Below are 72089 nucleotides of genomic sequence, written 5' to 3'. Positions count from 1 at the left end.
ATGCATGAATGCATATGTAAAATGAGCTTGTTTTTTTTTTTTTCAAAAAAACGATCGATGGCCAACATTCCTCTTGTGTAATGGGCATGGACTCTTTTTGTCACGTTCCTTATCAAGAGTAGTTTTGCTCAAGCTGCTGCTTTGGTAGGCCTATATTCTTACAAAAGATGGGTCAAAGCCCCTTTTCATTAATATTGGCTAATACATCTCTCGAAAAGAGGGCACAAACTAATAAAAAGAAAAGTACATCAATATTCCTCTTCATCCCAATCTCTAGCCACTGGTAGGAAAGCGAGGCCTCGATTCTCAATTTTCTCTAAGAAGGCATCTGTCTCAGCCAAGCTTTGTCGATAACGAAAGATGTCCCTTCCCACCCTTCGAGCATTGGCTCTAATAATCCGTGCGTGAATGGCAGCTTCATCCATTTGCTCATCTACTTTGGCCATCTTCTCTATAAGCAACATGTTGTTTCGATTCAAGGTATTGTTGTTGGTGTCGATCTGATCTTTATGTTTTTCTGAAACTTCCAACTTTTTGGTCAACTGTTTCACCTTTTCTCGTTCTTTGTCAAACTTCACCTTCAGCGTTCTAACTTCAATTTTCTTAGCTGCCAAATCTGCCTTCAAAACCTCCTCTTCATTCCCCTTTCTTTCGAACTCTTGTAATTCAGCTAGGCGAATTTCTCTCGTCATATATTTCTTGTTTAACTTATCATACTTCTCAATTCGGTCCAACAACTCTGCTTGAACATGCAAGAATTTGTCCTCGACATTCTCTTGATAGCCGTTGAAGTCGGCTTTCAATGCTTCCAATTCAGAGCTGCTTTGCATCCAATCCAAAATTAGTCTTCCTCTTTCTTTCTCAGACTCTTCTATTACGGCCTTTCCTTTGCTCAATTGCATCTCCAACATCCCTATTTTCGCATCTCTGGATTCGAGATGTTCATTTAGAAACACTCTGCTTTTATCTCCTTCCATCATCATCCTTTCTAATGCTGCTTTATCTTCCTTACTCTTTCCCAATTCTATTTGGAGCCTTTCTAATTGCTCCATAAGGTCTTCCTCATTACTGACCTTTTTTCTTTTCAATGACCCTTCTTTAATTCGTGAAGGCCCATCTTCAGGACATGGCTTTTTCGGAGCGGCAATCGGGGTCAAATTCCTCCACTTTTCATAACCTTCACTTGAGCCAGAGTCTCTCAAACTGTCCGACTCCCTTTGAATTACAGTCAAATGGCACCAATCTTGTTTGATGGTTTCAAGAACTTCTCTCGCGGATTGATCCTTGAAAAACCCGAAAAATTCAGCAAGTCCCACAGTTCTTGGGATGTGTTGTATGCCACCTAATTGTCTTATCACCAGAGCCGGAGCATAGCTGACATAACCTGTGATCCCAATTAAAGGTACCCAGCATTTTTGTCCACAACTTACTATGACATCAACTGATTTAACCCAAGGGGCCTTCCAACTAAAGCTGCTACTAGGTAACTCTTGCAGTTTTTTCATCCAACCTTGATCACCTAGGATTCCCCATTCTTCTTCCTCCATTATCTTCAAGGGTTTTTGGTTAAACCACCAAAAATTATTAAAGATCGGCTTCTTGGTTTCAACATGGCTTACCATCCAGAGGTATAATAATTGAGTACAACATCTCACTGCGCCTTTCCCCGTCTTTCTAAAATGGTTGAGGGTCAGAAAGGTCTCAGCTAATATGGCAGTTGTAGGGTTGACATGCGTATTTTCATATTCCACGAATGCAGCAGCAGCTTCCAGGCTTATAACCCCTATTAAGCTTGGAAATAACACGAGCCCATAGATCCCCAGAGCGATTAACCTGTCTCTTTCTAGCATTGACCCGTATTGCTCTTTTTTTCTTTTCTAGTTCAACCTCCAGAAATTTCCACTTTAAACTGCTGCCATTCTTCTCTAAAAATCTGCTCAGATGTGGAATCTTCAGCAATTTTGACAACTCAGGAATCACCTTGTCATTTCTCAAAGGAAAATAAACCCGGTGCAGGTGTTTGGGAAACTCCGTCAACATTCCATACTCCTCTATAGTGGGACACAAATCCACATTTCCAAAGGAAAAGCATCTGTAATCGGGATCCCAAAAGTTAATCAAGGCTTTGATTGCTGGGTTCAATACTTCTATCTTTGCTATTTCCAACAATCGCCCATACTTTCCGAAGAATGCCGCCTCATCAATGTTTTGACTATGACCCAATATTCTCTTCATCTCATATACTACGCAATTCAGGTCTTTGACTACTGGAAGCTTCCTTGCATCATATCTAGAGCAATCTCCCTCTGATAGTTGTGACAATTCAGAATTATGCCCATATTCCACAGTAGTGAATTTGGTAATGATGGCCATCTTATCATTTCAAGAGACCTGAAAACCAAATGCTTTATGGTTTAGGTTGTTTTATGCAAAATGTACTTTGTGAAGCATACACCCTACAGCTGGTTCTAAATCTTTTGTGCTTGACGAGGGTAGGTTGGCTATTCAGTCTCTAAGAAGGGTCTCTTGTTGTCCCAGTGATTGCCCTCGTGGAGGCAATATGGGGGCTTGTAGGCAATGAGATGGCACATGTACCAACTATTACCAGTCTAAGCACTCAGCGAAGAGTTGGGGTTTACACAAACTTAAACCTTGACTAACAGTCGTAAGGTAAGCTGCTAGTCCCCCACTTAACTTAAAGTTTGTGTGTGCTCTCAATAATCAAAGTAAGTGATGCATGAGACAGTTCTATATAATGCATGCACAATATGTGTAAAATATGTGTCAAATATTTAAAGCATATACGCATGAGACAGTTCTATATAAACACACAAAAACAAAAAAACAAATCAGACAAAAACAAAGCTTAGTCCACAAAGTCCCCAGCGGAGTCGCCATTCTGTAGCACGTGCGCGACGTCGCGGCGATCGTCCACCCTCAAATGTGTGATGGATGTATATATCTGGTAAATATGAGGAGACAAGGAATTCTTTGTCTCTTAGCAGTGAGAGATGGTGTGGGAGTCGCCACCTAGTATTTTGGTCACTAGGAACCCTAACTGGTCTCAGAGATCGGGCACGGGGACTGGTTGCGTAAAGGGAAGGTATTAGCACCCCAAATACGCCTTACCTAAGGTAAGCTGCATTGTTTGATTGTCTGATAAAAAAACTAACGTATTATTGTATTTCTAGTTGTTGGTCCGTCTATGGTTCAAGAAAAGTCCTCCTCAATAAGGAGGTCCTTATCTTATCGGGTAAAACCTAACCATTCTAACGTCTATGTAAAAAATCGTATTTTTAACATCAGGAATATATTTTACGTATAAATTCGTAATCTCATATACTAAAAGAGGACAAAAACATTTTTTAGAATTTTTGAAATATTGGCCTAGTTCTCATGGCTTGAATAAACTGGTTATTAAAGCCAAAATGCATGCTAATACATATATTGTTTTTGAAAAATTTTTGTTGTGTGAAAATATGATGTTATAATATTTATATATATATATATATTGGAGAGACTAGGCCGTATGCATAAAAACAAAACATTTTTTTTGTAATTATGTATTTTTGATGTTTTGACAAAAACCGGGTATTTTAATACCGGATTTGTATCTTTACAGTATAAAAATGCAAACCGATATTGACCAAAATACAGTAATAAAATTACAACAAAATCCCATATTTTTGAAATGATTTTTGAAGAACTTTTTCTTTTGATTTTTGGTTTTTTTTTAACATGTATACATATATAAATAATACAAAACAATATAATATATAATATATAATATTAAATGGGCGGGGCTGGTCCGGCCCAACCAACTGGGCTGGACTCAGCCCAAAAGTGTTGGGCCGATCTCGGCCCAACAGAAAAAACTCATATCCCCTTCTGGGCCAGGCCCAGCCCAGAAGGCACGGCTGGGCCAGGATCCGCCTGGCCCAGCAACCAAAACGGGCGGGGGGAATTATTTTCCCCCCACCCCTGCATGCAGAACGCTATTCGTTCTGCATGCAGAGAAGGAAAAAATAAACGCAAGAATGAGGGGGAAAACGAGTTACCTGGCGCGGGGGAGGCGGTGTCTTGCTGCGTCGCTGGCGGTGCTGCGGCAGAGGCTGGTGGTGGTGTCGTAGCTCACGGACGGCGGCTCCAGGTGGCGCTGCAGCTGTTCCGAACGTCCGGCGGTGTTACTGTTTTTTCTCCAGTTTTCTACCCGTTTCCAGCTTTTCCCTTCCTCTTCCTATGTTTCGGTCTTCTTTTTTTTTTCTTCCCTTCCCTCTCTTCTCTCGGTCTGTTTTTCTTTCCTCTGTTTTTTTTTATGTTTTTCTCTCCTCTCAGTTTCTCTCTTCTTTCGGTTCTTCCTCCCTTTTTCTCTGTTTTTTCGTTTTTTTCCTTCCTTTCCTCTCCTCCTTCCTCAGCGTTCTTGGGTTCTATTTATAGAGCCAAGGGCGTGGCTTTTTACTGCTCTCATGGGGAGCAGCCGGCTGGTCGGCCATTGGGCGCGACTGCCAAGGTTCGCCCCCCCGGTTTTCTGGCAGGTGCGCGGTGGGTAGTCGGCCAGTGTGTTCGGTCGGTGGGCTCCAGGCGAGAGAGGGGCCGGCAAAAAAATTCAAATTAAAGCATCCTTTTTCCTTCTTCCCCGCTGCATGTTCGGGGGAAGAAGAAAGAGGAACAGTGTCGTTCAAAACGACACCGTTCTGCTCTTTCTTTTTTTTCTTTTTTTTTTTAATGTATGAAACGACGTCGTTTTGGAGAAAACGCGCCGTTTCATTTAAATGTGGCGCCAGAAGTCGCCAATGTTCACATCAGCCCTCAATCATCTTTTTGTCTTCAATTGCACCCCTGCCAATTTCGGTCTCCGCCCCTCTTGTTGGCCGCGTTTTTCACTTTAGTCCTTGGCCTCTGATTTATGCAATTGAGCCCTTAATTGATCAAAAAACTTCCAATTTCTTCAATTAGGCCCCTGAATCAATTAATTCCAGCCCCTCCATTTACGCGCCTCTTCCCATTTGGTCCCTGGTTTCGGATTTTCTCAATTAAGTCCCCCAATTGGCCCTTAAACTTCAATATTTATGCAATTAGGCCCCTGATTTGACCTAATAAATTCCTAAAAAATATATTTTGGCCCCAGAACTTAAATTTCTTCTAATTAAAGCCCAAATTGACTTAAAAATCAATTTTTCTTACAATCAAATCTCCTATAAATTCATTTAAAAATCCAATTAAGTCCATAAACATCCAAATTTGGGCTTTTCACCTCAAATTTCAAATTTTCCTTCTCAACAGGGCTCTCCTCCTTCAAGAATATACTGTCAAAAATCCAATCTTTGTATTTTTAACCTCATTGACCAATTTTCCAACCATTTTCTGAGCACTTCTGCCTCCTGTTATTTTTCTAACCTCCTTTGGCTATATATTTTTATATATATTTTGTGGGGACCCAAAAATGCGTTACAACATTACTCATGCAAAACATCTAAAGTTTTATGAGCCCCAAAGTATTTCATTAAACCATCCACATGAGCTTCACAAATAAGCAATTCATGTATAAAGTAATTAGGCACACATAATATTTTTTTCCTTAAACAAATAACCATCAAACTTATAAAATTTATCAAATGTTGAATTCTCACATGCTTTATAAACCTAGTAAAAACCATCATCATTATTATATATATCTTTCACATACTCAAACCCTAATAATTTAGCATTTAAAGTTAAAAAAACGTGCATACCTTCACGATAATGCATTAGCCACTATATGTTTCTTACCTTGATTATATTTTATAATATATAGCAAAGTTTTTATGAACTCAACCCAGTTGGCATGCCGACTAGGAACCTTATTAGAAAAAATATCCATATAATCCTGCAATAAAGAAACACAAACACTGGGAATACAATGATCAAATTTATTGGTGTTAAAATATTTCTCTTTATACACAAGTAAATTCATAGGTATATCAAAAAAATAAACATTCTTAATCTCATTCCCTTAGGTATAATAACAAGTGTTCTTAATTTCATTCCTTTCTGTATAAAAATTAACTTGTTTCTTTATTTTTTCTACACTCTTTTATTTTCTCACCCTTTCCTTTATTCTATCCTATTTTCTTTTCTCCTCTCTCAACCGAATCCTTATTCTTCTCTACTTTGGTCAAATGTATTCTCTCAATACTCTCATTATTTTCACTCTTCCTCGTATTTTCACATGATTGTTTAGTACTTTTGGCTTCACCTTCATTTTTCAGCTTCAATTGGTCTTCATAAACCTATCTAAGTGATAATGGTACAACTATGAAAGTTTTTTCAATTTTTTCAAAAGAATATGTGTTCTTAAATCCATCATGTTTAGTTTTCCTATCAAATTACTAAGGACGTCCTAACAATAGATGAGTAGCATGTATAGGAACCATATCACACAAAACTTCATTCTCATACTTTCCAACCATAAAAGAAATCAAAACATGTTTAGTAACTCTTATTTCACCATATTCATTCGATCATTGAAATCTAGGCCTTTCATATTTAATAGTGTTAAGAATCAATTTTTTAACAAGTGTAGCACTAGTAACATTAGCACAACTCCTACTATCAATAATTATACTACATGTCTTGTTACTTATATAGCATCTAGTATGGAAGATGTTCTCCTTTTATTTCTCTACATCATCCTTTTTTATCTGAATATTAAGTGATATTTTATCACCAAAGTCTCTCCATCAACTAGATACTTAACATCATTACAACCCTCAAGTGGTGGCATCTCATCCTTTTTAGATTTGTCACTTTTGGATTTAATATTCTCATGTTCTCTCATAATTATAATCATTGTGTTTGGACTTTGTAAAGTTATGTCTATTACTAAAATACCTGACATACTTAATATCACAGTTATGATTAGTTTCAATTTTGGTTTTAACTTGTACAATAGTGGTCAAATCTTTTTTTATAATTTTAAGTAGGTTGGCTATGCTTCTTATTGTATTTGGTTTTGATAAAACGATCCCCTCTCTCTGATAATTAAGACTTGAATATGAAAATAACTCGAATTACCACCTTTGTGTATACTGCTTTTTCTCTTCAACTCCCTATCAACCTTATTATCCATATTAGTCATATCTTTAAACTTAATATAAAATTGTAATTCGGCCACATTAGTTATTTTTCTATTCAAACCATTCAAAAACCTTATTATTATAGCCTCTATATCCTCCACAACATTAGCTCAAATCATGGCAATCTCCAACTCCTTATGGTAATCCTCTATACTCCTAAACCCTTGAGTCAAACTCTACAATCTCTTAGATAATTCTCTATAATAATGTCCAGGAACAAAACTCTTTCTCATGATTGTTTTCATCTTATCCCAAGTATCTATGGGTCTCTCTTTATTCCTTATCCTACTTACAATAATTTAATCCTACTAAATGATAACATAGTCAGTAAATTCAATAACAATAAGTTTTACCTTTTTTTCTTAAAGTAACAGTGACAATCAAAAATCAACTATACTTTCTTCTCTTATTCCAAATATGCTTCAGGAATTTATTTATTTTATAAGCCAGAATCTTCATCTTAATACTCCCTAAATTTATGTCCAAACCATCATGAAAACCATTGTCTTTATCTACTTTTTATGGCCAAAATAATCATGTAGCCAAACTCCTCCATGTATGTAGGTTCTAGGTTTCCAAATCCTCATACCATGATCAAGATCAAAATTATTAGCCTCCTCATCTGTATTTTCAATTATAGACTCCTCTAGAGGTGAAATAGCTTGTCTCACGGACCTTCTACCCTCGGGACCTCTATGGAGTGGCCCATCTCGAGGGTTAGCTGTTTCGGTTCTCAATCTATCTATCCAATTCATAACTTTTCCAAACCTCAAGTTCATCATCTCCAATTGTTATTACATAGTCAAATAACCCCATTCCGGATTATTTTTATCCTTTAACGGTGATAATCCACTTTTGGTTGACATTGTCAAGATTTGAGAGTCATGTTAGTAGTAAGAGAAATATATCTTTACACACTCCCTCACGTTCTTACACTCAATAGATGTCGCTCCTCTCGTGTTTCAAATAGTTTTTTGGCTTTTCACTATAATAAGCTCACCTTTCATCTTTTACCACTCAATCTCAAAAATTTCAGTTCTTTAAGTAACTAATTCATGAAAAATTAGAAAAATTAACCACTTAGTAACACAATCCAAAAATAATATATAAACTCAAGAAAAAATAAAAATTAAAAACTATCAATACAAAACTATGAATACAAAATCACGAACAATAAAATGAATTCAAGTGAAATATGAATGATACAAAGACAAAAAAACATATTATGAGAACAAGAAAACTAATGATATAAGACTCAAATAACCCATATTAAGCAAATACTCTATATATATTTATTTTTTTACTTTATCCGAAACTAACAAAAAAGAAAGTATTGACACAAAAAACTACTTGTTATGAATTGTTTTTGTAATTTTCAGAAATAACCCAACAAAGTATGTCTAAATAATCCCAAAATGAAGATAAGTCACTAAGATATCCCAAGAATTAAGAATTTTCAGATTTGAGTTGTTGAATCCAAGATTTAATGAAAAAACCTAATTTTTACTGCTAAACCTTTTTTTTTTCTTTTTTGTGATTTATTTGATCTACCTTCAATTTTTTAATTTTTGTTTTGAATTATATATAACCAAATCGCAAATAATCTTCTTTTTTTCTAATTTTTTTTTGTCGTAACTAGGTTCTAGATGACGACAATGATGAAATAACATGAAAACTAAAAGATAATGGGATGTAACCTGATTTTCGAGCCTTGTTTCGATACCAAATGATACAAACCATGTAGATATAAAGATTCAAAAATCCATAGTTAAATCGATCATTTCTAAGAAAGCTAAATTCAGCTTTGAAATTAAGCTTGACACAATGATAACATATATTGAGGTACCAAGACTATGAAAACTGAACCCCTACCCAATGCCTATAAAGAGATGTGAATGAGAAGTATAGAAGACACCATGAAGCTTGGTTAATTCTTCTATAAGTCAGAGTAGTTCAATGAAAGACCAAAATATGATAATCCACTCACAAACACACAATAAAGTTAGTATGAAATCAAAGTCTTTAAAAAGACCTAAATACAAGCTAAATAACACTATTTATAATAAATAAAAACATTATAGACAAGGCTATAAAAATAACAAAATAATTCTAAACAAAATAGAAAAAAGAATCATAAATCAACTGGAAAACTAATACAAATCATGCATAGTAGCTTTTGTACCTTATTGAAAACTCTTTCTAATGTTTGATCACTATGGAATTTTAGTTGTATATAAAAAATCTTTTGGTAATTTTTAGCCTAATCCACTTGTGAGATTGAAAATTATGTTTGTTAGCATAAAATTATGCATTAGAAAAAATAAGTGTCTAACTGCTAAAATTAATTAGCTCATAAGTGGATGAATCAAACCCCTCCTGTACATATATTAAATTAATTAAGGTTTGATTACCACTTGTTAAAGATGTAACCTCCTTCAAATTCACCTTTGCCCAAATACTATAAATAAGCCTTTTGAATGCATCATTGAGTTTTTTTTTTTTTTTTTTGCCCTTGAACTTGTAATGGGCCCAACTAGAACTTTTAGTCCTCAATTTCTAAAACTTATTTACAATCAAGTCATACTTGATTAGTCATCCTATTTTAATTTCTTAACAATGATTCTTAATGTGTGTGACCATTACGTTTCTAATATGTTTGTCCATATATAAATTATAATCCAAATCAAAATATAATTAAATTAATTAATTGATTAACTTATTGTCAATTCAATAAATTGATTGATTTATATTTAAAGACTAAGTGTAACATCTAGCAATTTGGCATGATCCCTCAAATATTAAGAAAGTCATATGTGATTTGACCTAACCTTTTAGTGACAAGTTTTTTAATGTAGCTTTTTGATGAGGGAATTTATTGCACACATATTTTTAGTTATTCTTGGTTGATTTTAGAATGTTTCGTGTGATTCTCAACGAGTTTATCTAGAATTTTTGGTATCTTTGATGTTTACTTAATTCTTGGGAAATCACTATGCTTTCATGTGATTAAGATGAATTTGGCATCATATAAGGAGGCAAATAATGGGTTGAGCTTAGAGTTTAAATTCGAGTTGTTCTATTCCAGTTAAGCCTGAGCACCAATTGGTTTTCAGGTTGTAACTGGAGTTATACAACTATGTTTCGTTTGTTATTTACTTTTTTAAAAAGATGAGACATAGGCCTATAATTCATATCAAGATAAAAGAACCTATTTTTGTTGTTTTGAAGCTCAAAAAGTGAGTCGAAATACAAAGTTGGAATCAGTCCAGGACTCCTAGCAGCTCAGACACTGTCTTGGTTTTTTTGCCTATATTTAGAGTTCCAGATGTCAAAAAATTGCAAGATCTGCTGGGCTGGAAAGGAAATTTAATTCTCTAAAATTGTTCCAGAAATAGCAAATTCATAATTGGCTCATTGCCTGCCCCAAAACTGGCCCGCAATGTAAGGTAAAAATCTGGTAGATTCTCTAGGAGATAAAGAAAGTGATTCCCTTTCCTCTAGAAAATAAAGCCAAAGACAATAAACCAACAGAAAGGATGGCGGCTACGAGAGAATTATATTTGAGACCTAGAGAGCACAATACAGAAAGGGGAGGATATCTTGAAGGAATCGATCAGAACAGAGCAAGTTTTGTTGAGGCAGCATCCAAGGAAGAGAGGGTTGGAAGAAATTCTGGCTCTATCATAAGAGTCTTCTCTTTATTCCTTTCTCCGTATCATGTTAAACTGCAGAATTTGCTATGTTTTTCTTAGATTAAACATGAACTAATCTCGTTTAGGCTACGATGTAGCCTAACCATGACGTTATAATTTCAGTATTCAATGTTATCTCAAGTTTAATTATTTCAAGTTGAGTATTCATCATTAGTGTTAATGCTTTTGAATATTGACAAATATTTGAATGATTTGATGGTCATATTAAAACCAAAAGGTAATGTATGATGTTTACTTCCAATGATGAATTCCATAAATTGAGCAAAAACTAGAAATAGAGAAACACAATTTGTGTAGTTATTGTTGAGAGAATCCATGGAACTTAAGGTGTCTTCATGTAATTAAATTCATATAGAGATATGATGGGTTAATATATGAAAGTAATTTCAATAATAATCGAAAGAGGTTGTTGGATAGGGTTGGGATTCTCAACTATCAACGTAAATATTTATTCTCAAGTAACATCATTTAATGTTTTATTCTTGCATGGTTATGGTGAAATCGGATGTCCTAGTATTTTAAGTTATCAAGTTCAATTCGTTCTATTTCAGTGTGCATACTTTGCTCTTGCTTTTATTATTATTATTATTACTATTATTATGATATCTTCAATTGATTTCTAAATAGAATTAAACTAGTAATTTTTGGTAATTAATTGATAAATCAATCTTTGTGGGTTCGATACTTTACTTTACACTTTACTACTTGTTTGATTTCGTACACTTGTGAATTCTATGCATCACTTTTATCCCTTCATTAAGAATGTTCTGATTTATACATTTGAACATAGAGTATGTTTGCTTTGTCAAATTATTTGTGTTCTCAACATCATAGTCATTGATTTTTTATATAAGATTTGAAATCCTTTTCAAATCTCTTTCTACTTTGTGCAAGGATTTCATAATAAATATTATTTGAGAACATATAAGATATTTTCTTTAATTCACTTATGGTGATTAATCTTTCTTCTTTTTTTTGTAACTTAAATACCTTTATATAGTTTATGTTATACCTAGTATATGTCTATTTGTTACCTTTGAGTAAGGCAACAAGTATTTAAGATCAAAACATAACATTTCCTATATAACATTACTTGATCTAAAATCTAAAGATCACTTACACAATAAACATGTAAATCTTTCCATAGACATGAGTAATCTCTTCATATGGAAACCTCATGCGAATTAATTCAATATACTCTTCATTTAATAAGCACCTACATATTAGTTTCAGGTATCCCTCATATCTCAATTTATTAATGTCTTGTCTTAATAGATTATTGATTAAGAACATTTAAGAACAGTATTTTGATGCAATACAAATCCTTGTAATTATAATGATTTTATGATTTCATTTATAAAACATTGTTGTCCTAAAAATTTTATCTTTAATTTAGATACATTAATCAGATTTAAATAAATATTAATGATAAAGAATACCTTTATAAATAATAATAAAATATATATTTTGTATAAATAGTATTAGAAAGGGTATGTTGTGCGTGCGAAGACGAGGGATGGAAAGATTTACTGACACTCAATATAAGAAAGTGTAATTAAATAGGGATTTCCTTATTACACCTCCAAGGCACCCTATTTTAGTTTAATATACACTATAGTCAATCGATTGGTTACACGTGGTATTATTATATTTATATATGTCGCACGTGAGCGACGTCGCGGCGATCGTCCACCCACAAAAAATAAACGTGTGAAATGGGGGGTTATATATCTGGTCAATGTGGGGAGACAAGGAATTCGTTGTCTCTTAGCAGTGAAAAATGGTGTGGGAGTCGCCACCTAGTATTTTGGTCACTAGGAACCCTAACTGGTCTCAGAGATCAGGCACGGGGACTGGTTGCGTAAAGGGAAGGTATTAGCACCCCAAATACGCCCTACCTAAGGTAAGCTGCATTGTTTATTTGTCTGATAAAATTCAAGGTCTCGTTGTGTTTTCTAGTTGTTGGTCCGTCTACGGTTCAAGAAAAGTCCTCCTCAATAAGGAGGTCCTTATCTTATCGGGTAAAACCTAACCGTTCTAATGTCTATGTATGTTGGTCCGTCTATGGTTCAAGAAAAGTCCTCCTCAATAAGGAGGTCCTTATCTTATCGGGTAAAACCTAACCGTTCTAATATCTATGTAAAAAACCATATTTTTAATATCAGGAATACGTTTTATGTATAAATTCGTAATCCCAAATACTAAAAGAAGACAAAAAGATTTTTTTAGAATTTTTGAAATATTGGCCTAGTTCTCATGGCTTGAATAAACTGGTTATTAAAGCCAAAATGCATGCTAATACATATATCGTTTTGAAATTTCTTTTGTTGTGTGAAAATATGATGTTATAATATTTATATATATATATTGGAGAGACTAGGCGGTATGCATGAAAACAAAACATTTTTAATTTATTTTATTTTTTGATGTCTTGACGAAAACCAGGTATTTTAATACCGGATTTGTATCTTTACAGTATAAAAATACAAACCGATATTGATCAAAATACAGTAATAAAATTACAGAAAAATCACATATTCTTTGAAATAATTTTTGAAGAATTTTTATTTTTTTTATTTTTTTGGGCCGGACCCAGCTCGGCCCATGTGGCTGGGCTGAACCCAGCAGGCCTTACCAGGTCGCGAATTATATTCCACGTGAACAGTGAAATAGCATTTCACTGTTCACGTGAATTATATTTGACAGGAACAGTGAAATAGCATTTCACTGTTCAAGTGAATTATATTTCACTTGAACAGTAAAATGCGAGAAAATGGTCTATGCACAGAGACGAGAAAGGGGACAAACCTGGTGGCGGAAACAATGTTGAAGACGATGGCGAACACTCCTAGTGATGCTGATGGCGGTGGTGAGGCAGTCGACGAGGTCTTCCGGTGGTTCTGACGGTGGTTCCAGGCGGCGGCTCCTCCTCCTTTCTCCTCTGTTTCTGCTTTTCCTCTGTCTGTCTCTGTTTTTTTTTCTGCTTCTTCTCACGGTACAAGGCTGTTATCAATGACGGGGAGGGAGGCAGCAGCTGGTAGTGGCTCTAGGGTGGCGCTGGTGGTGGCGGCCTGGGAGCTGATTCTGGAGAAGGAAAAGTCTATGATGATGCTGGTCCCCTCGGCTGGTTCCTGGTTCGGTGATGGCTCAACTACTCTGTTGGTGTCGTTCTTCAATCTCCTCCCTCTTCTCTCCCTCTGCTTCTCCTTCTTTCTCAAACTCTCTCTTTCGGGTTTTTTCGTTCTTCTCCCCCTTTCAGGTTTTCTTCTCTCTTCTCTTCAGCGTTCTTGGGGTTCTATTTATAGAGCCAAGGGCGTGGCTTTGTAATGCTCTCATGGGGAGCAGCCGGCTGGTCGGCCATTGGGCGCGACTGCCAAGGTTCGGCCCCCCTCTCCCCGGTTTTCTGGCAGGTGTGCGGTGGGTGGTCGGCCATTGTGTTCGGTCGGTGGGCTCCAGGCGAGAGAGAGGGGCCGGCAAAAAATTCAAATTAAAGCTTCCCTTTTTCCTTCTTCCCCGCTGCATGTTCGGGGGGGAAGAAGAAAGATGAACAGTGTCGTTCAAAACGACACCGTTCTGCTCTTTCTCCTTTTTTTTTTTTTAATATATATGAAACGGCGTCGTTTTGGAGAAAACGCGTCGTTTCATTTAAATATGGCGCCAGAAGTCGCCAATGTTCACATCAGCCCTCAATCATCTTTTTGTCTTCAATTGCACCCCTGCCAATTTCGGTCTCCGCCCCTCTTGTTGGCCGCGTTTTTCACTTTAGTCCTTGGCCTCTGATTTATGCAATTGAGCCCTTAATTGATCAAAAAACTTCCAATTTCTTCAATTAGGCCCCTGAATCAATTAATTCCAGCCCCTCCATTTACGCGCCTCTTCCCATTTGGTCCCTGGTTTCGGATTTTCTCAATTAAGTCCCCCAATTGGCCCTTAAACTTCAATATTTATGCAATTAGGCCCCTGATTTGACCTAATAAATTCCTAAAAAATATATTTTGGCCCCAGAACTTAAATTTCTTCTAATTAAAGCCCAAATTGACTTAAAAATCAATTTTTCTTACAATCAAATCTCCTATAAATTCATTTAAAAATCCAATTAAGTCCATAAACATCCAAATTTGGGCTTTTCTCCTCAAATTTCAAATTTTCCTTCTCAACAGGGCTCTCCTCCTTCAAGAATATACTGTCAAAAATCCAATCTTTGTATTTTTAACCTCATTGACCAATTTTCCAACCATTTTCTGAGCGCTTCTGCCTCCTATAATTTTTCTAACCTCCTTTGGCTATATATTTTTATATATATTTTGTGGGGACCCAAAAATGGGTTACAACAATATAAATACATATTTATTATTAACAAAGGTATAATTTATCTTTAATATTCATATAATATTATATTAATGAATCTAGAGTGAAGATAAAGTCTATGGAACAAAATTGTTTTGTAAAGAAAATTATAAAATTGTTATAATTATGGGATTCCTATTGCATCAAAGCATTGTTCCTAAAATATTCATGGTCGATGCTCTCTTAAATATTGAACATTCATTAGAGCCGTAAAAACTTATACATATTATGTTCTTTTCTTTATGAAAGGAAACAGTTGCTCTCATAAGCTGAGGTATAAGAGATACCTAGAACTAATATGTAGATGCTTGTCATAAGACATGTACACTAAACTTACCTGCATGAGAATTCTATATGAAGAGATCACCTATGTCTATGGAAAGGCTCACGTGATGGTTGTGTAAATGATCTTTAGACTTGAGATCACTAAGTCATCTTATATAGAAAATATTATGCTTTAATCTTGTTACACATTATCTTAATCGAGGTAACGCAATGGTAGATATTGGGTATAGCATGAATTATATGAAGGTACTTGAGTGATCAGAAAAGGATTCATCATCCTAGGTGAATTAGAAAAAATATTTTATCTATTCTAAAATAGTATTGATTGAGAAATCCTTGGCCAAAATGGGATGAGATTTGAAAAAACTTTCAAATCTTATTCAAACGATCAATGACTATAATGTAGAGAACAAACATGATTTAACATGGTAGATATACTCCATGTTTTCACATTAAATCGAAACATTATTGATGAAAGGGTATTAATTACACAGAGAAATCGGTCACTAAAAAGTTAGGCCAAACTACTAATGATTTTTTTAATAATTTAGGGATCATTACATGTTGCTAGACGATGCATCTGATCTTCAAATATAAATTAATAAATTATTTAATTGATTATAAAATTAAATTGTTTAATTTATTTAACTCTATATAATTAGAATTGTAATTTATATTTGGGTCAATATATTTAAGCCAACATATTAGGAACCTAATGGGTCACACACATTAACAACTATTAGTCAGAAATTAAATTGGGATGATTTAATTAAGTATGACTTGATTAAAATATATTTTAAAAATTAAGGACTAGAATATGATTAATACATGGATTATATTTCTAGACCTAGAAAATCAATTAAAGACTTGATTGAGTTATTTTCTAAAATTTTCGTGAATTAATATGAATATTATATAAGGGGCAAATTGATATTTTTCTAATTTATAGGGTTTTTTATATTTTCTATAAATTATAAGTTATGCCTTTTATTTTTAAGAGATGTTGTCTATTAGACAAAAACAAAAACTATATAAACACAAAATTACAGCTAGCACTCTAAGCATAGAAATCCCTCTCTTCTAACTATGGATTTAGGAGATTTTTCAAGGGTGGTACGTGTGGATTACCGTTCGATGCTGAAAAATTGGACAGCTTGTGATTTGCGACAACTCAGGCTTTAAAAAATCATTCAAAGCCAAAAAAGATCAGATCTTTAGTTAATAAATCCCTAAACAACTTTAGATTTGTCTAACAAGATTCTTGGAACTCCCGAATAATATTGTTTCATAGTTTTCGCTTCGTGTGTGATATTCGGGAACCCAATACCCCAGCCCCTCTTTTAAGATCCTTAGATACCTTTTGGGTCTAGTAGATTCAACTTGGGTTCCCTATTTAGGGTGGCCCAAGACCCAGATGTAACGATACTCAAATCTACCATACTTTCATTTCTAAAGATGATCTTTAAGGGGTTACTTGATTTAAAGTTTTTCTAATCATCAAAAAAAGCCAACAATGGTGAGAATGTCTCTAATTCCCTTATAGCAACCTAAATAGTAGCAAGAACATGTCAAAAAGGGTCAAGGATGAAAAAAATCAATAATTTACAATTGCAAAACCCCTAGAAAATGTATAATTTAGGAGTTTAGAAATCTCTTTCTCTTATTGAAAATCGCTCTAAAAGAGAGAAAGAAAGATAGATTAATAAAAATTTTGAAATGAGGAATAAAGGTTTAAGGTAAGTCTTATACAGGCTAAAGAGTTTAGCTAACCACATAGGCCAACCTAAGTGATTCGGTTGTCCATATAATTGACCTAATCTAACATGCTCAACCCCATCCTAACATATGTGCGACTTTAAGGATAACCCGGTAAAAATAAAGGCAAGTTCATTAAAAAAAAATAACAAGTAGACACAAATTAGCATATTCAAAATCATAGATAATGTGAAATCAGAGGAAAAACATTTTGTGTGTGTCTGTATGTGTGTATATAATATATATACACACACACACACACACACCGAAATTTCAACAAAGTTTCCTTTAAATTTTAATGTTCCTAAATGTCGACATTATTATTCATCTATAATCCTAATGTTTTACAAGATTCAACATCCGAGATCATCTCAATATCCAACAAGATCAAAATAGACTACGTCCATTCTTTAGGCTTTCCCTTATTACATTCCATAGAATAATTTCTACACAATTATCTTTTAAACTTAACATAAACACATTTTAAAATATTAATAAAATAAATTCCATACATTTCTAATTAAGACATAAAAGAGTAAGATTATACAAAATACTAGAACGATCTAGAGAATCTAAGTCAATTCATTGATGTTTAATTACATCTCAAAAGACAGTGCCGAAAATACGTTACATAATAAGTGTATAGTATTCAGAAATTCAACATTAAGATCTATCATCATGAGTAATGAGAAAAGAAGTCTGTTTTTCAGCTCAAACTTGTGAGGATCTTGTAGTCAAAAATAATTACAATATAAGAAATATTATTTAACAATTTATATGTCTATTTGAAACAATAATTATCAAATTACAAATATCGCTAACCAATATTTAAGAAATTTTATATCATCAATTATCTAATGATATCCTAACTGATAAAACCATTAATCCTTTTATATCATTCAAATATATTATCCCAATTACATCATTTGAATCATTTATCACTTTGTTGACTCTAAATCCCTTAAGGTAAATTTATCATTTAAATTCTATGTAGTTAGATAAATTGATGTCTCAAGTACCACTTAGACATTAATCAATATTTAAATTTCTGGTCGTTAGATAAATTAACACCTCTAGTACCACTTAGGCACTAATCAATATTTAAATTCCTGATCATCAGATAAACCGACGTCTCTAGTACCACTCATGTACTAGTTAATATTAAAATTTCTCTTTTAAATTGTTCGATAATTACATCACAATTGGTATGCACTCTTAACAAATCTTCTAGAGTCTAAATCGTTCTTTTGGATTGCCTATTAGTTTAAGAGTGAAAAGTCATAATCAAGTTCAAACTAGTTTCCAGAGCACGTTGAATGTTTGACCATAAATGAAAAGTAAACTTGGAGTCTCTACTGAAAACAATTGACATTGGAACCCCATGTAGCCTCACCATTTTATTCATATACGTCTTTGTCAATTTATCAACTGAGTTCATCATCTTTATAGGCAAGAAATGTTCAAACTTAGTTAGTCCATAATGACCCAAATAGCATCATTTCCTGTTTTTTACTCTAGGTAAGTCAATCAACAATGACCCAAATAGCATCATTTCATGTTTTTTACTCTAGGTAGACATAATATAAAATCCATAGTGATATCTTCTCACTTACATTCAAATATCAAAAGTGGTTGTAAAAAGCCCTGCTAGCTTTTGATGTTCTACTTTTACCTCTTGACACACAACACACTTGGTCACATACTCAACCACTTTTTTTCTTCATATTCGGCCACCAATAGAAAAACAAAAATTAAATCCATGTACATATTAGCACTTCATGGATGTACAGTAAAATTAGATTCATAAGCTTCTTTTAACACTTTAATTTTAAGAGCATTGTCATCCGGTAAATACATTTATCTACAATTACCACCATTTCATCCTCTAAGATCCGGAAACGAGTCTTAATCCTTGATTCCACTTTGCTCATAATTTTATTCACATCAACATCTTTTATCTTAAAGTATAGGCAGTACTCTTAAGTGGGCCAATAAGGATCCCTCTAGTCCCACCTCTAATTGGAAATTTATACTCTTCAATTCTATCATTTCTCTCTTATCACATTTCATTAATTCATCTACCCCTGCCTTACTTTTATGACTAAGGGCATCAGCAATGACACTTGATTTTTTCAGATGATAGTCAATTACATAATCATAATCATAATCATAATCATAATCCTTAATTGGTTTCAACCATCTCCTATGTCATATATTCAATTCCTTCTATGACATCAAGCATCTCAAACTCTTATGATCTATAAAAATCTGAATCCAGGTCCAACACAAATAATGTCTCCATACTCTTAAGGCAAACACTACAACAACTAACTCCAAATCCCAAACTAGGTAATTAACTTTGTGAGGTTTCAATTGTATGGATGCATAGGCAATCACCTTCTCATATTTCATCAAAACACACCCAACTCCCTTCTTTGACGCATCACTATAGACTACAAAACCTTTAGATCCTAAAGGAATGGTAGACATTGTGGCAATGGTAAGCCTCTTTTTCAATTCCTGAAAGCTCTTTTCACAATCCTTAGACAAATCTCATTTAACTTCCTTTCGAGTTAATCATGTCATGAGGGTCATTATCGTGGAAAACCCTTCTATAAACATTCTATAATATCCAGTTAAACCAAAAAAACAATGAATTTCCATTACATTAGTAGGCCTTTCCCAGTTCAAAATAGCTTTGACCTTTCTTGGATCCAGAAATATTGTTTCTCCTTATATGATATACTCCAAAAAGATTACTTCCTTCAACCAAAATTCACACTTACTTGACTTGGCATATAGCTGATGGTCCTTTAATTTCTACAATACACATCTCGAATATTGTTTATTCTTCAAGTATTAGTTTGAATAAATCAGGATATCATCTATAAACACTACATCATATTTATCCATGTAAGTTCGAAGAACCCTATTTATGAAATCCATAAACAATGTTGAAGCATTTGTTAATCCAAATGGCATTATCAGGAACTTAGAATGTTCATAACGAGTTCTAAAAGCATTCTTCAGCATATTTTGCTCTTTAATTCTCAACTGGAAATACCTTGACCTTGAGTCTATTTTCAAAAACACTTTAGCTCCATTTAACTAAGCAAATAAGTCATACATCCGCAAAAGTGGATATTTATTCTTCTTTGTCACTCTATTCAACTGTCAATAATCAATGCAGAGTCTAAGTGTGCCATCATTCTTATTTACAAGTAGTATTAGGGCTCCCTATAATGAATTGCTCAAGGCATATAAACCCTTTATCTAATAGTTCTTGAAGTTGGATCTTCAACCTAGCTAGTTCTGCAAGTGTTATTTTATAGGGTGGCTGGGATATAAAAAAGGTTCTCGATAGTATATCAGCATAAACCTTTACTTTCCTTTCTAAAGGTAATCCTGGTAACTACTTCGAAAATATGTTAGGGAACTCCTTTACTATAGCGAGCTGAGACAATTTTGTTTTATCCTTTTTGAATCTATCACATAGGCAAGGTATGCCATACACCTTTTCCTCATCAATTTCCTAGTGGTCATGGTTGGAATCATGAAATTTGGTATGACATTCCTCTCTTCTCTAAACATCATTTTTTTACCATTTGGTTCTTACCCAACTAGTCTATTCCTAGAATCACATCAAAGTCATGTAATTCTAAGGGTACAGTAAGAGAGAAGCTCCCGGTTGTAGTGAGAGAGAAAATCGTTGGTGTCCTATTTGTGCGCGTCCCTTCCCCTCTCACTGTGCAACGATTTCTTTTCTTGCTCTCTGCACTCTCACAGTCTCTTCTTCTGATTTCTTTGTGTCATTTCTACATGGAAAAATCCAAGAAAAAGTCCTCGGTTCTCCGATTTGACCAGCAAGACTATGGGTTTCGCACGTCGCATCCCTCGTCTTCGCACGCACAACGGACCCTAAGCCAAAGCAGTTCCTCTAGTGTGCAGTACTCCTCCAGTACTTCTCAAGCCTCTACTCCTCCACGAACAATAGTAGCTTTTGCTGATGTTGTTAATTTCAATCGTGGTGCTAGGGTTCTATTGAAGAATCGAAATAGGGGCATGTAGAGCACACCCCTTACTATTCCTCCATCATCTTCTCCTGGCTCTTGTGGGCAAAATATAGAATCTTCTGTCACCACCAGGCCTCGCCATGTTTTCTCTCCTGAAACTAGTTCTCTTGGTTCTTTTCCTGGCGTTGGAAACCCTAGCCCCGGGCCGAAGGTCGAAGTTGCAACTCCACCGCCACCTCTAGTGATAGGCAAAGCTTCCTCGGGAAGCCACAGACCTTCCTCCCCATACCACCCCACAGGTACTACTATCCCTCTGTCCCCCTCATTGGTGCACTTTTCTTATTATACTGCTTCGACACCTTGGGTATTTAACAACCGGAACCTTAAATGTAAAGCGTCTACTTGGTGCTTGAACTCTAGATACAGTCTTCGATTGTTGTCTCAAACCAGCAGCCTCTCTTGTTATCACAAGAATCCAAAAATCATTACAACATAAACATTATTAGAAACTTATACTAATTTTTTTTTCTTTTTTTGAAATAGTTATAGTTCACTGTCGGTTAGAATAGTCGACTGGTTCATATTGGAACAACCAATAAGTCGACCGGATGCTACTTAATTTTATTGGTGTCCCTAACAGTCGATCAGTTTGATCGATCGAGTTATACAGTAGCCAATTTCATTGTTCCTCCTGTCAATCGGTCAACTCGATCATTTGGTAATAGTAAACAGTCGATCAGTTTATGCAGCACATCAAATATCAGTTTAGTTTTAGTTTTTTTAATTAATTCTTCACCCAATCATTTATTTCATCATATAACATAATTGAATATCAATTTCAAGTCAATTTGGATAAATTTTAGAATTATTCACACTAATTTGGTTGAAACATCCATTCAAAGGAAAGCATAATTTTTCTTCAATTTTTTCCAAAATTCACTCATTACTCATTCCTAATTCATGCCCAATAACATGATGCTTTATAAAGAATACAAACTTAAACATTTCAACTATAAAATTCAACTTTCTATAATATACACTTTTCTTACTAAGCTTGAAAACATACCAAAATTAAATTAATCTTGGTAAAAGTGAACCTTACCTCCACCACAAAGAAATTGATGAGAAATCTAAGTTTTCTTCACTTCTTCTTCTCTTTGAAGATACCAAATAGGACACACTCGACTTCACGTGATCCCTACGAGGACTCGTAAATGAAGTAAATTTAAAGAGTTATATACTTGAGTAGGATAAAATGCACCCAAAGAAGAGAGAAAACCCATTTATTCTCTGGCCACCTAAGTAGTCTAGGTATGATATGGTAGAGTTTAACATCTTAACTCAACTCGACATACCACCTAACAACTATAAGGACAAATCATACATACATTAAATACATGTATGTTCTTGGGGCATAAAGCATCCACTAAAAATAGTGATGACTGCCCTTATCATATGGACATTATCCATAACCTCAACTTTAGCTCTTAATAGTGATCGACCAACTTCAAAGATTTTATCTTCTAATCATGATCTAGGATCATATGAGGTAAGAAGACTAATCTTTTTGCCTCTGACTCTATGTAAGTTTCTAAGACTTGTGGCTATATAAACAGCAACGTGTCCTAGGGTAAAGTATTTTGAACTTCATCTTCTCCAACCTTCTTCTTTATACTTAAACACATTCAAGCTCTACAACAAATACTACACTATGTTTTCAAGCTTGTTTCCCATCATTCGCTTGCTAACTTAAGCATAAAAGCTTCCTCAACTTTCTAACGAGACTTGTTTTGTAAGAACTTCAACCCATCATTCTCTATTTCCAATAAAGGATGATCCACATCAATTGTGAGAAAAGGATTCACATCTCTGCAGGGGTTTCTTAACGTGGAACGTATTGCAAATATGTTTATGGACCAGATAGATAAGATCGAGCCTAATAAGATTTTGCAAAGAAACTTGAACGTATCAGATATGAAGTCTAAAGAAAATAGCAATAATGTAAGATCTGATAGTTCAATTTGACTCAAATTTGATCAAGTTATTCTATAAGTCGAGTTCCTTAAAATACCCACTTCATCGATCATGGGACCATTGGATCTCCCAAAATTAGATCCAGAAGTTATTTTTTTCTATTTTAATTATTTTTCTATTTAATTATAGATTTTAATTATTTGTTTTCTACTTAGCTTAGGTTTTTTTTTAGATTGATTTTAAGCTCTATCTAAATAGTTGTGGTGTTGTTTTAATATTATATTATTATTCAGGCTTTTCTTATAAAATACGATAGAAACTCTATTCCTCTACCATGTTTAGGCTGTAATTTTAGACTTGAAAATCCTAGCTTTTATACTCATTGTACTTTCCATCATTTCTCAAACTCCTTGATAAAAATAAAAATGTAGTTCCGTGAATCATTTTGAAACCTCTATGGATGTACTTTGGTAGAGTTTTTATATGATCAAACACTACCAGAAAATCAGCGAAAACCAACGGAATTACCGATGAAATTTTTTCGTCAGTAATTTTTACCGACGGTAATAATTCCGTCTCAACATCTCTCGGAATATACCGACAGAGAACACCCATCGGCGATACGGTCGGTATATACCGACAGAATATGTTCGTCGGTATATACCGACCGTAGCGCCGACGGACTATATAGTTTTTTCGGAAAGTTGCAACGGTGTGATGACGTGGATTTTTTTCAAATGATTTTACCAACGGAATGACCGAGGGATTCAAACCGGGATATTTGTTCAGTGATGTGGCACTGTCACCAGCGGAATCACCGACGGGTATACCAACAGAATGTGTCCGTCGTGATTCCATCGGTAAAAGTCAATATATACCCACTCTGCCGACACTCTCTTCCTCTATTTCTCCTTCTTCTTCCCCTTCTTCCCCATCCCACCTCTCCCTTCCCAAATTGCAGACAACCACCCATCCCAACTCTCCCATCTTCTCAACACAAGCACTCAAGTTTCTTATACTTTTATACGTGGTCACAACATCCGTTCTTATGGATTTTATCATTTTTTGTAAGTAAATATATCCTTTTTAGTTTTAACATTTAAATGTGAATTTTATTATTTTTTTAGTATATGTATTTTGTTAACGTATGTACTTGTTTGATTGTTATTTGTCAAAGAAACTTGTAATATGAATGTATAATTTTGTAGTTATTACAGTTTGTTTTAGATTTTGTCAAATTATATTTGTTTGTAAATTGTTGAAACTTTGTTTGAATTACACCGAATTAAATGTGTTGTGATGAAATAAATAATAGCTTATTTAACGGGTCCATTTTAATTGTTATCAATTCTATTGCGAAGTTATAATTTCTGTAAATTTATATATGTATAAATTTATATGGACGTTGATAGTTGATAATTGATAATGAATATTTAACATAAGTGTTTTTTTAGTTTGTTGGATAATGTCGAGGCAAACCAATATTTTTGTTATGTTTATTTACGTAACGTAGTTAATTAATACATGTTGTCGTCATAATTTTATAGAGGTTTGATAGAAGTCATGGATGATCGTTCATGAATGTATCGGGACTTACCCCAAGGATTGCGAAAGATGGATTATTGTAACGGAGTTCAGGGTTTTATTAATTTTGCAACATCTATCCCGAGGAATTTTACTGATGGCAGTATTAGGTGTCCATGCAGGAAGTGTAAAAATAAAAAGTTTCTGCATCAAAATGTTGTAACGATGCATCTTCTAACCAAAGGGTTCATGGAGGATTCTCTATATTGGTATGCACACGAAGAACTATTTGTTCCTAATAAGAGCATGGTAGAAAAGGTGGTTGGGTCAACTTCTAGTGCTAGCAACATGCATGAAGTTAGAAATGACAACAGTAATCCTTACAGGAATATGGTTATGGATGCAATGAGAATGAGTGAAGGTAATGTTAGTGAATGTCCAATCATAGAAGAAGAACCTAATGCAGATGCAGCAATGTTTTTTGATCTATTGAAAGATTATGACGAACCATTATGGGATGGCTACACGAACCATAGTAAATTATCGGCCATAGCACAGGTGTTCACCATCAAGTCAGATCACGGGTTGAGTGAGGCCGGTTATGACAAGATTATCGAATGGGCGAGAAGCATTTTACCTGAAAGGAATAGGCTGAAAGAGAACTTCTATGCTGCCAAATCCATGATGAAACCCCTCGGTTTAGGATACCAGAAAATTGACATGTGCCCTAACTTCTGCATGTTATACTACCTTGAAAATGCTGAACTGACCGAGTGCATGACATGTAGGCATTCCCATTACAAACCCAGAACTGGCAGAGGAAAGACTCTCGTGGCATATAAAAAAATTTAGATACTTCCCAATCACACCTAGACTGCAAAGGTTATTCATATCACTAAGGACCGCTGAGCACATGACACGGCACCAATCACATCATGCGATTGATGGAGTGATGGTGCATCCTTCTGACGGCGAAGCATGGAAACACTTTAACAGTGTGCATCCTCACTTTTCAGCTGAATCAAGGAACGTGCGTCTTGGGTTGTGTACAGACGGATTCAACCCATTCGGGTCATTTGTTGCTCCTTATTCTTGTTGGCCGGTCATACTAACGGTTTATAACTTGCCACCGGGGATGTGTATGAGGCTGGAGTTCATATTTTTATCTATGGTCATACCAGGTCCAAGCAGTCCAAGGCGGAATATACATGTTTATCTTCGACCGTTGATTGATGAGTTGACGCAACTGTGGTCCTCTGGAGCTTTGACTTATGATATCTCGAGGAAACAGAATTTTGTTGTGAGAGCGGCTTTGATGTGGACTATCAATGATTTCCCAGCTTATGGAATGGTTTCTGGTTGGAGCACGCATGGAAACCTAGCATGTCTATACTATATAGAGAACAACAAGGCATTCACACTAACAAACGGGGGTAAAGCTTTTTTTTTTTTTACTGTCATCATCATTTCTTGCCACCGAATCACAGATACAGAAAGAACAAAAAGGATTTCTTTATTGGCAGAGTTGAAAAGAATGTTGCACCCCCGCGTCTTTCTAGTGAAAAATTGCATGATGTTGTGTTAGAGTACGGTGACATTGTGTTTGGTCTCCAATCAGGTAAGCATAAGTTTCCTGGTTTTGGTTTGACCCATAATTAGGTGAAGCGAAGTATCTTTTGGGAGCTTCCTTATTGAAAGACCAATCTTCTCCGCCATAACCTTGACGTCATGTACATTAAAAAGAACGTGTTTGAGAACATTTTCAACACCGTCATGGATGTGAAGGGGAAGACAAAGGACAACATCAAAGCTAGATTGGATGTAGCGTTGTTCTGTAACCGTAAAAATATGAAGTTGGTTTGTGATGGGTCACAGGTCGCAAAACTAAGAGCAAGCTTCGTGTTAGAGAAAAATGCACAACTACTAGTCTACAAATTGCTTAAGAGTCTACGTTTCCCCGATGGACATGCCTCGAACATATCAAGGCTGGTTAATACAGAGGAATGCAAATTATTTGGAAAGAAGAGTCATGACTGCCATGTATTTATGCAAACATTCATCCCATTAGCTTTTCATGATTTGTTGCCAAAGGGGATATGGAATGCACTCACGGAGATCAGTCATTTCTTCAGAGATATTTGCTCCAACAAGTTGAATGTTGATCACATTAAAAGGCTTGAAACGAATATCATGGAGAAAATATGCAAACTTGAGATGATATTCCCTCCATCATTGTTTGACTCAATGGAGCATCTACCCGTACATTTACCATTTGAGGTAAAAGTTGGAGGACCGGTCCAGTACAGATGGATGTATCCATTCGAGAGGTTAGATATACAGTTGCTATGTAATTCATAATTAAACTTTCTTAATTTTTTTTAATTGATAATTTTTTATTAATTCTATATATGCAGGTACTTGTTCAATCTTAAAAAAAAAAAGGTTAAGAACAAGGCGCATGTTGAGGCGTCAATATGTGAGGCCTATATTGTTGAGGAGATCTCAACATTTATCTCATATTATTTCGAACCTCATTTGAGAACGAGGATCAACCGTGTTCCACGGCATAATAATAGCGGTGAAGTGTCTTCAAGTGGGAACTTGTCAATATTCTCCAATCTTGGATGACCCACACCTAAAAATACCGGAGGGGAAGATATTTTTCTAAAATAGAGTTCAGACAGGCACACAATTATGTCCTATTTAACTACGATGAGCTGAGACCTTTTATTAAGTAAGTAGATGTTCGACTTAAACTTTGTCAAGAGTGTACTATTTATATATTGTGATACCATAAACTCATATAATTTGGAACAACCTTGCAGCCAACATCGACGATACTTACTGTCCAATAACTCACAGCTGACCGAATCCCAGATCTTTCAATTACAAGATGAACAATTTACCACGTGGTTTAGAACACATGTAAGTCCTATCACAAACTCATTATCTCTTGCAATGTAATTAACTGTATGTCAATATTACAGAATATTCGTTTATTGATTATTGTTGTATTTGATATACAAGGTTTATCAAATGGGAGGTATTGCTGCTATTTCACTGTCTTTACTAAGCCTGGGCCCTGAAAGAAAAGTCAAGTGCTATAACGAGTATTTTGTCAATGGATATGTCTTTGATGTAACCATATTATTCGATAGTTTCACCCACATCTACCTAATGTTTTGTCCATGTTTTATATATAAAATGCCTTGATATTCTTTGTTTTATGTTTTGAAGGCACTTTTGGATGAAAGATGCAAAAGGGAGTAAATTGGAGGTAATTGGCAGATTTGACGTTCAATAAATGTTTTGTGCAAAGCGTGAGTTCTAGAGATCGAAATGAAGTGATTCCAGTGGCACTAAAAAGCTAACATCCATACCTTTCTGGAAATGTAATGCAAGAAAAATAAAAAGAGAAAGATCATGGAAATCACATCCTGCAAAGTCAAATCTCGCATTCTGCCAGTGTTGACCTTTGGCCATTCAAAATTTAATATCTGGAGCTACAGAAGTCCACTTAATTCAAACTCAATTTTCGTGGATTCCTGACTTAAAGACCTATCAAGGCTCCAAATTTCAGCCAAAAATGATGTCATATGAGGGAGATATTATTTTCCAACGATGACAACTGAATTCTGCCAGCAAACAGGTTTCGTGAAGAAACGAGTCCAAATTACATTCCGAAGCATCTTAACCGACATCCAAGTTTTTATATCAGCAATTTAGCTCCTCTAAGTCAGAGCTTGAAGATTTCATGCAAGGCTATTTCTTCTTTTTAGGGAAAATAGTTATTGAAGTACTTGAATGTAAACTGCCAACTTAAGGAAGGACTATTTTGTAAAATAGAGACTAGGGTTTCTTAGCATATAAAAAGAAAGAGAGAAGGAGGCAGCAGCCGGCAGAAAAGAGGGAGAGCAGAAGGAGGCAGCAGCCAGCAGAGAATAAACACAAATTCTCTCCTCTACAAACCCTAAAATCATGCTCTTTTCATTCTTTAGAAGTAGTTGTTCAATAGTTATGCAAGGCTAAGCTCTTTTCTTGGTTGCAAGGACACAACAAACCTTCAGATTTCAAGAACCGTGAGATTTATTCTTCCTTTTATTTTCAGTTTATGTTATGAATGAGTATGATTTTTTTCCTATTCATATTTCCTATGATTGTTGTTGATGATTGCTAGAGCGGACTCTAAGTTATTGTTGTGAACAATCTATTGCTAAGTTTAATATCAAAACCGGAGTTGTGATATATGAACTTGTGAAGCAACTAAGCTTAATAATTGTGGCGGAACTACGTTATTGAACTTAGGGAGAACATTTGAACAAAGTGACACAAGCTGCGGACAACTTGTATGTTAATCTTGATAAAATTATCTAGTTCTTAAAGCTACCATTAAATTGAATCATTAGTGCGGACACTTTGATTGTTTGTTGGTTAGGATTAGTTATACGGCGGATCCGTTAATTAATCAACGTTAAGAAAAGATAAAATTTTAGAACATAAACTGCAATTTTCGTTTCAAGGATCGGTTCTAATTTCCGTTGGTGAATGTGTGCTTGCGAGCAAGGTTTGTTTTCTTGATAAGTTTCGGTTTTAATTGATTTTGTTTGCTAGTTTAATTGCTGCCATAGTTTAGATAATCACAAACCAAATCCCCCCAATTACATAACGTACAACATAAAAATCTGACTTGAAACTTCCTCGTGGGATCGACCCCTTGCTTGCTCTATACTATCTTGTGTGTTGTGTTTGAAGCTAGGGTAATTCATTTGTGCGACCGCGATATCGCAACAGTCTTTCATACTGAAGAATATGGGCATGGAAGAAAGACATACAACAGCGCTGTTTGTATTAAGGGATCGACTTCTAGTGAGTTTGAAGTTGACTACTACGGTAGATTGGAAGAGGTCATCAAACTGCAATATCATAGCGAGCAGAATATAGTGTTTTTATTCAAATACTATTGGTATGACACAACTGACAGAGGAATCAGAGTAGATCCTCACTATGGTCTCGTTGAAATCAACTCAAAAGCTAGACACCGCAACGTAAACGATGTCTTTGTTTTCACAAAGCAATGCCAACAAGTTTATTACACATACACTCCTTCCTTTAGAAAGCATCGATCAAGAGTTGATTGGTTATCCGTTTTAAAAACCAAACCCAGGGGTCGTGTCGAGGTTGTTCAGGATGAGAACGAAGACACAAGTGTGATAGATGAAGTCTTTCAAGCTATTGAGGTTGTTAAACCATACCGAGTTGCTCCTTCGATTGACTTAGAAGAAAATTTAAATTTTCATGTTTTCGACGATAGTCTTGTTGATGTTGACACAGAGGAGTTAAATGTTGTTTTGAGCTCTAGTAGACTAGAGAATGTTGATGAAGAAGATGATAACCATATTGAAGAGTGCGATGAAGCTGATAACAATTCAATTGAGGACGAAGATGAAAGTTCTGACTAAATATGTTGTAAAGCCTTATTTTTATAATGTAATATTAAGGATGATATTTTGAAACATGAAATATTTATTTTATAATTGTCAGCTCTTGTTATTGTGTTGTGTGTGTTGTAAGTTTACAATTCAAGCTTTTGTGCAGAAGCATAGACACGCAATACAAACAGCACTTGCAAATAGATTGTCAGTTTTACCGACGGAATTTTACCCGTCGATATTTCACAGAGAGTTGCAAAAAAATTACGGCATTTTGCCACAATTACCGACATACTGATACCCGTCGGTATTTCACAGAGAGTTGCAAAACAAATACGGCATTTTGCCACAATTACAGACGGGTATACCGACGGCCTGGTACCCGTCGGTATTTCACAGAGAGTTGCAAAAAAATTACGATATTTTTCCACAATTACCGATGGGTATACCGACGCCCCTGCCATAATTACCGACGTATATACCGATGCATTCACCAACGGATGGCGCACATTCCAAAGCGCACACCTATCAGAAGTTACCGACGAATTTGCCGACGGATGCGGCAAATCCAATGCGCATGTGCTCTGACGCACAATTACCGATGGATTTGCCGACGGATGTCGAAAACTATGGAGGGATTTTTGAAATTTTTGGTGCGGAAATCAATTAAATACCGATGGAAATTACTGACGGAATTTAATGCCACCGCCCAAAAAAATATTATTCTATTTTCCGTCGGTAATTCCATCGGAAAAATTGTTGTATAAACCCCCCCTCCATGATTCATTTTTGCTCCGCTCCTCATTTCATCTTCTCTTCTCCTCTCCGTTTGTATTAAGTTTTTGCAAGAGTTTTTATTGTTGTGTTGGTAGTTTTCAACATATTAAAAGGTATGTATTTTTCTTTCTTTATCTTTGTATTTTTTTTACTTTTTTTTATTTTAATTCTGATTATTTGTGTGGTTTTCTTTGTTTTGTGTATTGCTTGTAGATAAAATCTTGAAATCAACATACTATTAAGGTAACATTTTTCATTCCTAAATTTATTTTGAATTTATGTATTGTTCTTTAGTTTTGTGTATTGTTTGTTTTGTGTAGTGTTCTTTAGTTTTTTCTTTTAATTTGTTAAATTTATTTTATTGTTTGTATTGCCATAATATCCTGAAAATTTTGTTGAATTTGAATTGTTATTGTTGAATTTACCTTTAAAATGTTAATTGAAATATAGAATTAAATTTAATTAGTTTATCTTAATTTTATAATATTATTGTTTGTTATGTTTTTTATTATTTTGATTAATTTTAATTGTTATTTATGAATTTGTATTGATGTTAGTTGAAAATATATAGATGTTGAATTTCTATAGATGTTAGGTTGTATACAGTTGATTTTGCAATATTTTTGTAATTATCAATATTTGTAGGTATGAAAATTGTGGGTAGTCTCTAATATAGGGGAGGTGCTGGCGAATTTTTTTAAATAATTGAATTTAATTATTTCATTATTCATATAAATTTGTGTTGATGTGTTGAATGAAAATTTAATTATTTTATTGTTTGTATTGTAATAATTATTTGATAATTTAGTCTTTTTTAATTGTTATTGTTGAATTTTCCATTGAAATGGTAATTGGAAATGAAGAATTAAATTTCATTGTTTTATCTCAATTTTATTCTATTATTGATTGTTATGTTTTTTATTATTTCCATCAATTTTAATTGTCATTTATGCATTTCTATAGATGTTAGTTGAAAATATATAGATGTTGAATTTCTATAGATGTTAGGTTGTATATAAGATATTCTAATGGAGTCAATTGGTTTGTGGTTATTGTAAAGATTTGCAGGTTTGAAAACTGTGGATAGTCTCTAGTATAGGGGAGGTGCTGCCGAATTGTTTTTAAATAATCGAAGTTAATTATGTAATTATTCGTATAAATTTGTGTAGATGCGTAGAATGAAATCTACAGCACGTCGTCAGTAGACGGTTGCAGCTAGTTCTTCTAGCAGTGAGGAGGACGTATCCTTAGGTGTTGATCACGGCGAGGCATCTGCGCCAACTTGTGATGATGCCTCTTCTAGCGCGGTTTCATAGCGCAGAGGCGGTGTGCCTTCACAGCAGGGTCAATTCACCCGCAAGTACTAGGCACAATGGAAGGATGACCTCTCAATGTAAGTTTGTTTAGGTTTTAGTTTTTTTTTATACTTATAACATAATCTATGAACAACTAATTAATATTTTATTAATTTTATTTAATTTCTGATTCACAAACGTTGAGGCTGTCAGGACAATAACATCGGCGTTTAAATCGTCGATAGAGATTTCATTGTCTCAATGGAGTCAAGTTTCCAGACATCCTGAGTGGAGACCTAATATCGATGCATGGTTTCAGCGATTTCAGGTCGGTGTTAACTTTTAATTTCCAACTTCTTTTTAATAAATTATTTTTATAATTTTATATCTTGTACTATTTTTATTTTAAATGAATTATTTATATACACAGCATAAATTTGAGTGGGATAGTGCGGACAACAATGTTGTGAGGAGGGTATGGGAGAATCACGCAGCAACTAGGTAACATTGAAAATAATATTTATTTTTGTTTTATAATTTTATGTTCTAAATTCTAATTTGTTACTATGGAAGTAAGTTGCGTGATTTTTGGTATGACACCCAAAAAAAATCAAAAAGACATGTGAGGGATAACAGTCTTAAAGGATGGAATGAGGTGGTGGTTTGGAGGGAATTCAAACTGCCATTCATCTCGGGAGATATATGGACGACATATATTGAGCACGTGACGTCAGAGCGATTTTCACGGCACTCACAGTCCGGCGCCGACAACCAGAACCGGCAAATTCATGGTTCGGTGACCACGCACACCGGCGGCTCCGTCCCGTTCAGCGCACATGTAAAGCTGATGGTAAGATTAATTTAAATGAAATATATCGTTAATTAATTTGTTGTTGCTTATAAATATATTTAACTTGCAACCTTTTTTTTTTCCTTACAGGCTGCGTCTCTTGGACGTGAGCCAAGTCCAATGGAGTTATTTGTAGAGACACATGTGCGGAGTCAAGACCGCCAAAAGGGGGTGCAACAGTTTGTGGACAACCGTGCTCAGCACTTCGTGGTATGTTCGTTCAATCATTTTATTTTGTAAGTTATTATTTTCTTGGATTGAATATGATGATTTTAAAAAAAAATTCAGGAGACCTATAATAGCCGGTTGAGGGAGAGATATGGGGACGATTCTTCGACCCATCTGGATTTCGATCCGGATTTGTAGATGGAGGTGGGATCGTCTGGTGGACCCGAAAAAAATCGGGTCTACGGGCTCTCCAACACTACGGCCGAAAACTTGCGGTCAGCCCGTAGTGTCTTAACCGTTGGGAGCTCTCCATCAATATCGAGCACCCAGTCTAAGGAGTTCGTGGCCTTGAAACAACAATATGAACGACTCTCGACGAATTATAATCAGCTCCGTCAAATGGTCATGGAGATTAGATCAGGGATGGGTGATGATACATGCATGTGCAGCCCCTTTTTGGTCGTACGGTCCTGGGAACAACCAGCCTCCTCCTGCTCCTCCTCCTCCAGCTCCGCCGCTATTCTAGTTTAATTTTGTTTTTTAAACACATTAAATTTATAATGAATATTTGGATGAATATTATTTAACATTATTTTTATATTTTTAATGTTTAATACAATTTTATTTGTTTATTAAGCTTTTTTACTATTAATAAATAATTTTTTTTAATATTTTAAATACATACCGACGGCTTTCCAGATGGAAACCGGCCGTCGGTATTTTACCGAGAGTTGCCAAACAATTATCACCCATGCCACAATTACCAACGGATATATTCTGTCAGTGATTACCATTACTATTATCGATGGAATATATCTGTCGGTATTTGACAGAGTTCTGAAATATTTACCGCCATGCCACAATCACAGACGAATATTATGTCTGTGATTACCGTTGAAAATACAAACGGAATGATTCTGTCGGTACAATTCTCGCGGGAAATTATTTTTTTTGCCGCGCTTCGCTGTCTGTAAGACCGTCGGTGGTTGGTTTTTTTATTTCCGATAGAATCAGCGACGGAATGAGAAATTACTGAAGATCAGTATTTCGACGGACAGATTCCGTCGGTGAGGCCGTCGGGAAAAATGTTAATGACGGATTTCGTGCCTTACACCAACGGAATTAATCCGTCGGTAAAACTGTTTAATGGTGTAGTGTATGATCAAATATGAAAAAGTCATATCCTTTACTTTTTTTTACGTTTTGGCCGGCTACTAATATATATATATGGACAAACACTACAACTGATGAGGGGTCATTGAAAAATTTACAATTTATAAAGGTCTCGAGTTTGAATTATTTTTCTAAAGTACTTTTAAAAAAAAAAACACTATATGTCCTTTTCTCATTGCATATTGTGTTACATAGAATAACTTGTAGAAACCAATCGTTGTGAATGCGTGAGCTTACATATACAGGTGTTGTTGCTAATAGTTGGTATCTCTAATTTCTTGCTTTCTATCTGCTGTAAATGCATTTGCCTTCGTTCGCCCACATACGCACATTCTATAAGAGAAGCGAGGTCTTCGAATTTTGAGAAGGTATGAGATACTGCAACTTGAACTCTTGACATTAACTTGGGCATCTCATCCTTCATATATTTGAATTCCCGTCTTTTTGTTTTGTCGTTCCATAAATTCTGAAGGGTTCAGCCAATCAAGAAAATGGCGACAGTAGATCAAGAAATGAACATCTCGGTAGAGAGCTCAAGGTTTCACTTTGTTAAACTGTTTCGAGAACATTATCCTTCTGGTTTTCTCAGAAAGGTACATGATGTTCTGAGTTGGTTTTTTTATATTTCACAATCACTTTGTATCTTGTTTCTTTTTCATTTTTTTCTGGGAGAATATATACAGTGCTAGCCCCCCAGGGAACTTAAAAACACATATCCAATATTTTATGTGTTTTACCTTGATCATTCTTCAACTAAATAACCTAACATGAAATCTTGGAAGTACTGCCTTTCTCTGTATTAGAATGATTGCAAATGTGTGTGTGTGTGTGTGTGTGTGTGTACAGGTGGTGGCAGAGGTTATAGCAACCTATCTGTTGGTCTTTGTGACATGTGGTGCTGCTGCTATTAGTGCTAGTGACGAGCACAAAGTCTCAAAACTAGGAGCGTCAGTAGCAGGAGGGCTCATAGTGACTGTGATGATCTATGCAGTAGGGCACATCTCTGGTGCACACATGAACCCTGCTGTCACCACAGCTTTTGCAGCAGTCCTAAATTTTCCTTGGAAACAGGTACCGTATTGTAAATTTGTAATGTATCATCAATTCCAATATTCAGAGTCTTTGTTTACTTTAATTTGCTTTACTTAATATGTTTCGAGGTACATATTCTATGGTGAGGTCTGTTTTAGGTCTTTTTCGGCGGTTAATATTCTATGGTTAGGTCTTTTTCGGAGGTTAATATTCTCTGGTGATGTCGGTAAATATTCTATAGTGAGGTCTGTTTTAGAGGTTAATATTATTCTATGGTGAGGTTTTTGGAGGTAAATATTCTATGGCTACGTCTGTTTGGGAGGTTAGTATTCTATGGTCAGGTCTTATCGACAATGTAAGGATACGCACAGGATCGGTCTGTGATGGACCCGTGATGAAGTATGGATTAATTTTATTTTTAAAAATTACTTCTTTTAAAAAAAAAAAAAATAATTATTATTATTTTTTTAGTTATGAATTTAAATTTAAAGAGATTTTTTAATTCATCTATAAATTTTTTTTATCTTTTATATGGACGAGTTTTATTTTTGAAAATTAAAAAAAAATTCAAATAATATTTATAATTAATATGTGCAGCCTTGCATGATGTTTTTTTCTTCCTTTATTTTATTCGATCAATTTAATTTGTGTTTCTATTTCTATTATCGTTTGCTAAAATAAAAATATATATATTTTAATAAATAAATTTACCAAACACAACCGGGTAAATATCTAGTCTTTCGAGATTAAATATCTTGATCTACATTTGTCTTTTGATTTTTCAAGTTTTATTTTTAAGTATCGTTAATAACTTTTATCTATTTATTCACACTTATGGTTCTCGATTTATTTGATTATATGTATGCATACAAAAATTTATTTGAATTTAGATTTTTTAAACTACAGAAAGACATTAAAAAAACCTGCATATATAATTATTTTTTATAAAAAATAAAAATATTTTATCCATGACGAAGGACGGTCATATAACAACTATAATATATATAATTTTTTTATAAAAAGTAAAAATATTTTATCCATGACGAAGTACGGTGATATAACAATTATAATATATATAATATATACATTAAGGGGGGGCACGGATGTCAATTGAATCTTTCGCATATTTTATTATTATATGGTAGATAATATTAATTAGATATATACAACATGTATTATATAAATATATGGAAGATGTTTTCCTGTTATTTAATTATGTCATTTCATTATCGTTTATGGTATCTTTCTCTTCTAACCATGTGATATAATTAATTAAGCCAATAATGTTCTGTTTTTTTCTTAGGGTAATAAAAAAATCAACAATTAATCAAAGCAGAGAAGTCAATTAGTAATCCACATGCATTTGTATCATATATACATGAATAACCAGCTGTATTTTATTTTTTTGCTTCTAATCCAAAGACAAAAGGAAAAAGAAAAGGAAAAGGATGTGTTGTCCTATTATTCGTTTTTAAGAAAATAAAGAAATAAATTTTTGCAGGTCCCATTTTATGCTGCAGCGCAATTAACAGGAGCAATTTCTGCTTCATTCACTCTGAAAGTGCTCCTACATCCCATAAGAAATGTCGGCACTACTTCACCATCTGGAACAGCTGTTCAAGCTCTCATCATGGAAATCGTCGTAACATTTTCCATGATGTTCATCACTTCTGCTGTGGCAACCGATACTAAAGCTGTGAGAATCATCCTCCTAATTAATTAGTGTCCAAGATTTTCAGCTTTGCAAACAAAGCGTGTGTGTTGCTCACATGTGTGTGTGTGTGTGTGTGTGTGTGTGTGTGTGTGTGTGTTGTATTTTTTTTTTATTTATTTATTTTTTTGTTTCAGGTAGGAGAACTGGCAGGTATAGCTGTTGGTTCGGCAGTCTGTATAACATCCATCTTGGCCGGGTAAGCTGGAACATATATTTATAAAAATCCTCAATCGTGTCCCTCGCCTATTAAGCATTACCAAATTAACCCGTCACTAAAAAGTCAAAACTAGGTAAAAAGCATGTACTTTTTAAGACAATAAGTTTTCGATTTTTTATTTTTGATTTTTATTATGATATTAAGACAACAAGTCATAACTCAAGTGGCCTAACATCGCACCCTTCTACGTATTTTTGCAAATAAAAAGAAATAGTGATCGCTCATTCTTTGGTGCAAAGGAACCTGCCTAAGCCTAGATTAGTAAATCTAAGTGGCCCCAACAAATGGACCTACCTTTTGAAGGTGCGGTAGGCCTTGGAGGGTCCGATATTGAAATCAAAAGAAATTAAACGTGGAAGTTCAAATGCAATATTGGAGTTTAATTAATGTAATTGATATCATAGTCTTAAATAACCAATAACAGCTATAAGATTATTCATCTTCGTATTACAGATACCTAAATTTTCAATTCTAGAATTAATCATCAAATAAGGCCGAAGTTTTTATTAAGCGAAGACACGAAACCAAGAGTGGTAACTAACTAGCTGCCTAGTAATCTTCAGCCCAGTATCAGGTGGATCTATGAACCCAGCAAGGACACTGGGACCAGCAATTGCTAGTCGATACTTTAAAGGCGTATGGGTGTACCTGCTCGGACCAGTGACAGGAACGCTCCTTGGAGCATGGTCCTACAATCTGATTCGCGTGACTGACAAACCAGTTCAAGCAATTCCTCGTCGTTTTTCATTCGGATCTCGTAGAACGAGGGCCATTGATGAGCAGTCTCCGAGCATGGGCCCTCTCGATGCTTTCTGAAGAGATACGGTCGTCGGGAACAATAGCCGAGCTCACACGTGACAGTCTTTCAAAGATTCCACGCCTCACAATGTACTATACCAAGCTTATCCTCTGAGTTGCTTTTCAAGCCTGTTTGTACCATACAAGTTGTTGTCAATGGATTGGAGTTCAGAAATAAAATCACAGAATGCAGTAGAGATGATTCTGCAACTGTATCAGTTTCATACGCAGCAAAGCTTGAATGATTTGATACATAAAGGAACTACTGTCAAAGTGAATTAAATTCCAATTTCTAAAGATGGTTAATCTGTGATGGCCCTCTACCCGAGAAGACTTCAAAGCACTGCAGTTGAATAGAATTCCAAAAAATATCAACAGATTCCAACCCTTCAACATCGTAGCACTTAACCAAGGCACCAGCCTTAAAAATTCGAAGCAAGGATCACAAGCCCGGCTCGTAATTACGATCTTCATTTTGAGAATAGTCTTTGATTGATATTTCATGTTTACGTAGTTGCATCTAACTGAAGTGCACAGATATTATTGCGCACCAGACATTACATATAACAAGAGATGCAATGTGGATACAATACAAATAAAAATGTCCGAAAACAAATATCGAGTTGATATTTTCATGCTCTACATATTGGCTAAGCGTATGCAAAAGAAAAACATAATTGCATGGAATCACTCTAATTTATATCATGAGAAAATACGGGGGGGGAAACATTAAGCAGCATTTTGGCACACAACAAAGCTCCCTGGATTGATGGTAATGCTCTTAGTGCAGTTATCGGTTTTATAAATCCCAACAAGTCGATCCGCCAACTCAAACATGTTGTTCCTTAGGCTGCATACAAAACAAACATTAAATAAAAATGGCTCGAAGGATTGAAGGACCGGTGTCTCTAGTAACAATCTGCTGTGAACATCCTACTACCTTATAATGATGAACTGTGCATCCTTTGTTCGGTCCTTCACATAATGTCCCACAATAGAAACGTTCTTGAAATCTGGCACTCCATGTGAACCATGAAAGTTAATGGAGATAACAGGGAAAACTAAACTACTAAATGATTCTAAATATATATGAACTAAGGTAGTGAGTTTGAACGAAGATTACCCAGAGCGGCATCAATTTCATCCATTACATACAGTGGAGTAGGCTTGTAATGATGAAGCGCGAAAACAAGAGCTAGTGAGCTCAGAGTCTGAAAATAGTGAAAAGTATCATTGTTACCATAACCAAAAAGTATACAGACACCTCTGGGATCCTTTGGGGTAGTACTTGGAATTCATTACCCGAGAGTATAACACAGATATAGAACAAAGGTTTAGGCATAACCTTTTCACCACCAGATAAGTTTGCAATATTCTTCCAGCTCTTCTTTGGTGGTCTGACACTGAAAACAACACCTTCAGAAAATGGATCCAAAGAATCCACTAGCTCAAGTTCTGCATCACCTCCAAGAGTAATCATCTGTGGCAAGAAATGTCAATTAATCAATGGACAACATTTACTGCCACTGATGAGTGATAAGGATGCACTTTTTTTGCATTAAATCACGGTTTTCATTAAGCAAGTTGTGTTCAGATGAATACCTAAAGTGGGGTTTTAAAGCCAGAAAACTTCACATGCAAACAAATGTACTGTGTACATGCTCACACAGGAGAGGGGGGGAGGGAGAGGGGGAGACAGAACAATCATCACACAAACCTGATACATTTCCTTCAGCTTCAATGATATTGTATTGAACCCTGCCATGAATTCATCCAACCTGAAAAGTTACCAATTCAGTTATGTAAGAATCGCCTATATGCAAGGGAGGACAAGGGCATGATAGATACTGGAATCTAACAAGAAGGAAAATACTAGCCTTTTCTTTCTCCATTCATCATACTGCCTTTTTATATCATCACGTTGTTGAGTTACCAAGTTCAGCTCCTCAACCCGCTCATTATATGATGAAACCTTTCTCCGATATCTACATTAATCAGTGCATTCAGCAAATTCATGTTGAAGATTAATAATCAAACTTTTATGAGTTAGAGAAAAACCCATACTCTGAGATTGAATCTAAGTTTGGGTTCATATCTTTCAATTGTGCTTCCAACAACACTACCCTTTCAAGGGCCCTTTTGAGGTCACAAGCCTCAGCAAGAGTCTTATCAGCAAGGGTTGCTTGAAGTTTTTCAGGGTCCTCTAGTTCTTTCTGAGTTCTGCAACCAACAATAACAATGTTAGACATGCTTCAAGAAAATACAGAGCCAATAAAATAAATGGCTTAGCCATAAATCAACGTACTGCTCCATATGGTGTAGAAGAGCATTTTGCAAGTCATCAAGCTTCTTTTTGTAACCCTTCCCCTTCAATTCCAACTCCTTGTAGCTCTTCTTCATATCTTGTAACCTGTAATCAGCATCGACCTGTGGTATAACAGGATGATAATTACTTAACTAGTGATGATCATTTGACAAAAAGATAAAAGAAAGTGCAAAAAAGTGGTTTTAATTGACAGAGTACCTCTGATGCCCGCAACTCATCCACAATTTTTTTCACTTTTTCATACTCAGATTTGGCTTTATCTAGCACTTCTTTATGTTGATCAATCAGCTAAAAGAGCAAAAAAAGAAAGGCATATAAGGATAAGGATACTCTTATGAGCGCATCACCATGGCTGAAAGAAAATAAATAAAACAGACCTCCTGTGTCTTTTTGTAATTCTCTTGAACTGCAAATGCCTTTTCTTCAATTTCCTTAAAAATACCTCTCAGTTTTTCCCTCTCCTCTGTAAGACGCTCCTTTTCCTTCCTTGAATCCTCAATCCCTTTGGTCAACTTCTTTATCATTTTATGACCTGTCTCTATTTGAACCTTGTGACGGTTGATCTCTGTGCTATTTTTATCCATATCCTGATTAGTGGGCAACTTGAATTAATTCAAATGCCACATTACAGCAATTCAAATATTTCAGAGTGATTTTGTGACTTACAGACTGAATCCTGTTGACCTTTGCCTTCTGTGATTTCAACCTTTCACCCCCGGCATTTTCTATTTTACTCTGAAGCTCCAAAGCCTAAAGGTAGAGAGAATTATGGACAATCAATCAAATTGAATACAAAGGGGAAGGCACATGACTCTTTGGATTTAAGTACAGTAAGATATGGCAGATAAGAAAATCCACGAAAGTTCAACTGAAATCAGAAAGTTAACCACAGATCAGGAAGGCAACCAGACAACATTTTGTTGCTTGGGCATCCTGAACGATTGGCTTGGAACTTTAATGGACAAAGAAACATAATATTTTCTAACCTTTTCCTTCAGCTTTTTAGACCCCTGAATAAGTCTGTCAATCTCCTTTTCCTCTGTCACTATTATCCTTTTGAGTTCCTCCAGCCTATCAAGCTCATCTTTCTTTGGCTCTGACGCAGCTTTCAGGGAACCAAGTTGTTTCTCCAGATAACTATGTTCTGTATTCAGACTATCAATCTGTTCGGGAGGAAGGTTTTAGAGCATTTATTTCATCCGGGGAAAAAAAAAAGAAACATTGGAAAAGCCATAGCAAACCGTTACCTCTTTCTGGCTTTTAGCCAGTTCCATCTCCAGGTGTGCAATTGCTTTTTCCGAGGCTTGGTAGTGTTTCACAGAATCAGCAATTCGTTGGCGTATACCATTTAATCTATCAACCATGGTAGAGAGCTCCTTCTCTGCACTTGTGACCGCTTCTCCAGAAACACTGGTAGCCCGAATCGATGTCCCCATCTTACCACCACGTGGCTTAGTTCCCCCACCACTCATAGTACCAGATTTTTCAAAAAGTGCACCATCGAGAGTAACCACTCGTCGAAATTCCAAGTTTCCACCGTATGCAATTCTTGTTGCCTATAGGTTGAAAAAAATGCAAGTTACTAGATCCTACCTGGATATGCTTCAGCAGTAAATCTGGAAAAAACAAATAATAGATATCCTTGATTCTAGCTATCAAAGGTGTTGTTAAAATGAACCTGAGCACACAAGTCATGGTAAGAGGTTAAACTATTAGGTAAGGTCCTAGGATATGATTTATATTATTCTCTAACACACCCCCTCAGGTGAAAGCCATTTAGGCTTGAACTTGCACAGGCTCACATTACCTTGTGTTTAATTTTTATCAAATAAATAGGGATGATGAGATTCGAACTCGTGACCGCTTGGTCATCAAAGCTCTGATACCATGTCAAAGAACCATCTTAACCTAATAGCTTAAGCTATTAGGTGAGGTCCTAGGATATGATTTATATTATTCTCTAACAAGAGACTCCTGTTTACATATCCCATAATTACGAGGACTAAGACAGAAAAACATGGCTAGAAGTTCATGCTATGGAAAGCTATTCCTTATTGATCAAAGCATCTAGCCATCTCCAAAACTGGCATTACTTCACATTATTTTGGGATTGACAAAGCCATAATTCCCATGTGTCCTAGATAATGGACACTAATACCAAAGAGACAGTGATTTTTCAAATTGTAGGAGTAAGGGGACAGGTAGGTTTAAATGATATGGGCTGAAGAAATAAGGGTTTTAAAATCCAAAACTGGTTCATACAAGATTTGACCCGAAAGAAAAACAGAAAGGAGAACAAAAATCCATGTGGCTTACTACAATGGATTTGGAACAGAGCCTTGGTTGAATTAAGTAGATGAAGCATATAAAGTCAATAGAGTATTCAGCTGACAGACCAAGTTCTCTAGGTGCATCTACTGGAAGCAACAGAGGAAAATAATTCAGATTAACCAAGAAACAAAGAAAAGCATCAATATGCTTTTAGAAAGAATTGAATTGAGGAACGTATAACATGATCATCTATCTTCCTTAATTCATCCATAATGCAGGTGAAAAAAAAGAGAAGATATACAATGAAACTTGAATTTACCTGATCAAGATCCTTTGCTACAACAGTATTACCCAGAGCAGCATAGAAGGCAAGTTTCATTCTTTCATCTTGAACTCTAACTAGATCAAAAAGACGAGGAACACCCTCTGGAGTGCTCACATTATGCTTCATCTTTGATGAATGGTCAACTTGCTTCTCCTGCATTCAGGAAACGGGAGGAAATTATGTTCCTAAAGCAAAGGGAACTTTCCTAAACCAATTAACCAAGTGCTACCACATTGCCCAGAAAGGTTGGCCGCTATAACAAACATTCCATTCAATTCTCCATGCCAAATGAAATTTTTAAAAATTCAAGCTTCAGCAAATTCAAAATTACCTTAAGAATATAGGAAAGTTTAGCTGCTAACAAGTGAAATGTCAACCAACTCTTTTGTCATAGTTTTAAGATTTTATAGTCATGTCCAGGGCATTTAACTGAACCAGCCTACACCTGACTCCCATGCCCACAAGTCCTTTCAGATCTTCCAAACAATTATAAAGAAAAGGGAAAAGGTAGTTTCAAGTATTTTTAGTTGATACCAGTATCATGAAAGTGGCAACCCCAAGCTTCTCTCTTCGGAGCAGCTCCACACATGCTTGTGCTGCAGCAGTTGTCTCCACCACAATATAATCAAGTCCAGGACAAGCTGTTGATATGGCAACATCATATTTTGCTGCAATGAAAACATCAATTTAACAGGAAAATGAGGTCCTTGATCTAAAGCTTTCAAGGATAAGAACGCGGCTTCAGATATGAGTAACTTAAGAGGGAAAGGAGGGAAGAAAGAGATTATCATCCATCAGAAAATGAACAATTGTCTTTAAAAACATGCAAGAAGGATATCACACTCAATATGCAACAATTAAAAACAACAAATATCACATAATTTTCTTTACAAGACAATGAAAGCAAATCCAGATGCAGCAGCATAAAAGAATCCTAATCAGGCTTCCCTTTATTGCAATTTGGCACATTAGTGTCAGAAATTCAGGTTATGTTGAACAAGTTATGTTTATATAATGTAGACACTCACCATCAATGGCACCTAAATCTCCCATTCGCCCATGTATTCCCCTTATTTCATTAGATTCCTTGGCATGCAAAATTGCTTTCAATACTGATCCCTGACTCTTTTCCAAATCAATAATTGACTTAAGTTCAGCAACCTTCTGTCTTGCAGCTTGTTCTAGAGGAATAAGCTCTTCTTGTTCTTTGATGGATTCCTGCAAAATGAAGTGTTCTTGCCATATCCCATCAAGACACAGGAATGTCAAAAGGTAGATGAAGTTCAAAGAATTATCTGCAGAGCAAAAACCTGTTCCACTTTACGAGCTTCAGATGCTTCAAGTTTGTGCTTTTCTATATTACTCTGTAATTTTGCAATGGTTGCAGTTTTCATTTCGATGCTTCCAGATATATTATCCATCTGCTTGTGTGCATTTTCAAAAGCTGCACGACCAGCTTCATGCTGAAACAATCAATGAGCACCTTTAGCCAACTAATGACATCTATTAGAAAGATATGGACAAGGTATGAGAGTCATCACAAAAAATAATAAATAAAACAGTTGAAAAGGATTTGTTTCTCAAGATATTATGTTATGCATTATTGAACAAGTCATGGTTAAAGGAGATTTATCTACCTTGAAAAATCAAAGCCAAGTTATTTATTTTTCATCAAAAAGAGGTTTAGGTTTAGATAAAAAAAGTGTCCATTATAGGTTTCTAGTCAAAGGTTTAAATTTCAGTTATATGAGTGAATGCTGTAAGCATGGGAAAAATGGTATCCTCTTAGTTACTGCAAGGGATTCTTTTCCCAAAAATGCATGTTGAGTTATTTTCCTTTTTATGAATCAGTCTATTTGGTAATCCAAATTTATTTTGAAGTCGGTATATGGTCTAGTTAGAAGTTTTCCAGTGCAGAGATCTTTTGCTTACTATTAATACCAATAAATTAAGCTTTTAACAAATGTTTGGTGATGAAATGAGTTGAATTTTTAAGTTATTCTGAAAGCCTTGTGCCTAGAGTTCCTCTTCCGTCTCTTGTTCTTTTATTTTTCCCTTTCTCTTTCTGGCTTCAGAATGTCTGCTGCTACAGTGCCACCAGTAGTGTTCACAGCATTAAATTGAACCCTGAATCATTCATAAACAGATCCTTAATCAACTCCCTTATTCACCATTTCCTAACCATAACTAAACCCTAAGATTTTACATTCTTCAAGCTTGTCCTACATCTTTGATCTTATCTAAGCTTATATGTTGACATAAATTCCAATGCAATAGATTGAGGAGAACACAAATCACAGTAGATTTAATTCCAGAGACTGAAAGAAAACACACATTATACACTGTTATTGACTTTGTAATATCAAATGAGGAGACCATGGAAGCCCCAACCTCACCTTTTCATTCAAAAGCTTGCTTTCAGTAAATGCAACTTCAAGTTTTCCTTTGTGATCAATTAGTTGCTTTTCCCACGGTTCTAGTTCAGCACGAACCTTCACGAGTTCTGAGCGATACCTCTCTGTTTCACCTGTTCATCAATCAAAACATAAATTAAAAAGATTAGCTATACAACAACAGGCACACGTTTAAGGATGAGACAAGGTTGATTCTCAGCAACTTCTTATACTCCACTTCTTGCATCCCTACACTTTACATAGAAAATACAGAGAAATATCCATATGACAGTATAAACCACAGGATGCAAACAAACAATGAAAGAGCATCTGCACCAAAATTGCACTAAAAGGGATTCCTTTACCTCTGAGGTTGTATTTCAATCTTTGCACTTGCCCTATCTTTTCATTCAATTACAGAATAATCACCTCAAATATTTTTTAAAATTTGTAGCCAAAACCAACAGCAAATTATATTATAACATAATCCATTCAAATTTCAATCCACCCCTTCAAAATTGTGATTATTTATTAGTCTTCTAGAGAAGAAAATGTCTTTTGTTCTTTCACCTCAAAAGTGAAGCTATTTTGAATATAAGAAATTAGCTGCTTCTGTCAATTCCTTGTAATAGAGATTTCAAAGAGTCAATTTTTCAAAATTCTATGTAGATATTCAAGGACGTTTAAATAATCCATGCATAAAGTTTTGAATTCTCTCAAATTCCACTTTTCTTTATATGCTACCTGCTGACAATGAAACTGAATAATATAAATGCCAACCACGAACAAAGATTCACAATCCCACACTCTAGGAGTTTGCACTTTCATTTAACCATCAGTCTATTTCACCTTCACCGCCACAATTAAATGTTTATTCAAACAATTAAGCACCAGTTTTGTACTGCTAGGGGTGCACGGTCATCGACAAGCAGCAAAACATGAATCACCTAAAATGATGTCAAACATGCATAATATAAACATATTATATCCTATTTGGACAATAACATGGAATATAAGCTCTGAAAAAACTATATTCAATAAAAAATCATTTTCTTACTTGTATCCAAATCAATCAAAAATGAAATTTTACAACCTTTAGAATTTTCCACAACTTCTTCTAGCATCCTCTCCTCCTCGAGCAAGAGTTTCTGAAGTTTGGGGATGTTATCTTCAAGTTTTGGAATCAAATTTGCCGAGTTCTCACATTCTTTTGTTAAGTCATCAATCTTTGACGAATCCTACAAGGGAAACAAAGTGAGAAAAATGTGTGTTTTCAATTGAAATAGGTCACTTTTTTACCGTACTTTTTCAAGTTTATCTTCAAGTTTCTTCATCTTTTGCTTCATGTGCTTCAGATCCTCCCGGTATTTAACATCCTGCCTTTCAAACTCCTTGAACTCCTCTTTACAGGTTCTGAGATCATTGTCAAGTTCCTGAATCCAAGACAAGGTTGGACAGCACATCAACAGATACAATCGGTACAAATTTAGGATGGCACTGTTAAATGCAGTCATGATATGTGGTGGCCAAAATCATAGTTATAAGACTCAACCCGACCCAAGGCTTAAGTCACAAGTCTGGGGGTTGACACCCAACCTTAAAATTTTCTTTTTGAAAAAAAAAGCCTAAAACAACCTCATTTTGGTAAAAAAAACAATGACCAGGTTTTTCCTCTAACCCAGCTCAGGCCAAACCCGAGTTGACCCGCCACGCCAAGCCAGGTCTTATAACTACAGCTAAAAGAGCTTTATGTTTGATAGACTTACATTTTCTCTACTCGGCTGAAAAACCAAATATCAATTACAAGTGTTGAATGTACAAGCACAATTATAATATATAGAACTCACACAAAACGAACCTCTTGTCTTTTAATATACTTTTTATGCACAATCTCAAGCTCCTTCATTGTTTTGTGACTTTCTTGAATCTTCTCTCTAGGAAAAAAAAAAAAACCTTCAACACTTGCAAGTTTCTGTCGTAAGGAAATCTAAAGCTAATGCTATAACTTAAGAAGAAAAGAAAAACCTTTCAGCCTTTAAATTTTCTTCCAAACTAGATACACTAGTGTGCAGTTCCATCATTCTTGCACTAGTATCTTCATGAGCCAATTTTGTGGCTTTCTCTTGCCATTTCAGTAATGATAACTCTTGAAGCATGTAGGCCTCTGCTTCATTCTTCACATCCTATTTCATGGAAAGAAAACAACAGGTTGGTTAAACATGTTTGAAAATGATATGATAAAAAGAGACAAAGAAAACGAACCTCCAAGCTGTCTCTTTCCTTCTCCGCCAACTTAACCATCTGTACCACCCCAGATCTTTTCTCGTTAAGGGATTCCAACCTATGGAGTCAGTAGGAATGCTTGTAGAAGTTAGGAAAATTCCGTGTCTACATGTCCATTTTGGCTTCACAGATAATACATGTAAAGTAAAATTTCAAATATGATAATGGATAAAATGCAAAATGAGTACATATGATAAATATAAGAATAAGAAAAGTACTCACTCCTTGGATGATTCATCAATTTTTTCAACATATTTGTTAGTTCCAATTATGTCCTCTAAATATTCAAGAAAACCTTCATCATGGAGTCCTTGAGCTTTTGGCCTCATCAATGAAATCTGTTCAACCTCACCCTGATAAAAACCAGCAAGCAATTTTCAAAACCTATGGAAACATACACCATGCTCAAATTACAGCCCTGTGGTTAGATAACAAACCTGAAGAATCAGAAAACGATTATTGTCCAGGTCAACTCCTTTTCCCTTCAGTTTCTTGGTAACTTCAGTAAAATTGCTCGAACGATCATTGATGTAGTACTTGGATGAGTTATCCCGAAATGCAACTCTTGTAATTACAAAATCACTTCCTGAAACAGCCTCATAGGTCCCATCATCCTATAATGGTTAAGAACATGGTTTGCAAGTATCATGACATTAGAATCGACCAAGAGATCTTCTGTAATCAATTGATTTCAAAAAAACAAATCCTCATACAATCAACAAAATATACGAGTTTCAAGAAACAAAAACAACATAAAAACTTGAAATCCTGTTTCCTTTTCTTCTACACTATTCATAAACAAGAAGATGAAAGCCATTACTTGCTAACAATCAAAACCCAAGTTACCAGGTCAATAATCTCCTGAAAATGAACAGAAACACCGGCGCTGTCCAGATTCTGATGATTGGTTGAATTGTGGATAAGCTCTGAAACCTTATTAAGTCTCATCTGCAAATTCAAAACCAACACAAACATCAAAAATTGAAAAACCAAGAACCAAGCAAGTAAATCAACATACACAGGGTCTCCCTTAAAAAAAATTGAAACTACTCAATTAGCTTACAGAAAATTCATTCCTTTTCGTAACTGCTGAACCTAACAATTTGCATAATAGAAACATAGAGAGAGAAAGAGGACCTGTTTCGCTCGCTTTCCGAATACAAATAGCATTGCATCAATCACATTGCTCTTGCCGCTCCCGTTGGGGCCCACCACAGCAGAAAAACTCTAATCCCCCAAAATTCAAAGATAAACAAACACTAACAAGTTAAAATTAAGCAAAAACAAATTGAGAAATTGGAAGTTCATTAGAAGCAAAACCTAGAAATGGAAATTACACCAAAAAAAAGAAACAAATTTCACAAAATTGAAACCCTAACCAACCTTGTGGAAAGGACCAACGCGTTGTTCACCAGCGTAAGATTTGAAGTTCCTCATGATCATTTCTTTGATGAACAGCCTCGGGGCTTTCGAAGATCCACCAGCAGAAGTGCGAACTGAGTTGGACTCGCTTGTCATGAATTCATCGTCCCCTGATTCCATCCCCATTTCTTTCGCCGAGTTAACTCGGTTCTCCTTGGGGTTTTTTTTTGCTGTTCTTCTCTGTGATTTATTTGTGACTGTACCGATTCTGTACTGAGAGGTCGCACCAAAAGTATCTTAAGGAAAAAAAAAATTAAAAAGAAAAGGAGAAATAAATAATGTTTATTGTTTTGGGGAAAAAGGAAGAGGGATTTGGCGGGAATTTGAAAATGGTGTAAATTTTCCAAATTTGAAATGGGCCGTTGGATGTTGTTGGGCTTCACATTTTAGTGGATAGAGTCCCTTTTGTGTATTTTTGGTCCCTGCAGTTTGGCCCGTTTATTTTGGCAGTTTGAAAGTTTGAAAGCGTTTTTGTAAGAGTTTGAAAAACAAATTATATTAAATTAATTTTTTTATATTTTTTTTTTAGATTGATGTTAAAATTTAATTTTAAAAAATAAAAAACATGTAATTTTAAGTAAAAATTACTTTGAAAAACAATCATTACTACAATATCAAACAGGCTTTTTATATGTTCTAATTCTCTTGCTCTTGGGCTTTTAGCTTATTTTATATTATATTTATTATTTAATAAACAAAATCTTCAGTTTTATTTCTTATGAGTTTTCTCAATTATAAATAGTTTTATTAATTCTAGTAATTAAAAATAAACTTAAAAGACAGGTAATTTATTTTTATATTTGTATTTAATAATTTATTCTATTTATTTTTATTGTAAATCAACTAAATTTTATCTTAAAATAAAAATATCAAAATATTATTTTCATGATTAAAATATTTTTCCAATTCATTGTATTGTACTTGATTTAAAAAAAAAGACATTAATTTTTTGTACATAACTTATGTGAAAAATAGAAAATATCTTAATTATAATATTTTAGTGATTATTTTTCTTAAGAGTCATTACAATTTACAAGTTATTTAAATCTTAAATATCAAACACTGTAGTTCAATAAACATTTAAATATAAAAATTAAGTATAAAATACTTTAAATACGTCTAAATTAAATTTCAAGCTTGAAAAAATTTTAGGTTTGTTTTGAGTTTTGACTCGTTAAATTTGTTGCAACTCAGTGGCATGTGTAGCCAGAGTGTGTGTCGTGGTTTTTTTATTTTTTTAGAAAAGGTCACACAACTAGTCAGTAGACCAGTGAGATACTAAAGCTAATATTATGATTTCTAGAAACAACAATTTACCAATCAAGAATAATGGATGTAATCATTTAGGTGGTGCCCCAGTTGTAAGAGTTTGGGACCAAGAGGTTTGCTCCCTCTGTGGTCTCAGGTTCGAGCCATGTGGTTGCTCATATGATGGCCATTGGAGACTTATATGGTCGTTAACTTCAGGGCCAGTGGGATTAGTCGAGGTGCGCGCAAGCTGGCCCGAACACCCACGTTAAACTAAAAAAAAAAAGAATAATGGATGCAAATAAAAAGAGATGCGGGAGAAAAGGCAAACAATGCTAGTTTATTTGGAAGTCAGTTTGACGCTGCTAGTTTTAAAAGTATTTTTTATTTAAAAATATATTAAAAAAAATATTTTTAAATTTTTTTTATATCAAAGTATCCAAACCGTTTAAAAAAATTAAAAACATTAATTAAAAATTAAAAAAAATTAAAGATTTTTAAAAAAATGATTAAACCGCAACACCAAACAAAAGTATTTGGTAATGTGGTTGAAGGTTTTTAGAAATTTGAATTTTTTTATATAATTAATATTTTTTATATTTTTAAATTATTTTAATATCTTAATCTCAAAAATAATATTTTTTAAAAATATATTATTTTAATATAATTTTAAATAAAAAATCACACCATAACCGATACTTCCTTGAATTTACACATACCCTCTCATAATAAAAGTTTGAACCACGGGTAGATGAGCGAACAGCGGCCTAGATAGATCGGATTGGTGGTTGCATATGGGAGAGTCATGTTTGGGAATGCGGTTGAAATCGCGTTTCTAAAAAATTCAAAATTTTTTTTTGTTAAAATTTAATATGGTTTGTACGTTTTGGATCGTTTTGATGTGCTGATGTCAAAAATAATTTTTAAAAAATAAAAAAAATCATTGGCATGCATTTCGGCACAAAAAATTATTTGAAAAGTAACCGCTACGTAGGTGATAAAACACAGAGTCTCTTGGAGGACTCCATCCCGCTTTCGTTGTTTACAGCGTTGGGAAACGCAAGTCAATTCGAAATTTTAAAATATTTATTTATTTATTATTAAAAATTAATATTTTTTTATATTTTGAATTATTTTGATTTGTTAATTTTAAAAATAATTTTTAAAAAATAAAAAAAATATTATTTTAATATATTTTAATATAAAAAATACTTTAAAATAGAAACTCGCAGTTATATTTTCAAACAAAGCGTTCGTCTACCTTGAGAATTGGGTGTGCAGCTATTTGCTGTCTTCGTCCTCTACAGGGTTTTTACCCATTTATTAAGAAATTTTGGCTTCTTAAAAATTCTGATAATTATAATTATGATAAATTAATTAATATGCCCTTGTATATAATGTCCTCATTAATATCGCTTGGGTTTGAAAATCTAGCAATCGAATCCGTTTATGTTTTCATATAGTATCCTTCTACGAGTGTGTTTGGTATTGAGGTTGCTGTTGTGGTTGTGGTTTTAAAAAAGTTGTTTTATAAAAAGTACTTTTAGTTGAGGTTAGTTTGGAAAAATATATGTTTGGTTAAAATTGTGGTTGAAATTGAAGTTGAACAAAAAGTAGTTTAATGTGTTTGGTTAAAAAAATGTTTTTCAAATTGAGGTTATAAAATAATTAATATATATATATATTAATATTAATGATTTTTAATTTAAATATTGTAGATTTAACTATTGTTATTATATCATGAAATAAATAATATTGATATCAAATATTTTTTATTATTCTATTAAACTATGTGCAATGTCATCACATACGAAATTTAATAACAAAAAATTTAGTTTCGATATATATATAAACTGGTTTAAAGTTATTTTTCACTATTGTTAATGAAGAAAAATTTGACAAAAAAAATGTTTTGTAACATTTATAAAAACTTGGTTGAACAGAATAGGATTGTGGTTAAAAAAAATGATAAAATAAGTCTAATTTCGGGCATTCTTTTTTATATATATTAATCACAAAATTACAATTTGCAATACTATATTTTTTTGACAGTGAATGAGGCTGTTTGAATTGATTTGCTGGGAGAGGAGTAATATCCAACGGTTTTTTTTTTAGGAGTTTAAAATTTGTTGACAGTGTTGGTGGATAACAAAAGGTGAGGTTTGCTGCAAGTTAGAAGCAGGTATTGCCAGCTTTTTGCTAACCACAGGTTCGGCCATTATAATGATGAGTCCCACCAATTTCAACCTACGTTTTAAACGTAACCAAACATATATATATTGCGGTTTGACTGCACCTCAGTTCTTGCCGCATTACCAAACGGCCTCTACATCATTTACTGTGATGTGATTATGATGGAGAAATATGACGGGAGTGGAGTTAATTTTTTAAGAATATAAAAAAATATAAAAGTATTATTAATATATATTTTTAAAAATTTAAATTATATAAAAATTATATGACATAACTCAATTCAAAGCCAAAATAAACAATTAAAAATAATAATTTGACTAAAAACATTATGAATTAAAGCAAATGTCACTTTATTATTATGTAAAAAATCTTGAACTAACCTTATTTTGCACCCAACATGATTCAGTGATGTATTTAACTAAAAAATATATAATTTTGAAAAAAACTAAAAAAAATGATGTTAGCACATTCAATTATTCAATTATGATGGGTAATTTAAAAATAATTAAATGTTAAGTTTAACTGTTAGAACAAACTTAATCCTTGAGGTTGTTTTTTCTATTTATCATCCTAGTGCAAATCTAAAAACGATTGTGAAAAAAATTAATTTTATAAATGCATCAATCTCAAAACATAATATGGATGATCTAACCTATTGAAAAGTAAATTGATTAACTTGATGTATTGAAAAAAATATAAAGTAAGCTAATTTAATATAACATTATTAGGTCAAATTTGAGGGATTCTATTTTGATTAAATATTATTGATTAGGAAATAATTAATAATATTAACCTTTATTATTTCTTTAACACGTCTCCTCAAGCCCATGATAATTTTATTTTTTATGAGTTCGACATACATCATTTCTATTGTTATTATTATTAACTCACATGTTTATTTTCAACAATTATATTTTTAAAAAAACATGGCTATTGTCAGCCATTTTTCTTTTATGTTACCACATTTGTCTGACTTAATTTTTTTTTTTAAAATTTAGCTTTTCAAGTGATCATTTTATTTTAGTTTACTCTTCATCTGAATAATGTCTTCTTCATACAATGGCTTCTTGGTCATTTTCCATCACCTTCTTTAAAAAGAATTCTTTTTTTTTTTATGAGTGGTCTTTTTTGTACCACCTTATCTCTTATGTAAAAACTTATTAATTTGCAGGAAGTCTCTTGTCTTTCTCTTTATGCAAATCTCAATTCTCTTGTTGAGTTTTGTCAAATTATACCTTTATTTATTTTTTTATTTAGATATTATTTGATTATCCACGTGATCTTGAAATTTCTCTTTATCATGAGTTAATCCATTATTAAAAATACATTATAAATAAAACATTTGATAAACAATGAAAATAATTATAAACAAAGTATTTTAAAGTTGTCGAACAGATAGTATAAAGTCGTTCTAAAGCAATGCATGATCGATCTATTCCAATACTAAAATAAAATATTGAATCGAAGAGGATGTTATTATTGGAAGGTGCCTATATGGAAGATGTCCAACTTCTAATAAGGCTGCTTTAAGATCCAGTTAACCACCTGCAATAAATTTGGGACAATGCTATGTGGAAAAGAAAGTTATAGTCATGACTCATAAATATTATTGAAAAGAAACTTATCTACATTAAAGTGTGTCAGGGTTTATGCTTAAATAAAGCATCTGATTTGTCTCCATAGATATCAAATTCGAGTTAAAAATATAAAAATATGTTTGGAAGTATTATTGCGGTTGTTTTGAAGGTATTGTTTACTCAGAAATGTATCAAAAAAATATTATTTTTATTTTTTAAAAATTATTTTTAACATCAACACATCAAAATGATCTAAAAAAATAAAAATAATGTTAATTTGAAGAAAAAAAAATTAAAATTTTAAAAAAACAAATGTTAAAATAAATAGGAGCTAAAAGTAATAGTTAAAAAAAAGTAACAATTGGGTTTTCTTTGAGCGATCCTGCTTTAAGCCCACTGGGTTAATCTCTGTAGTGTATCTCAAATACAAGATAAGGACACTGACCTTGCAATAGTATTTGAGTTACAAAATTTATGCCGGATAAAAGCCCATAGGCAGTTCATTTGACGTGAAGTTTGGACTCGTACAAAATCAAGAAAAATAGCATGATTAATATATCATTAATTAATTAATTCCAGGGATGAATGCATAACTACACAAAATAAATAAAAGTTTCGCTTAAATCGCATCTCATAATTTATCAACTATGGGTCTTACTTCTTAGAAGTAAAATAGATTAGCGTATCACGCTATGCTGTGATGAGACCAACTATTTTTTAATATAAAAAAATAATAAATCTAATATTTAGATTATTAACTTTATTGAGTTCATTATGCTCGATTAATTCAATTATATAATAAAAAAAGACAATGTTAGTTGTCATGGCAGGTATGATATCGAATGACAGGTTTTCATCCTAGATTGAACGATTTTGAGATTAATCATAAAATTATGATTTTAAAAGAGTTGCCTCCTAGTACCATGGTCACTAGAAAACCTAAAGATCCGCAAGAGTCAGTGTAAGGGAACTAATTATACAAGGAAAAAACGCATTACCCTCAGTGCATCCTACTTATGGTAAGCTACATTGTTGATTGGTTGTTTTGCTAGGTCATGTTTCTATTCGTTGGTCTTTTCTAAAGTTTAAGGCAAATCTTCATTCGTGAGGAAGTCTCTGCCTCATCGGGTTAAATCCTAACTGTTATAGGGTCTAAATTTTAGTATCACATTTATTTCTTTTTTTTTATCTTTAATATCTGAAGATATATTTTACAGAATAATTTTACACCCTCAAATAATAAAGTCTATAGTTAATTCCTCATATTTATTGCTATTAACTCATTTAATTTAATAATGAGAGTATACATTACGTTGTATAATTCATACCTCAAATATTAATTAAATAAATTAATTTTTGTGATATTTTTTTAAAATTTGGCCAAAATCCTACGATATCCATTTTTGTATTTTTAAAAACATAATAAAAAATGCAATTTTTGGTTTTTTATAAAAATATGCATGCAAATTTTTTTTGTCGCATGCCAAGGCTACTTTATCATGTCACCTACGAGCTCAAATTTCGGCCACCACCGTGGAGCTTGAGAAATCAGGGCAGAACCTTTTTTGTTCAAAAAACTCAATTTTCAAGTCATTTCAATCTAAAAACACCTCAATAACATTCTTGGAACATTCACAAACCAATTCATCAACTCAAAATACCCAAAAATGGTCCAAAAACTCAAAATCAAGCTGGGTTAGATTCTCCTTGGTTTAGATCTATTTTTTTAGACAACATCGAGACTCTAAAAAAACACCATCAAGCCTCTCATCTCATGGAACTCATGGATACAAAAAAAATCTATTTTGTGTAACAAAAATTAATAGAAATAGACTTTTTGTACCAGAACTTACTTTTGTAAAAATTTAAAGGTACCTAAATTGTATAATCTATGTTATTTTTAAAATTTAAGGATCAAAGTGTATTTTTAAAAAATCTTTGGTGCGCCATACATATTTGATATCTTTTTCATTTTTGTCCATCTTCCAATTCCACCATCGCCTAGAAAATCAAAAGAAATTGACCTTCATTCAGGATTAAATCACCTAAAAGATACTTGACTCGCACTTCGCCACAAGTATTCTACATGGATATGTTCGAAAGTTTATTATAAATAGAATAATCATCATTATCTATGTATAATCTATGAATAATTTAGTGAATCCGCTCATAAAAAAACTATTTAGCGACATGGTAAGGAAAACAACTAGTGAAATGAGGTTGAAACCAATGACGGATCTAGGATCCAATTTCAATAGGGACAAAATAATATAAGTATATAACTAAATTAATTAAGATCCAAAAAGTCCAAAAATCATAAGCTTTTAATATAAAGTTAAAAAATTTACATATATTATAACAATATGCTCCACAAAATTCTATTTTCTTCTTATAATTCACAATTGCTCCCTGTGAGACTTTATATGTTGAAAACATTGTAGGATCTTCTCATTATCAACACTTTCAAATATCTTTTTTTCAATATAAATAACCAAACAATCATTCAATCAATCATCCCCGATTTGATTGCATAATTGATTTTTAACCAATTTCATCATTGAAATAATTCTCTCTACTGTTGCAGTAGTTATTGGTAAAATTAATACTAATTTTACAAGTAAAAAGACTAAAGGATATATCATAACCTTCTTTGTCTCCACCAATTTTTGAGCAAGATCATTGATTCCTTTAGCTTTGAAAATTCCTCACAAGATCTCATGTTAAGAATGCAAGTTTCAAGTTGATTATAGGTGCAACAAGCTCGACTATGGAGAAGTCAAATGGATAAAATTCAGCAAAACGAATCAACTTTTTTATTATCGAAAGCATGAAAAGACTCTCTTGGATTCAAACATGCAATGCAAAGAAGCAACTTTATATTTACCTTAGTAAAAAGATTATTACAATTGTAGTGTAGAACAACTCACTTTGGTAATGATGAAAGTTTCTTAATTGTTGAGTATTATGCATTGAAAGACCACGAATGACAAAGATATCATCCAATTTTGGAAGACCAATGCTATGTCTTTCATGAAAGGAAGAAATCTCATCAACTAAAGATTCTCATCTTTAATCCCTCATCATTTGAAGTTGTTGTTTCAAAACTTTAACCAAAGTTATTACATTTATAATATAATTGTTGAGATAAAATTGAATAACAGTTATTTAATATATTTTAAAATATAATTGTTTTATTGACTATTATAATATTTATTATAATGTTACAAGGTTATATAAACCTGTTACTGCACAGAGAAAATAAATATGTAAAAAAAAAGATTTTATTATGTTAGAAGTTTAAAGATTTTAGTTGAATTCTAAAAATATTATCTTTATGTATAACAAATAAACATCTGAAACCGAGAAATATTTGCAAAATTGGGAAGCATTTGTAGAGGTTTCGAACCTTTGAAGCACCTTGCACTTGTGTCATGAACCCCCAAGAGTCTTTTCAACCATTTCATTCTTTGCACAAAAAAAGGATCCCGCCAAACTGGAAAACCAGAACAGCATAGCAGACGACAAAAGTTCTCTAAGTATTTTGAAGCATATATCTCTGGCTCTGGTTGTGGTTACCACTCGATAAAGAACAAGTGTTTTAAAGGCGACTGGATGTAAAAGAGACCCTGGCATTCTCTTTGAAAAAACACAAAATCAACCAGTAAAAGCATGCCCCAGCAGGCAAAATATCATTATACCGTCCCTCCTTGCATGCTTTGTGCTTTGTGCTTCGTGTTCAGGCACTCTTTTTCGCTAAAAAGGCACCATGTAGGATACCACTAGCTGGTCAGTAATCACATGCTTTTCCTGTTCATCTGTTGAAGATTCAAGAACTCAAGTTGACTTTTGCCGCGACAAACAGACCCCACTGCCTACCTTGACAACGCACTCACACTTTAGCTAATCTTGCTCAAGTGCTGCCCCTAAAGTTTGCAACCTATCTACATCAGTGCGAAAGCCAACCTAAACGAGACTCCACAAATCATGTATTGATTGCTATTAAATCAACGATGTTGAGATCACAAGCTTGATGAACATTGCATTACGGTTAATTTTTTTAAAAAATAGTTTTGTTACTTCATAGAATAGTTTTGAAACCCGGCCCGATGGGTCGATCCGGGACTGGAACCGGGCCGGGTTGATGAAAAAATAGAAAAAGTCATGACCCGGCCGACCCGGTTGACTCGGCAAAACTCGATCAAAAATCCGGTTGCAACCCGTTGATTTTTGTTTGTTTTTTTTACTAAAACGACCCATTTTGAATTTTTTTAAAAATAGGGATTGGCCCGGTCGACCCGGTAACCCGTTCAAAACCCGGAACCTGAGCCTTAGACCGGGCCGGATTTAAAAACTATGCTTCAAAGATATTGAAATTCAAGGACCTAATTTGATAATATGTCCAAAACCAAGAGTTTTTTAAGCATTGTTGAGATTGCGCCTTTTTAATATATTTTTTTTCTTTCAAATTGATTTAATTTTTATTTTGGCCCCTTCGGTGTTTGCAATTTTTATTTTGATATAAAATTTTATTTTATTTGTTATTTAGATAACTAGTTGGAGAAAAAATCACTTAAAAACAGGAATAAAAAGTTTATGTTTAACCAAACTCCAATGACAAAAAAGCTGATTTTGGTATTCACATATTTTATTTGACAAGAATAGTTCCATTTAAATTTTTATTATTATTTATCTTGTTATAAAAAATAGAACAAGGTTAAAAAAAAAATCAATTTAATTATTTTATGTGGTTTAAGCAATTTAGTTATTTTTTAGTTGGGATATTAGTTTTTTTGAGGCCAAGAGTGTTTATAAGTGAAATTAGATCAAAAATAACTTTTTAGAGCTAAAAGAAACCCAGCCTAAATTTTTGACCAACTCTCAAGTTGTAAGAAACTGGGTTCGCGGATAACGCATCATCAAATTTTTTAAAAAGAAATAGACGCTCCTTTTACCAAGCAAAAAAGAACAAAAAAAAGAGAGAGAAGAAAAGGGTATGCACGTGGGCCAGATCCTGCAAATCCACACGCATGAAATTTTTATTTCCTTTATGATTTAAATATATTTTCAATTATTTCTTTTATTATTATCTTTAGTTTTATTTTAGCACTTTCTTGTAAACGTATGTTTCTAGTGTTGAATAATTAAATGAGTGTTAGGTTCTAAAAAAATTACTAAACTCAAGGATGTCTACGACCCAAGTTTTCTATTAGTTAAGCAGGCTAACCCATTTCAATTTAAGACATGATCATCTCAATATCTTTAAGAAATAATTAAGATCAAACGACATCAACTTGAAATATATCTTTTTCTTAATTCAAGCTAGGTCTAAATATCATTTAAATGAATTAATTAAAAATATATTTGATATATTATTTAATAAAGTCTAATTTAATTTTTATATTTTTGTAATAGGATTATATTGTTTTTTTTAATATTAACAAGGTTGTGATTTTTCACTGCCCTTCTAGATATTTTTTTCCGTAAATTTCCTTAAATATTTTATTTGTCTCTATTTTTGTTATTGTATAATTTGATTATAAAAAAAAAACTTGATTAAAAAAAAAGTTATTAAATCCAAATAGGTTCATGACCTATATGAAAGGTTTGTCAAATTAACTTAAGTTGAAAAAAAAAAAAATCATTGTCTCACAAGAGTTTTTTTATAAGGAAAAAAAGAAGAACAAGGGCTTGAAATGTTTTTTAGCCAGATCAAATTTTAAACGGAACAATCAAGTCATGTTTGGACCTGCTTGATTTAGCCAACTCCAAAATAGTTTAATTTGAAATTCAGGCTATCCAAAGAACTATATCATATTAATAAGAATTTGAGGAACTATACTTGCAAATTATTTTGTTTTGATTGAGTTTTATTTTTAATTTTTTTTCTAAACAAATATTGACATGAAATTAAATAAAAAATATTAAATGACATGAAATGGTGTGAGATTATTTTTTTAATTGCATAAATATTTCAACTTCTTTATTAAATTTTTTGTTATTATTAATGATTTTTTTTAGCATTTGTTGACCTGTATAATTATCAATACATGTGTAAAGTTTTCAATTTTTGCGATTTTTCTTAGTTATAAAAAAATTAACAGCTCCCAAATAACATATTTTTTCTCTTGCATTGAAATTAATTTTTTTATCCGGTTGGCAACAAAACATGGGCAACAAGACTAGTGCATACTATTTGACCGAGCTTGAGCTTTTGCAATTAGAATAATTGTAAAATAAATCATTTTTTTTTTTTTTTTTTTTGTAGATTTAGAGGACATTCCATGCTTATGTTAGCATTGGTGATAAATAAAAAGATTTTTTTTTTTTAACTCGGGATGTTCAAACCAGCTTATACGCATCATTACAACTAATCCTCAAGTTCATTGAACATTCTACACATGCATCGCATGGTGACAGGCATACGTGAGGCAAACCTGATGCAAAGGAAGTTCCTTCCACCGCTGGGCACAACCTCAAGCGCAAGAAAAAGATTTTTGAAAGGCTATGTTGTGTGTGTTTACATTTTACATGGTAAAGCTTGAAGGGAAAGATGTTTTCTTATGGCCAAGGAGCATCTCGAGATTTAAGGTTGTTTATGTAGAGGCATATATCCATGTAAATGTAAGGGTAAGATGATAAATGTATTTATTATCCATATAGTTTTAAAAAGAACAAATGGATTCAGGTTTATCGTCCCCATCGAAGTCTGATCTTTTATGAATTCAAGTCTATATCATTTATATTCGGAGTTCATTGAGTTCATTCTCCATAGATTCAGGTGCATCGGCTCCGTGCAGAGTTCTGTCCTCATGTAATGTTAGAAAACTACTGCCTAAATCTCATCACCATTAAAGAACCCAAAACATTTTAGAAAAGGAAATCTCAGGTCAGATATCAATTTTCATCAACCAACCACCCACAAGACTCAGAGGTGAACTCACAAAAAAAAACACGAATTCTCATTGATAATAGAACAACAGATTAGCCGCTTTCATTTGCGGAGGCCTAAGGACTGACTTCTTGAGCGATAGACCGACGACAACACAAGTCCATCTTTCCAAACATATAGTATATAGTTAGTGCTATTCCGAGAGCATAACACTTGATACATATAATATAGTAAAAGGAGACCAGGGAAGGGAAATTAATTATTGTTCAAGGGCACTTAGGCCCTCCTTCCTTGGTCTTCCAGTTGTTGTAGCAAGGGCACACAGCTTTATTCCCATAATACCCTGGGGGAACGCAGAGGCACTTCTTGCAGCACTTCTGACAGAAGAACATGCATGGCTTATGGTACTGGGTCTTGCTACACCTCCTCGTGCATTGTGATGGACATTCTGGTCATTACACAAGACAATCAACGTAAGCTATAATAAAAGGCCACTATCAAGAATTTGACCATGTTCAGACTTTTTGACTTGATTAGATCTTGAAATCCACAACCCACATATCAATATTTTCAATGGCGTATTATCCCTTTTAAACTCGTTGATTTCTGGGAAAAAAAAGAGCAAGAACAAAATAATCTCACAGATCTTTACTAAGCTGGGAAATTGCAAGCAATTTTTTTTAAAAGGCAGGTGTACTTTTTTCTCTATTCAGATTCTCTTGACAAAGATTTTAAAACGCCAAATGAGGGGAAAATGGAAAATAGGCTGGTCGTCGAAGCACTTACGGAAGCTCTTGAGACTCCCAGGTCCATATTTGTTCTGCAATCACAGCACATTTGACATTACAAACTCAAAACGTGACTAAGATTCATGATCTGAAGATACAACATTGTCAAGGTAAAGAATCCGCATCATAATGCGCATACGCATCAAGGGATTATAAGAGAGAGCTAACCTTGTTGTTATTGTGGTGACCTCCACGCCCATGGGATGCCACAACCTGAAAAAACAGGGCAAAACAAAACAATGTCAAGAAAAACAATTAAAGGAGAAACAAACCCATTTCAGCTTCTGGGTCATAAAGATCGAAGAAAGGAAGGGTCTTCCGTACCAAGGTTTGGAGCATGGAAATGGCAATGAGAGCCAAGAGGAAGACAGCAACAAACTTAGCCATGGCCTTAGCTACAAGGCAAAACCCTTCTTCCTAGGATTGTCTAAACACCAAAAAGAGATGAAAAGAGATGTGAAAGTGAGAGAAGAGGGGATTTGCTTGTTAAGACTTGAGAGAGTACCTTCCTGACTAGGGTATATATAGGGATTTTTAATGGGAAGTGATTGAGCTAAGAGCACATTATCTATCTGTGTACTCACATGGGTAGAATGGGGCCTTCTGGGAATGAAATCACGCCTTTGCATGCCCTTGCCCTCATCCATGTTTTGTTATTGCAGTTCAATTATGCGTTTATATTGAAGATTTTTTAAATTTTAAATTAATTTTTTTATATTTTTAAATAATTTTTTTAAAAAATATTTTAATACATATTTTTTAAAAATATATTTTAAAAAATAACTACCACCGAAAATTCTAATAAGATATTCAGGTGAGAGAGGAAATTTTGGAATACCCCTCCATAATTTCAGGGGAAATTGATTCCTGCTCAATGTTGGTGTTTTTATGCGGAACTGTGTAAAAAGTGTAATGGGGCAAAGATGCTGGAAATTGTCAACTTGAGTGATTAGTATAATTGTAACAAAAAAATAATAATTATTGTGATTCCAATCTTACAACACACCGATGCCCAAAATCCAATAGTAGAGTTGATGGAATTCATATGGTTAAGAAACAAATAATGAACGGTTCATAATTCATCGCTTAGTCCTCCTCCTAACTAAAATTGATATATTTAGATCATGTAATTTAGCCTTAACACCATTAAATCCCGTCGGTCATTTGTTCATGGATTAGGAAATTAGATGTTAATCTAAAAACATAAAATTAATAATGGTTCTCTTAAGAAAGAAATCGGAAATGAAGTTGGCTTAAATTCTATGAATACGGTGATTGACATATTTGGAAGTGTGATTGTGATTGTTGTTTACTTGTAAATGTATCAAAATAATATTTTTTTTATTTTTAAATAATTATGTTTAAAATCAGTGCATCAAAATGATATAAAAACAAAAAAAAAATATTTATTTGAAGCAAAGAAAAAAATAAAAAAAATTTAAATTTTTTCACAAATAATTTTGAAAGAAAAACAAACAGGACATTTTAGTCCATCCCATTAATTAGTTAGGCAGTGGCCTCTATCTATATGCTTTCATTTATTACTTGGAATTAGGAACATGTGAATTAATTCCACCACCAGAGTTCTTTTTTAATAATTAATTAATTATACACCATTATTGGAATGAAATATCATCTAGACAATTTATCCTGTTTCTTTTCATGTTTAAAAGTTCTTTTAATTTTTTTAATTTTAATTATTTTTTTATATTAAGATCTTGTTTGTTATTTATTTTTTAAAGTATTTTTTATTTAAAAATATATTAAAATAATATTTTTTTATTTTTAGATTATTTTAATGTGCTGATATTAAAAATAAATTTTAAAAAATATTAATTTAATATATTTTTAAATAAAAAATACTTTAAAAAATAAATAACAAACAAGATTAATGTGCTGATATTAAAAATAAGTTTTAAAAAATATTACTTTAATATATTTTTAAATAAAAAATACTTTAAAAATAAATAAATAACAAGATCTTAATATAAAAATTAATTAAAAAAATAAAAGAACTTTTAAACATGAAAAGAAACAGGATAAATTGTCTAGATGATATTTCATGCCAATAATGGTGTATAATTAATTAATTATTAAAAAAGAACTCTGGTGGTGGAATTAATTCACATGTTCCTAATTCCAAGTAATAAATGAAAGCATATAGACATAGGCCACTGGCTAACTAATTAATGGGATGGCCTCAAATCAGTCCCCTACTTGTATACCTTTTCTCAATTAAGTTCCTATTTATATATTTAATCAATTAGGTCCCTAATATATTTAAGAATCCTCGATTTAAACCCCTGTCAACCGAAATGCAAAACAATGTCTATGGGTTAGGGATCCGATTGAGAAAAACTCGGTCTCATTTATTGATGAAAGGATCCACACATTAATTTTTGGGTTAGAGACTAAGAACTGTTTGGTATTTAGTATAAATGGTTAGATATTTTTTATTTAAAAATATATTAAAATAATATATTTTTATTTTAAAAATTTATTTTTGATATCGGCATATCAAAACGATCTGAAAATATAAAAAATTAATTTAAATTTTTTTTTTAAAAAAAATACTTTTAAAACTAAAAAAACAAACGTGCTCTAAATATGTATTTAATATTATAGTGTAGGATGCTTAACGTGGGTATATGTGAGCAGGTGAGAGTCTATTTATTGTTTTTTAAAGTGTTTTTTATTTGAAAATATATTGAAATAATATTTTTTTAAAATTTATTTTTAATATTAAAACATTAAAATTTTTGAAAATATAAAAAAATAATATTTTTAAAAATATTTTTAAAATGAAGGTAAGAGGTTGAAATGCAAACGATTAACTGTAATAAAGCTTCTAGCTCAGTCTTTATGGAAGCAATAAATTTAGGGTCAAAAGATAACCACAGGAAAAGGGCCAAAATGATTTTTACTCGAAAAAACAGACCGACGGTGGATTGAATTGAAGAGGGGAAGGCAGAGTTAGTTAAGTAGTTGTGGAAGTGGGGCCCACACTGACGGATAAGCAGAACTGAATTATTTATTGTAAGCAGTTAAATTACTTTATTGTAAAAAAAGAAGCAAGTTAAAATAAAAAATAATTAAATTAAATCCTAGAAGGGCAAGGGCTGCTTGGAACATGTGCATCCACTGACCACAGCACATGAGCCAAGGCTGCGCCAGCCGCTTTGACAAAAGTGCGCTGTAAACAACGCACCCTTCTTTTCACGGTACTACACCGTTATTCGGTTGTTTTTAGCATTCTGAAAATATTTTTAAAACTTTTAATTTTTTTTTAAATTAATATTTTTTTAATATTTTTAAATTATTTTGATAGAGTGATGTCAAAAATAATTTTAAAAAATAAAAAAATATTTTTTATGTGTTTTAAAATGAAAAACATTTTGAAAAACAATCGATACCATACTTTCAAACACACACTTTTACAGTGAAGGTGAAAATGTGTTTTTTTTAGTTTAATTTGTTTTATAAAATATTTTTTATTTTAAAAATATTAAATTATACATTTTAATTGTTTTTTATGGTTTTAATATATTGATATAAAAAATAAATAAAAATTTAAAAATTATTATGTTAATATATTTTCAATCAAAAAGTATTTCTGCAAAAAAAAAAAAAATCATTCTACTAAGATGCCAAGCTTGATTTTCAAGATATATAACATTTTGCAATTTTATCCTAATTATTATTACTATCTTATCAATTAAATATGGACATTAATCCATTTAAAAAAATAAAGGTGCTACTGGTTTCTCCATACTTGGCATCGGAGCATGGGGTATGGTTTCTTGGATGTATTGTTAGAATATGAGGGTTAAGAATGTAATATATGTGTTTGTTTCAAAATAAATTTTTTAATAATGTTTATTTATGTGTGTGGATTTTCATTGAAAACTCATGGATAGTGAGAGTGAAATTTACTATTTTATCCTTAAATATCAAGGTATATAATTTGACAATAATTAAGACATTTATCTTTGTATCAATACACGTGTTATTTATGTTTAAAATTGAGATATTGAAATGTATTCAATAATAAATTCAATTTTATAAAATTATAACTCATAATTAAATAGTTTATCCACTAGTAAATTATAAAAATATATATTATATGAATAATTTTGGTATAAAATTAGAATCATTGAAATATATATTAAGTATCCAAATTTATTTCCTAATAAATACACATAAACATAAAGCACTTATCACTTAAAATTCTCAACTTCTAAAAGTAAGGACCTGCTTCTTTTAAAATCAGAGTATGCTACATAGTTAGCAACTAATTGTATACGCGCGGTATTTTTCTTTGTGAGAATAAATTTTTATTTAAATATAAAAAAATATCAGGGCCTTAATTATTATTTTTAGCGTTGTTATTAAATGTGAAGATATAATTGTTTTATTTTTTTCTATTAAAATATTTTTTTATTAATGTATCTTTTATTTATCCTAGTTATCACGATATTTTTAACTAAAATCATTGTTTCTTTAAAAATTGTTAAAGAAAATTAACAAAAAACAAAATTAAACACTATATCCATATTTTATGTGTAATTAGAAGCAAAAAAAAAAGAAGATATATTCAAAATCTATTTAAAAATTTAAGAATAAAAAAACAATTTAAATTGAATTTTTATCAACAATTTATTATTATTATTTTCATATCATATACATAATAATTGAAAAACAAATATTAAGATTAAAATAAAGAATTATAATAGCAATTAAAAACCATGTTAAAACTGAAAAGTAAGTTAACCTAATAAATTCTTTCCAAGAAAAAAAATAAAAAAAAGAGACAGGTACAAAAAAACAGTTAGACCAGTGCCTGACCTCCTAGTAGCTGGCCCATTCGTCTAGCCTTACTTTTTTTTATTATATTTTTAAAAGAGAGGATGACATATTTTCTGCTTTTTTTTTTTTTAAATATGATAAACAATAAATCATTTATCATAAATGCAGAAAATATCTGCACCCTAACACTTGATCCCGCAATTTCTAAATTATCTCGTGTGCTAACCAATTATCTAGATATAAATGTTATAATTTTTTTTAAAAAACATGTCAACCTGGTTTGTTCTTCAAGTAAAAAGTTAAACTAAACCTTGTTAGTTGTTTTTTTTAATTAATGTGGATATCTGAGTCAGTTTATGTGTACCCCGACTAATCTCACGAGCCCTAAAGTTAACAATCATGTAAATCTCTTGTAGCTCTGAGATTTGTAAGACTCGAATTGGTGACCTTTAAGAAGTAAATTTAAGGTCTAACTAATTATTAAGCTACATCCTCGAAATAGTATAGCATTATAATTTTTATTTGGGTGAATATATATATGAACACCCTTTGAATTATCGATCATTTGGATTGATGTTTTTTCTACTTTTATTTATTTATTTATTTAGATTGATACCTCTTTTATCATGTTAAACTATTAATAGACTCTTTTTAGTATTTTGTTTACATCAATATCCTTTATAATTCTTTTTTTAGTTTTAATATATTAACTTTGACGGGGACCTCTTTATTAGTTTTAAATGAAATGTTTTGTTGATGCGAGTTAATCCGTACCAATTTTAAATCCAATCATTTGATTATTTTAAAACTTATAATTTTTTAAAAAAAAAATTTTGTTTCAATTTTTGTTTATATTTTTTTTCCATGAACAATTTCAAAATCTAAAACTATCTTTTAAGACAACAAAAAAACATTTTCTATTTCTGTTTTTTAATTGAAAGATTTTATATTACAAGCATTATACCACCACGCTAATATTATCTTAATATAATAATCACAATTATTTTTATTATCAATTATCATAATCACCATTTTCATTATCATTTCTTCACCTTTGTTTTTTAAATATTATTATTATTATTATCACTATTACTTTACCATCATTATCAGCTCTATAATCTATACAAACATATTTAATTTTTTTAGAAATATATTTGAATTTTTGTTATCATCACCATTCTATTGAGTTCTCCTTTATTATATCATCATCACTTGTTATATTCATTTACCATTAAGATAACAATTATGGTTAATTTTGTATTACTGTAGCTATTGTCAGCATGATGTTATCATTTCACTATCATAATTAAATATATCTTATATTTTAACTAATAACATATTTTTATATTTATTAAATTAAATCAAGCATGTATAAATGATTTTTTATATCAAAATGGCGACAGTGATAAAAAGGGCTTCAGTATAAATGAATTTTTTTTTTTATATAGAACTTTTATTTTTTTGCGCTTGCATATATGCAATGATAACAACCGTATAAATGATATGTACAATAAGATAAAACAGAGAGCAATTTGTTCGAGATCCAATCCATCATCCACGAAATAGATACATTTGTTGCAAATTATTTAGATTCTTTAATCTTTTAAAAAACAAACTAGACAGTAATCATCTTTAATTGTCGTTGAAAAGGGACAACTTCAAATTTAAAAATATCTAGTATTATGTGATTTTGCAAAAAACATTTATATAATTAAATAAAAAAATATTTTTTTTAAATAAAGTTATTAAACTAGCATGATTCATGTCTCGGGTGGTGGGGTGACCAGTGTCAACTTAATATGTCGTCGTGTTAATTTTTTTTTAAATTGTTATATTAAATTTTTTAAAAAAATTAAGTTATATTTTTATTTGTCGTCCGAATTATTTTTAGAGATGTGAAATTAATCTATTTATATCAAGATATTTTTAATACAGTTTAATTTAAAACTTGAGTCAGATAAGAAGTTGAGTTAAGAAATCTTAAGATCGAGTTACTTTACTGGGTTTAATGATATCATCATTATAGAATTTTTTGTGATTTTAAAATTTTTTTATATTTAATTTTTTATATATAATCTGCAATGAAACGTAGATAAATGAACTAGTGTTTTCTATGAAGGGTGTGATTATCTTGTTTATACATCCTTTCTTGTAAATAATAATAATAATAAACAATTACAATGATAATGTTTTTATTTTAATTAATTACTTCATTTCTCGACAACACACCATTAACTTGTTCCAGAGTAGAAATTTAACAATTAAGGAAAAGCATGCCTGCTTGATTTTGACGCGATGTCTTTCAAAAAAATAAAATAAAAAATGGATACTGTTTATAGGCTATTTTTGGTTTTTAGCATATTGTTTAAAAATCATTGTGGAAATAACATAGTTAAAAAAATTGGTAAAATTGCATAGGTTGTACATATCTTGATCTAGAAATGTGATTTTCACGACTTGTTGCTATTTAGAATAACGATATCTTTTAAAAAATATATAATAGATCGGAGAGAGAAGAAAAAAAAAAGACCATGGAGACACATCGAAGTTTTGATTATGACATTATCAGTACCATCAAAAAAATCTTAATAAGACAAATCCAATAACAAAAAACCCAAATGGATCGCGCTTGTCATAAAAAACAAATGAGTCATCCTCCACACTTGGAAGACAAGTGTGGCATACTTGGGATATCTCTAATGAGCTTCCTTAATGTTTTTTAATTCACATCATTAAAATTTTTCTGATGATATTGGTAGTATCGTGATAGAACCTTCGATATGTTTTTGGGATTTTTTTCTTTGATTTAATCTCTTCTCTCTCTTGTTCTTTTAGTATATATTTTTTTAAACATTACTATTATGAATAGCAACAAACTATAAAAATTGTGTTTTTGAATCACAATATATATAAAATATATTATTTCATGGAATCTTTTTTCATTTATGATACTCTGCTAATATTTTTAATGAACTTTGCTAATTAAAAAATAATAATTGTTAATAGATATTTCATTGAAAACCAAAGTTCTAAAAGGCGAAAGCAATTATTCGACAGTCAATTATCAGTAGGCTCTCTGAAGCCATGCTTCAAGGGCCCCTTCCAGCCAAAAAAAAAACACTTTGCCCTGTCAAGTGACATTCCCTTGTGTGAAAGAAACCGAAGAATCTTGAAAACCATTGAATTTGAACGGTTCCTGAAGCTCTACTCCACTTGAAAAAATCCATGTCTTAATGATTATTTTATCTTGTAAAAATTATTATTCATTTGATTTTTATTTAAGAATATATTAATATAATATTTTTTAATTCATTTTTAAATCACCATATCAAATCAATTACCGTATCACTTTCAATTATTAGGCCTGACGGTGGATACTGTATCTAGCTTCTTGAATGTGGGGGCATCCACGAAAGAGACCAGCATTAAACAACCAACACATTACATTTGCAAAGACATTCAAAGGGGTGAGATAAAATTTGGATCAAAATTATTCAAGATTAGTTAGTGATAAGAGCTTGAGATTAAAGAGTTTGTTTTTTCTGTGATTTTAGGTTCGAACCTTGTGGTTGCTAATATAATGGCACTGGAGGCTTATATAGTCGTTAACTTCAGGGCCCGTAAGATTAGTCGAAATACACGCAAACTAGTCCGAACATCCACATTAATAAAAAAATTTTATTCAAGATTGGAAGTACAATGTAGATTCCTTGCTAGCGCCAACCGTTGGATGTACTGACCTCGAAAGCAAATCCCACAATGGAATCCATACATCCAACGGCTTGCATTATACTGAAATTATCAGGTTGCCTTGTTTCTTGACGAAAAGCATTGCTCTATAATTAATATAGGCAGGTAAATATAAATGTGAAGGAAAAATGAAGCAATTAATGGACTGTGCATTGCACGGTACAGCACGGAAAAAAGGACAGAGTCTCAACCCCATGTTCTTGCATGTGGCCGGCACATGGGGGATCAGAGGGACGGCGAGGGATCATGATTCATCGCCTAAACAAATATCTGCGGTGCCCTGGAACGACGCCTGCTTGATAATGTTCCCTTTCTTATTCGGTATCTGTTCTATGATAGCTAACATTTCGATTCATGTGGTGTTTATTTCTGTCTTTAAAAAGTGTTTTTTGAATTTTCTTGATTTTAATTATTTTTTTATAATTTTAAATTGTTTTGATATCTTATATTAAAAATATTTTTTTAAAAAAATATTACTTTAACATATTTTAAAATAAAAATATTTTAAAAAATAATAGCTATTACAATCCCAACCGAACGCATCTATTATCAAATTCCCCTTCCCTAATCAAATAATATTTTCTTGTATCAATTTTTAATATCCACACGCTACATGATAATGTAAAAGAATATACTTATTATAATAAAACAAAAACTTATAATTTCTTTGCTTAGACGGTAAATTATGTGTACTAGAGTCAAATTACACACTAGTCCGATATTAAGTTTTCAAATAATTTCAATGACGTATTCTTCCCATCAACCTATACATTTAGATAAAAATTGGTAACTAATTATTTAGTAGACGATCAAGTAGTAAGAATTTAAAATCAAGAGGTTTGCTTTTTTTATAATTTTAAGTTCAATATTGTGATTACTAATAAGATGACCACTGAAAACTTATATAATCGTTAACTTCAGGGTTCGTGGAAATAGTCGAGGTGCGCGCAAGCTGGCTCAGACACCCACGTTAATAAAATAATAATAACAATAATAAGTCCTATTGGATATTAAGAAATTAAAAATTAAAAAAATTATACATATTTAACGAGTAGATCAATCTCTTGAAATCCTAGACAGCGAGGAAAAGATTTCAGATGAACATTTTTCCTCCTCGAGCGGACAATTGGTTCGATCAAACCATTCTGTGTAATCATCAATTAAAAGAGAGATATACGAGTAATTTAAACATGATGCTCCTCGATCGGACTCCAATTGTACAAAATAAAATAAAATTGTGGACACATAAGCTTGGATTTAAAATGTCGGTGGGTTTTCATGTGAGATGTCGAGTGGAGTGGACAAGCTGAAATCCGAGCACGAAATAAATGGTTTTTGCTGGATTTAAACATGGGTAATTTAAACATGGGTTTTCCAGGTGGGAACAGAGTATGTTAAAGCTTCAAATCTTTCGGCTCGTTACTTCTTCCCCGATCAGTAATATAATCGACTCCTTTTCTCCCTTTTCCTTTCCCTTACGCTTACTGTTGTCTTTGGATTTGGGCGTAAGAAGGTAAATATTAAGGGATTGATTTTGGGAGGTGGGGGATAGTCTATGGGGTTAAAAATAATAATCTCGGGAGAATTTTTTTTTTTGAAGTTTGTGCCTTTTATTTTAAATTCAATTTTTTTAATCTTT

At 32.8% G+C, this 72089-nt stretch overlaps 3 protein-coding genes across 4 annotated transcripts; 1 reads left to right on the top strand and 2 right to left on the bottom strand.

The window, feature by feature from the left end:
• Positions 1-34548: 34548 nt before the first annotated feature.
• LOC7482476 (aquaporin NIP2-1) lies at positions 34549-38414 on the top strand. Of its 2 annotated transcripts, XM_002324021.3 has the most exons (6): positions 34549-34786; positions 34891-35011; positions 35265-35489; positions 36952-37146; positions 37299-37360; positions 37945-38414. In XM_002324021.3, the coding sequence occupies exons 2-6, from the start codon at positions 34910-34912 to the stop codon at positions 38195-38197; spliced, it is 837 nt and encodes a 278-aa protein (XP_002324057.1). In that variant the 5' UTR covers positions 34549-34786; positions 34891-34909; the 3' UTR covers positions 38198-38414. The 2 variants fall into 2 exon arrangements, with proteins under 2 accessions (XP_002324057.1, XP_052304586.1); XM_052448626.1 differs by lacking the exon at positions 34549-34786 and having other exon boundaries at positions 34795-35011.
• Positions 38415-38652: 238 nt separating this feature from the next.
• LOC7482475 (structural maintenance of chromosomes protein 4) lies at positions 38653-49436 on the bottom strand. Its single transcript, XM_024589391.2, has 28 exons — positions 49161-49436; positions 48915-49004; positions 48624-48725; positions 48215-48391; positions 48000-48130; positions 47757-47835; positions 47520-47677; positions 47353-47428; positions 46799-46927; positions 46588-46732; positions 45498-45628; positions 44412-44564; positions 44130-44319; positions 43636-43769; positions 43096-43254; positions 41753-42061; positions 41492-41668; positions 41172-41255; positions 40883-41092; positions 40704-40793; positions 40485-40606; positions 40244-40399; positions 40057-40164; positions 39897-39957; positions 39525-39659; positions 39303-39390; positions 39120-39192; positions 38653-39029 (listed from the first exon to the last, which is right to left on the bottom strand). Exons 1-28 carry the CDS (start codon positions 49323-49325, stop codon positions 38909-38911), a joined length of 3753 nt encoding a protein of 1250 aa, XP_024445159.1. The 5' UTR covers positions 49326-49436; the 3' UTR covers positions 38653-38908.
• An 11713-nt stretch (positions 49437-61149) lies between these two features.
• Positions 61150-62413, bottom strand: LOC7482473 (gibberellin-regulated protein 4). The gene is made up of 4 exons (XM_002323821.4): positions 62219-62413; positions 62063-62107; positions 61893-61926; positions 61150-61554 (listed from the first exon to the last, which is right to left on the bottom strand). Exons 1-4 carry the CDS (start codon positions 62279-62281, stop codon positions 61373-61375), a joined length of 324 nt encoding a protein of 107 aa, XP_002323857.1. The 5' UTR covers positions 62282-62413; the 3' UTR covers positions 61150-61372.
• Between the last annotated feature and the right edge of the window lie 9676 nt (positions 62414-72089).

The sequence above is a fragment of the Populus trichocarpa genome, chromosome 17 (assembly GCF_000002775.5).
Source record: "Populus trichocarpa isolate Nisqually-1 chromosome 17, P.trichocarpa_v4.1, whole genome shotgun sequence".
NCBI classification, from domain to species: Eukaryota; Viridiplantae; Streptophyta; class Magnoliopsida; order Malpighiales; family Salicaceae; genus Populus; species Populus trichocarpa.
Note: the sequence above shows the minus strand (reverse complement) of the source record. Positions and strands in the feature narration are given on the sequence as shown.

What these genes read in the sequence shown, in the direction of transcription:
- LOC7482475 (XM_024589391.2), bottom strand. Translation starts at nt 49,325, where the DNA reads ATGGGGATGGAATCAGGGGACGATGAATTCATGACAAGCGAGTCCAAC. An exon ending in GCGTTGGTCCTTTCCACAAG is followed by an intron (nt 49,005 to 49,160) that starts GTTGGTTAGGGT and finishes TTGGGGGATTAG; the next exon opens with AGTTTTTCTGCTGTGGTGGG. An exon ending in AGATTTAGGTGCCATTGATG is followed by an intron (nt 43,770 to 44,129) that starts GTGAGTGTCTAC and finishes TTTTCATTGCAG; the next exon opens with CAAAATATGATGTTGCCATA.
- LOC7482476 (XM_002324021.3), top strand. Translation starts at nt 34,910, where the DNA reads ATGGCGACAGTAGATCAAGAAATGAACATCTCGGTAGAGAGCTCAAGG. An exon ending in CTTCTGGTTTTCTCAGAAAG is followed by an intron (nt 35,012 to 35,264) that starts GTACATGATGTT and finishes GTGTGTGTACAG; the next exon opens with GTGGTGGCAGAGGTTATAGC. An exon ending in ATAACATCCATCTTGGCCGG is followed by an intron (nt 37,361 to 37,944) that starts GTAAGCTGGAAC and finishes AGTAATCTTCAG; the next exon opens with CCCAGTATCAGGTGGATCTA.
- LOC7482473 (XM_002323821.4), bottom strand. Translation starts at nt 62,281, where the DNA reads ATGGCTAAGTTTGTTGCTGTCTTCCTCTTGGCTCTCATTGCCATTTCC. An exon ending in TTTCCATGCTCCAAACCTTG is followed by an intron (nt 62,108 to 62,218) that starts GTACGGAAGACC and finishes CTGTTTTTTCAG; the next exon opens with GTTGTGGCATCCCATGGGCG. An exon ending in TGGGAGTCTCAAGAGCTTCC is followed by an intron (nt 61,555 to 61,892) that starts GTAAGTGCTTCG and finishes TGTAATGACCAG; the next exon opens with AATGTCCATCACAATGCACG.